The 72,089-nt window shown below is 38.5% G+C and overlaps 3 protein-coding genes across 3 annotated transcripts; 1 reads left to right on the top strand and 2 right to left on the bottom strand.

The window, feature by feature from the left end:
• Positions 1-28,773: 28,773 nt before the first annotated feature.
• On the top strand, positions 28,774-32,015 carry Fcer1a (Fc epsilon receptor Ia). Its single transcript, XM_051186328.1, is given in 4 exon segments — positions 28,774-29,024; positions 30,612-30,869; positions 31,845-31,990; positions 31,992-32,015. Coding segments are annotated over 4 exon segments (666 nt in total). The 5' UTR covers positions 28,774-28,786.
• A 5,048-nt stretch (positions 32,016-37,063) lies between these two features.
• Positions 37,064-38,005, bottom strand: LOC127223616 (olfactory receptor 10J3). Its single transcript, XM_051186321.1, has one exon. The coding sequence runs from the start codon at positions 38,003-38,005 to the stop codon at positions 37,064-37,066; it is 942 nt and encodes a 313-aa protein (XP_051042278.1).
• Positions 38,006-64,881: 26,876 nt separating this feature from the next.
• LOC127223615 (olfactory receptor 10J3) lies at positions 64,882-65,823 on the bottom strand. Its single transcript, XM_051186320.1, has one exon. The coding sequence runs from the start codon at positions 65,821-65,823 to the stop codon at positions 64,882-64,884; it is 942 nt and encodes a 313-aa protein (XP_051042277.1).
• Between the last annotated feature and the right edge of the window lie 6,266 nt (positions 65,824-72,089).

The following is a 72,089-nucleotide window of genomic DNA, read 5'->3' as shown; positions in this document are numbered from 1 at the left end:
TTCAAGCTAACACAACAAAGTTAGATAAAACAAATCAACAGAAGAACCTAAAAGAATGCACAAGAATCAGAGACCTATTTGTGCCTGCACTCAGGATTCATATAAAAACACTAAACTGGAAATGACAGTATCAACACAGAGGATCTAGTCTGGTGCAGATCTGTGTAGGCCTGTTGTGAGCTGCTTCACTCTGCATGACTTCAAATGAGCTTTGCTCATGTCGATTTAGAGTACCTTCTTTTCTTGGTGTCTTCCATCTCCTCTGGCTCTTATGCTCTTTCTCCCTACTCCTACATGGTGTTCCCTGAGCTCTGAAGTAGGAGGGATTTGATGGAGACATCCCATTTTAGGGCTCATTGTGTCAAGGTTTCTCACTCTCTATGTAATGTCTGGCTGTTGGTCTCTGTTTGTTCCCATTTGCTGCAGGAGAAGCTTCTCTGATGATGACTGGACAAAGAACTGATCTATGAGTATAACAACATCATTAGGAGTCATTTATCACTACATTGTTCCTTCCTTCCTTCCTCCCTTCCTTCCTTCCTTCCTTCCTTCCTTCCTTCCTTCCTTCCTTTCTTTCTTTTCTTTCTTCCCTGGGCTATCTAGTCTCAGTTTCTTGATCATCCGAGCAGTATCAGGGATGGGTCCCATTTCACTGAGTGGGCCTTAGGTCAAGTCAGTTATTGGTTGGTTATTCCCATAAGCTTTGTGCTACCATTGTCCTAGTGTATCTTGCAGGTAGTACCCCACTATAGATAAAGATTTTTGGAAGAGAGGAAAGAGAATAGGTAATAAGGCAACTATCCATAGTGAACAGCCATCAGCTTCTTGTTTTGTTTAAAGTGCTGTTACTGTACATTAACTCACCTTGTAAGTTAAGGTGAAAGAACAGTGGGGTTTCCTTTGTGTTTGTTGTCACTGTTAGTCTAATGTTATTTATTGTATTTCCTTTCTTGCTCATTATTCAAATCCTGTTTTGTAGGTTGTTCCTTTTTGGGTTCTTCATCTGCATCTTGTCTTATCCAACTTCACATCTCTAAGAATGTACCCATCTGAGACTCCATCCTTTCATTCATCTCTCACTGTAGGAAGACTACTCCACTGCTACTAATTACAATAGTCCTTATCAACCACACATTGTCTCTCTTGGGTGATTGTCTCTAAGGTTTAAGTTTTTAATTACTTCAATTATATATATGTTGTCTATGGGAGAACTAAGTAAATACTGTAAGAGGTGACTGCATAGGCCAACTGCATCCTTTGGTGGGGGAGTGTCTATTTCTCTTTACCTCTTTCTTATAAATTCTACAAGCATTGGATGCTCTGGAAATATAATGCTTCATAATCAAAGCAACCTACTGAAGATGGAGAAAATGGTTTAATAACCCCATAACAATACAATATGTCGAATGTCTTTCTTTCCCATTTATATGATCCTGGCCATCCAAATCTTTAAATTTCAAATATTGACTCCACCAGTCATATGATCTAGACGTCTGTGTCTTACAAAAGCCACATGTGCTAGTGGTACTTACTTATAATATTTCTGTGAATCTTAAGTGGGAAAGCCACAGCATCTGATATATAGTAAATATTCAGTAAATGCTATGAGTTAATTGTGGCTACTCCATATTTATTATTTTTGCTGAAATATGTTTCAAATTTTCCATTATCATTTCTGCCTATAGAACTTACTTTTTTAAACAAAGCAATACATTTAAAAGTAAAAGTCCCTTTTTGTGTATCTTTCTCCTACACAGTATTCAATGTATGTTATACACAAATCAGCTGCTTATTAAGTATTTTTAAAAAGCTGCAATATTGCTATGACCTAATGCATGTTTATGAAATTCAAGTTCTTATTTTATTAGCAAGAAAATGATAAAAATATAATATGAGATGCTCACATATAATTTTTCATAGCATGATAATATGTTATACCACTAAAGAAGAATCTCTGAACACAGACCTTCATTGTACAGTGGAATACACTAAGTATAGAGTTTCTGAACAATCTCTACCCACTTCAACTTCTTGGTTAAGTTTTGGCATTATTATGACTTGAGGATATTCAGCATACTTTCTCCCTAGATCTTTGTGCATTTTGTATTGTCTCCCTCTCCTATCAATCACTGGGAAAGATCAGTTTTTATATATATTGTTGGTATTATTTATTCAACATTTAATTTACACATTCAAATAGTTGGTTGAAATTCAAATGTTAACACTCTGGTGATAGGTTTTGCACAATTTAATACTTTTTTTTTTAAATGGAAGTGTTCTTTTTAGTGATTTTGCAGGATGCATAAAATTTAAAATAATCTTATGCAGAGCATTATGGCAAAAACAACTCTATTTTAGTCAAACAATGAAAACAATTTCCTTTTTTATTTGTGGAAGGATTTAATTCAAGTGCCTATCCCCACTTCTGCTTATTAGACCTCATTCATAAGCTAACAAATGTCATCCCAATCTCCCCCAAATAAGAGCTCACCTCAACCCTGAGTCCTCAACCCCTCTAACCCACTGGGAAGTTTCTCTAACATTATCTGCAGGAGTTCCTTTTCTTCTTCTTCCCTTCCTATTGTCTTTAATCCACTTCAGATTGACTTTCATACACAATACTCCACAGAGATCACCATCTTTAATTCCAAGAGAGTTACAAATTTCCAGACACAGTGCCATTTATTTTCTTGTCTGACTTCATCTCTTAGCAAGATTCAAAAATGAACCATTTCTCTAGAAGTGAGCTCTCTTCCAAGCTCTAGTGAGGACCTTGTTATCTTGTGAATTGTTTCCTCTAATATCTTTTATAGCCCTTTCTCTTCCTCTACCCTTGAGATGTTGGTATTCATTAGGTCTCCATCCTGGGATTTGCTTTGTTCTTTAATCCCTCTCTTAATTTTTATTTTACCCAACTACATTTTATTCAATCATCAGATATATTCCAGAAATTTAAATTTATGTCTCTAGTTCAAACACCAATTTCTTTCAACTTTGTAAACTATCTATTTATCAGTAGCAACATATAAAAAGGGAAATCACAACAGAGTGTTCTTTAAATTGGAACACTTAATTTTCCTCCTTAAGCCTGATACTTTCCTAAACTGTAGTCCTTCCCCAGCCTTCAATAATAAGTGACATCACCACTCACAGAGTTATTAAGGTAGAAAATTAGGAACTATCTTTTATGCTTTCTTTATCATGCAGTCTGTCAGTAAATCCTCTTAATGCCCACCTTGGAGCCATGAACCCTTCACCACCATCTCTCTAGGACAACTTATTATCTTATTTTATTGTCAATTAAATCATATTTAACAATCTCCTAAGATACTAGAAGTCTATAACACACCTGACTGCAGATATAGCTATGTACATATCTACTTCAACACCTATGCATATAAATGTGGCAAATGTACATACACATATAATACCAATATGTATTATATATATGTATTATATATATTATGTATATATATGTATTATATACCTCCAAATGTTTTAATCAAGGGATATATATTTATACACACATACACATATCCCTGCTTTAAACACACACAATATATAATATATATATATATTTGTATATATATATATATATATACATATATATATATATTATATTCCTGCTTTAAACAGTCAGCTTTTCAAGACCCATCAAAGAAAACCAAACTCTTTGCTATGTTCTTCAGGCACTCAGAATCTAGTCTCATTCTTAGTCCATCTCATTGCATGTTCTTGCCTCTGCTTGTCAAGCTTTCATCCAAATGTTCTCTTAATTCCTAGAATCTCCATGATCTTTCTTATTACAGGAACTTTGAATTCCACATTATTTGAAATTTTCTCATCTCAGATTTTGGCGTGGGGCACTTTATCTCCTCCTTAATGACATTCTTATTGAAAGGTTGGTTCCCCTTTTGGTTGTTTTCCTGTTTGTCAGGTAAGAGAAGACTCATCCCAAAGGGAAAAGATCTTGTTATTTCTTTTATGTGTCATCAACAAATAACAATGTGTTGGCCACATAAATATGTATACTAGATAAGAATGGATTTGCATGATTAATATTATTCTCATATTGAAACTAAATGTGTTGGGTTGAATGGCAGAATGATCAGGGTCAAATCTGAGCCTATATTTAACTCATTTCTTTAGTCATGATAGTAAAAATTTTGGGATTTCCTATTTATAAATTTTGATTTGTGAAATACTGTTATTGAATGTGACAGCTCAGTTTTCTCTTTTTATGACATTAGACCAAATAATTAACCAACAGGCTATATTCAAATCCTAAATTTAATGAGAAAGATGATGATAATTAAATATATTTTTCCTCTTTTTAAAAATATCTGTTTTATGACATTACTGGAATATATACTAAATTAGTAGCATGAATCCAATTAAGAAATTTGGACCTCCATTACCGGGCCTCTACTGGAGGTGAGTCTGGGACCTGTTTGGGTTGAATCCCCCCACACACACACACCCTTCCCTGGGAACTCCCTGGATTGGTCCCGAATCTTGCTCCCCACTGTGTCCTGTACCCAGCGAGAGCGCTCCTGGAGCTCTGATACACACACACACACACACACACACACACACACACACACACACAAACACAAACACAAACACACACACAAAGAGCCTGCCCTCCCCCCAACCCTGGGCCATATCCTATCCACTGTCCCACCACTCTGGTTGAACATTGGAACAGAGGGCAGATCCAAAAATCCTGCCACCTTTGGGGAAGTTCCTGGAGCTGCTCTGAGCATCCTAGACCAGTCTTCCCATGCAGGACTACCCCAAATCCCCTCCTGCCTGGTCTCTGACCCCCACTGCTGGTCCTCTTCCAGAGTTCCCCAGGCCAAAGATCCTCCTCTACCCACGGGCCATCCTGAGCCCCTGCTTGCCAGATATTTGGCCCTCATCAATGGTCCTCTGCTGGAGCCTGATCTTTGACCCACATCACCAGGCCCCTGCCTGAGAAGAGATCTTGTAGAGAGCTTAGACCATCCAGAGATAAAGACATCAAACTTCTGATCCATCTAAGCTCATCAAGGGGGTAGCACAGATAGAGAGAGACCCCACCTGCACCCACTCAAAGAAGTGATGGGAAGACAGCAATACAAGAAAACACCTAACAATAGAAAGACAAGCATGACACCACCAGAAACTAGGGGTTCTACACCAACTAGACCTGAACACCCCAAAGCAGATGCAGCAGAGGAGAACGACTTAAAAAATATCTTCATAAAAATGATAGAGGCCTAAAAAGACAATGTGAGAAAATCCCTTAAAGAAATGGAGGAAAATCAAACAAAAAAATTGGAAGAAATGAACAAATCTCTTAAAGAAAAGTAAGGAGAGCCAAGAAAAAAATTCACAGGTGAAGGAAATAGTTCAAGACTTGAAAATTGAAATAGAGACAATAAAGAAAACACAAACGGGAGTCTACCCTACCTCGGAGACTTCTCGGAGCAACTCTGAACAAAGGAGACCTGCCTATCCACATGGGACCACCCGTAATTTCCACCTGCTTGGTCTCTGACCCCACCTCCAGTCCTCTGCTGGAGTCCCGGGCACCTCCCAAAAATCCGCCTATCTAAGTGGGTCCACTCTGAGTTCCTGCCTGCAAGATCCTTGACCCCCAAATCCGGGCCTCTGCTAAAGAAAGAGGCCACAACTGGAGAGTTCCAGTTTCCAGTGAGATCCGACTATCCTGCAAAACCTTACAAAGTATCAGCTCAGCCTTTGTCTTCTTCTGCCAGCCATTGGCTAGAGACATTGGCTCGTGGCATCTTCTACTGGATCCTCAGCCCTGACCTGATCCTTGGGTCTCTGTCTGTGGAGAGACCTCCTAAAGAGCTTGGACCATACAGAGATACAGATATTGAGTCTCTGACCCAAATAAGCCCACCAGGGAAGTACCTAGAGAGAAGGGGAGACCCCAACAACACCTACTGGAAGAAGCTATGGGAAGAAGGCAATACAAGAAAACACCTAACAACAGAAAGACAAGCATGACACCACCAGAATCTAGGGAATCTACACCAACTAGAACGGAACACAACAACAAAGCAGAGGAAGCAGAAGGGAATGACTTAAAAATTACCACCATAAAAATGATAGAGGACCTCAAAGAAGATGTGAGAAAATCCCTTAAAGAAATGGAGGAAAAAACAAACAAAAAAGTGGAAGAAATAAACAAATTCCTTAAGGAAAGTACAGAAAGCCAAGAAAGAACAATTAAGCAGGTGAAGGAAACAGTCCAAGACTTGAAAACTGAAATAGAGAAAATAAAGACAACACAAACCGAAGGAATGCTGGAAATAGAAAAACTGGGCAAAACATCGGGAACTACAGAAACAAGCATAACCAACAAAATTCAAAAGATGGAAGAGAGAATCTCAGGCTCAGAAGATAAACTAGAAGAAATAGATTCATCGACCAAAGAAAATCATGAATCCATCAAATCCTTAACACAAAGCATCCAGGAAATGTGGGACACTGTGAAAAGGCCAAACCTAAGAATAATAGGCATAGGGGAAGGTGAGGAAGCCCAGCTCAAAGGTGCCGAAAACATATTCAACAAAATCATCGAGGAAAACTTTCCCAATCTGAAGAAGGACATGTATCACAGTAAATAAGGATCAGGATAAACAAATAGGCCGAATAGATGTTTATTCAGGGAGAAATAACTTACAACCTAGACAGATGAACACCAGGAAATTCAACCCGATCCTCTCCTGTCTGAGTCACGCCAGAAAGAGAGCACCTTTCCTGGCCCCCTTTGACCCCCTTCCACAGGTCACTCCGCCCATGGCTCCACCCCCAATGGGCGTGGTCAGTGCCACAGAACTATCTCACTACAGACATGCCCATGAAAGTACAAGAAGAATACTGAACCCAAAATAGGCTGGACCAAAGAAAAAAGACCCCTCAACATATAATAATCAAAATACCTGGCATATAAAATAAAGAAAGAATATTAAGAGAAGTGAAGGAAAAAGGACAGGTAACATATAAAGGCAGACCTATCAAAATTACACCTGACTTCTCCAATGAAACCCTCAAGGCCAGAAGGTCCTGGACAGATGTTCTACAAGTATTAAGAGAACACGGATGCCAGCCTAGGCTACTATATCCAGCAAAACTCTCAATCACTATAGATGGAGAAAACAAGATATTTAATGACAAAACCAGATTTTCCCAATACGTATCTACAAATCCAGCCCTACAGAAAGTATTGGAAGGAAAATTCCAACCAAGGAAGATAACTACGCCCACAAAAATGTAGACAACAGATAATCCAACTACACCAGAAACCAACGGTAAAGCAGAAAAAAATATATTTACAATACAACTGCCAACAACAAACCTAAATCAAACAAGCATCAACAATCAATGGTCCTTACTCACCCTCAACATTGATGGTCTTAACTCACCTATAAAAAGACACAGGCTAACAGAATGGATACAAAGACAGAATCCTACCTTCTGCTGCATACAAGAAACACATCTTAGCTTCAAAGATAGACATTACCTCAGGGTAAAGGGTTGGGAAAAGATTTTTCTAATCAAATGGGACAAAGAAGCAAGCAGGCAGAGCTATCCTAATATCTAACAAGTTAGAGTTCAAATCAAAATTAATCAAAAGAGATGAAGACGGTCATTTTGTATTCATCGTAGGATGAATCCATCAACACAAAGTCTCAGTTCTGAACATCTGTGTCCCTAATTCAAAGGCACACACATTTGTAAAAGGAACACTACTAAAATTCAAAGGTCATATAAAACCTAACGCCCTCATAGTGGGAGACTTCAATACACCACTCTCAACACTAGACAGGACCACAAATCAGAAACTCAACAAAGAAACAAAAGAACTAACAGAACTTATGTCTCTACTGGCATTAATAGACATCTATAGAACATTCCATCCAAAGACAAAAGAATATACCTTCTTCTCTGCTCCACATGGAACCTTCTCTAAAATCGACCACATACTAGGTGACATAACAAACCTCAACAGATACAAGAGAATAGGAATAGTCCCCTGTACCTTATCAGACCACCATGCTTTAAAATTGGAATTCAACAACAACACAAATAGCAGAAAACCTGCAAACTCATGGAAACTGTACAATGTGCAATTGCACCACACCTGGGTCAAAGAAGAAATAAAGAAAGAAATTAAGGACTTTCTAATATTCAGCGAGAATGAGGACACAACATACCTGAACTTATGTGACACCTTGAAAGCAGTGCTACGAGGGAAGTTCATTGCACTAAGTGCCCATATGAAGGAAACAGAGGATAGTCACATACGAGAATTAACAGTGCAACTGAAAGCCTTAGAACAGAGAGAAGCGAAATCAACCCGTAGGGGTACATGCCAGGCAATAATCAACTTGAGGGCTGAAATCAACAAAATAGAAACCAGGAAAACAATACAAAAATCAATGCAACGAAGAGTTGGTATTTTGAGAAATCAACAAGATAGACAAACCTTTATCCAAATTAACGAAAAAGCAGAGACAGAACATGCAAATTAACAAAATCAGAAATGAAAAGAGGAACATAACAACGGAAACAGAGAAAATCCAGTCAATTCTCAGGTCATACTTTGAAAATATGTATTCCACAAAATTTGAAAATTCAAAGGAAGTGGACAAAATTCTGGATAACTATCATTTACCAAATTTAAATCAAGAACAGACAAACAACTTAAATAGACCTATAACCTGTAATGAAATAGAAGCAGTCATCGAAAGCCTTCCAACCAAAAAAAAAAAAAAAAAAAAAAAAAGGTCCAGGGCCAGATGGATTCAGTGCAGAATTCTACCAGAAATTCAAGGAAGAAATAATACCACTACTCCTCAAACTGTTCCACAAAATAGAAACAGAAGGTTCATTACCAAACTCTTTTTATGAGGCCACAATAACCTTGGTACCCAAGCCTCACAAAAACACAACTAAGAAAGAAAACTACAGACCAATATCCCTGATGAACATCGATGCAAGAATATTCAATAAAATACTGGCAAACCAAATTCAAGAATACATCAGAGAAATCATCCACCATTACCTAGTGGCTTCTTCCCTGGAATGCAGGGATGGTTTAACATACGAAAATCTATCAACGTGATCCACCATATAAACAAACTGAAAAAGAAAAACCATATGATTATCTCCCTAGATGCTAAAAAAGCCTTCAACAAAATTCAACACCCTTTCATGATAAAGGTCTTGGAGAGATCTGGGATAACAGGAACATACCTAAACATAATAAGAGCAATATACAGCAAATCAACTGCCAACATCAAACTGAATGGAGAGATACACTTGAGCAAGTTCCTCTAAAATCAGGAACAAGGCAAGGCTGCCCTCTCCATATGTCTTCAATATCGTAATGGAAGTTCTAGCTAAAGCTATAAGACAACAAAAGGAGATCAAGGGGATCCAAATTGGAAAGGAAGAAGTCAAACTTTCTCTATTTACAGATGATATGATAGTTTACATAAGCGATCTAAAAAGGTCTTCCAGGGAATTCCTACAGCTGATAAACAGCTTCAGCAAACTACCAGGATACAAGATAAACTCAAAAAAATCAGTAGGCCTACTTTTTTCAGACAACAAGGAGGTGGAGAAACAAATCAGAGAAACATCACTCTTTACAATAGCCACAAGCAACATAAAGTATCTGGGTGTAACGCTTACCAAACAAGTAAAATAACTATATAATAAGAACTTTGCGGCTCTAAAGAAAGAAATTAATGAAGATACCTAAAAATGGAAAGATCTCCCATGCTCTTGGATATGTAGGATAAACATAGTAAAAATGGCAATCTTGCCAAAAGCAATCTACAGATTCAATGCAATCCCCATTAAAATCCCACCACAATTCTTCACTGACCTTGAAAGGATAACAATCAACTTTATATGGAAAAAGAAAAGATCCAGGATAGCCAAAACAACCCTATACAATAAAAGAACTTCAGGAGGCACCACCATTCCTGACTTTAAGCTCTACTACCAAGCTATAGTTCTGAAAACAGTCTGGTATTGGCACAAAAATAGACAGGTAGACCAATGGAATCGAATTGAAAATCCTGATATTAACCCACACACCTATGAACACCAGATTTTTGACAGCTAAAATTATACAATTAGGCAAGGACAACATCTACAACAAATGGTGCTGGCACAATTGGATGAGGGTGTGTAGAAGACTGCAGATAGACCCATGTCTGTCGCCATGCACAAACTCAAGTCCAAATGGATCAAAGACCTTAACATCAATCCAGCCACACTGAACCTCTTAGAAGAGAAAGTAGGAGGTACCCTTGAACAAATTTGTATAGGAGACTGATTCCTGAACATAACTCCAGGGGCACAGACACTGATAGCAACAATTAGTAAATGCTACCCTTTCAAACTTAGAAGCTTCTATAAGGCAAAGGACACTGTGGACAAGAACAAACGACAGCCCACAGACTGGGAAAAGATTTTCACCAATCCTACATCTGACAAAGGGCTAATCTCCAAAATATACAAAGAACTCAACAAACTAGTCAACAAAACACCAAATAACCCTATTAAAAAATGGGGTACAGAACTGAAGAAAGAATTCTCAATAGAGGAAACCCAAAAGGCTGAAAGACACTTAAGAAAGTGCTCCTCCACATCCTTAGCTATCAGGGAAATGCAAATCAAAACAACTTTGAGATACCATCTTACTCCTTCCAGAATGGCTAAAATTAGTAACACCAATCATGACTGATGCTGGAGAGGATGTGGAGAAAGGAGAACACTCCACCACTGCTTTTGGAAGTGCAAATTCTTACAGCCATTTTGCAGCTCAGTATGGCGGTTCCTCAGGAAATCCTACTCGTAGGCATATATCCAAAGGATTCACATCCATGCAACAAAGACATCTGTTCAACTATGTTCATAGCAGCACTATTTGTAATAGCAAGAACCTGGAAGCACCCTAGATGCCCCTCAATTGAAGGACAGATAATGAAGATGTGGCACATCTACACAATGGAATACTACTCTGCAGAAAAAAATAATGCTATCTTTAAATTCACACACAAGTGGATGGCACTTGAAGAAACCATCCTGAATGAGGTAACCCAGTCACAAAAAGAGGAACATAGTATGTACTCACTCATATATGAATTTTAGTCCTAGATCAAAGGATCACCAGGCTATAATTCACACTACCAGAGGAACTAGGGAACAAGGTGTATTCTAAGAGATTCATATAAAGTCCCTCACAGAACTGGGAAGGGACAAGTGAGGGGGCAGCGAATGGAGAGAGAAATAGGAGATAATGAGGGGAAGGAAAGGAAAACACGTGTGACAAGGAAGATTGAGCCCCATTAGAAATAGAAGACAGGAATAGAGAAAGAGAGACAGAGAGAGAGAGAGAACATAAAAGAGGGAGACAATATGGGTTTGAAGATAAAATTGAACACAAAGAAAGGTCTAGAGAACTACAAGACTGCCACCAACTAACAATTTGAGCTTCCGTGGAAAGGCTACCATCAATGCTCTTCTTGGATATTGAGATCAACAACTAACTTATCCATGGAGCCCTCATCTAATACCTGTTGGAAACTGGAGCAAACACCCATGCATAAACACTGAGTCGAAGTAGAACCCAAATGTAGATGGAGAGGATAAGACCAGGCATCAGAAACACATAGAGACAGCTTACCTGAACAAGGAGGAGCTAACGGGCCACCAGACTGATAGTTGTGAAGCCAGCATGAGACTGACTCAGGCCCCCCTGAATATGGGTCTCAGCTAGAAGGACTGAGCAGTCTAAGGGACCTCAGACTGTTGAGCAAGTATGTATCCCTAGTGCACAATAGGACATTGCTAACACATCCCCTATGGAGGGATAACTGCCTTAACCTAGAGAAAGGAGAGAAGCCCTAGTCCCTACTTCACATGACCTGTCAGATCTACATGACCCCAACTGGATGGCATTCCCCTACATATGGAATTGGGGTGGGGGGATGGGAGGGGAGGGTGGTTAAGGTGCATGTGAGAGGGTAGAGAGGGTAAAAGTGACGCAGGGAAGGAGGGAGGAAGGCAGGGAGGGAGGGAGAGGGAACTGGGATCGACATGTAAAATAATAAATTAAATTAAAAAAATGTTTTAACTCCAAAATTTAAGTTCAAGGACAAGTTACTGTGGAAAAGGATTTCTATTTTTGTTTCCACAGAAAATGAAAAGCTATGGATTCCTTCCAGACTAATGTGGTTTGATCAAGCCAGACCGCCTGAAACAGAGTACAAGGTGATCCTACATTCAAAACAGCTGGACAAAGCAGCCTTACAGACTACAGCCAGGATTTCTGTATCTTCTTAGAATCGCCCATGGCAGCACCCCTTATCAGCAGGAAGTAGTTTGGAAAGAAAGAAGCCCAAATTCCCAAATATTGTCTATAAATATTTGTTTTCATTTAAATTGACTTGTGTAAAAAAAAAAAAAAAAGAATATACCTATAATCCCTAAGGAAATAGAAGCAGTCATCAAAAGCCTTCCAACCAAAAAACAAACAAACAGACAAACAAAACAAAAACAGCCCAGAGCCACATGGCTTCAGTGCAGTATTCTACAGGAATTCAAGGAAGAGCTAATACCAATACTCCTCAAACTGAAGGTTAATTACCCACCTCTTTTTATGAGACCACCATCACCTTGGTACCCAAGCCACACATATACACAACCAAGGAAGAAGACTATAGACCAATATCCCTCATAAACATTGATGCAAATATACTCAATAAAATACTGGCAATCTGGATACAAGAGTACATCAGAGAAATCATCCTCCATGACCACGTAGGCTTCAACCCTGGGTTGCAGGGATGGTTTAACATATGAAAATCTATCAACGTGATCCACCATATAAACAAACTGAAAAAGAAACCACATGAGCATTTTCCTGGATGCTGAAAAAGCTTTCGACAAAATTCATCACCCTTTCATGATAAGGGTCTTGGAGAGATCTGGGATAACAGGAACATACCTAAACATAATAAGAGCAATATACAGCAAACCAACTGCCAACATCATACTAATTGGAGAGAAGCTTTAAGGGGATTACTCTATAATCAGTAACAAGACAAGGCTGCCCTCTCTCTCCATATCTCCTCAGTATTGTAATTGAAGTTCTAGCTAAAGCAATAAGACAACAAAAGAAGATCAAGGGGATCCAAATTGGAAAAGAAGAAGTCAAACTTTCTCTATTTGCAAATGATATGATAGTTTACATAAGCAACCCAAAAACCTCTACCAGGGAACTCCTACAGCTGATAAACACCTTCAGCAACCTAGCAGGATTCAAGATAAACTCAAAGAAATCAGTAGCCCTACTTTATTCAGATGACAAAAAGGCTGAGAATGGAATCAGAGAAACATCACCCTTTATAATAACTACAAACAACATAAAGTATCTTGGGGTAACGCTTACCAAACAAGTAAAAGACCTATATAATAAGAACTTTGCAGCTTTAAAGGAAGAAATTAAAGAAGATACCAGAAAATGGAAAGATCTCTCCTGTTCTTGGATAGGTAGGATAAACATAGTAAAAATTGCAATCTTGCTAAAAGCAATCTACAGATTCAATGCAATCCCTATTAAAATCTCAGCACAATTCTTCACTGACCTTGAAAGGATAATAATCAACTTTATATGGAAAAACAAAAGACCCAGGATAGCCAAAACAACCCTATACAATAAAAGAACTTCAGGAGCATCACCATCCCTGACTATAAGCTCTACTACAGATCTATAGTCCTGAAAACAGCCTGGTATTGGCACAAAGATAGACAGGTAAACCAATGGAATCAAATTGAAAATCCTGATTTTAACCCACACAAATATGAATACCCAATTTTTGACAAAGCAGCTAAAAGTATGAAATGGGGGGGAAGAAAGTATCTTCAACAAATTGTGCTGGCACAATTGGATAATGGTGTGTAGAAAACTGCAGAGACTCATGTCTGTCGCTATGCACAACATTCAAGTCAAAATGGATCAAAGACCTGAACATAAATCTAGCCACACTGAACCTCTTAGAAGAGAAAGTGGGAGGTTTCCTTGAACAAATGGTATAGGACACCACTTCCTTAACATAACTTATGGGCACAGACACTGAGATCGACAATTAATAAGTGAGACCTCGTCAAACTTAGAAGTTTCTGTAAGGCAAAGGACACTGTGGACAAGACCAAATGGTATCCCACAGACTGGAAAAAGATTTTCACCAATCCTATATCCGACAAAGGGATGCTCTCCAAAATATACAAAGAACTCAACAAACTAGTCAAAAAAAAAAAAAAAAAAAAAAAAAAAAAAAAAACACCAAATAACCCTATTAAAAAATAGGGGACAGTACTGATGAGAGAATTCTAAATAGAGGAAATCCAAAAGGCTGAAAGACACTTAAGAAAGTGCTGAACATCCTTAGCTACCAGGGAAATGCAAATCAAAACAACTTTGAGATACCATCTTAATCTTGCCAGAATGGCTGAAATTAGAAACACCTATGATAACTTATTCTGGAAAGGATGTGGAGAAATGGGAACACTTCTTCACTGCTGGTGGGAGTGCATACTTGTACAGCCATTTTTAAGATCAGTGTGGCGGTTCCTCAGGAAAATGGGAATCAGTTTACCACTGTACACGGCAACCCCCATCTTAGGCATATACACAAATGATCCACATCCATGCAACAAAGACATGTGCTCAACTATGTCCATAGCAGCATTATTTGTAATAGCAAGAATCTGGAAGCAACCTAGATGCCCCTCAACAGAAGAATGGATAAAGAAAATGTGGCACACCTACACAATGGAATACTACTCTGTGGAAAAAAACAATGTAATCTTGAAACTCGCAGGCAAGTGGATGGAACCTGAATAACCCATCCTGAATGAAGTAACCCAGTCATAAAAAGAGGAACATGGTATTTAGTCGCTCAAGTATGGATTTTAGGCCTAGAACAAAGGATCACCAGCCTATAATTCACACCGCCAGGGGAAATTGGTTACAAGGTGTATTCTAAGAGAGTCATATAAGGTCTGTCACAAAAGGGGCAAGGGACAAGTCCCCCAGAGCACATGGGAATTGGTGGGGGCAGTGAAGGGGAGGGAACGAGGAGGAAGTGAAGGGAAGGAGAGGAAAGCATGTGTGACTAGGAAGATTGAGTCGGGAGGAATAGAAAACAGAAAGAGAGAGAGAGAGAGAGAGAGAGAGAGAGAGAGAGAGAGAGAGAGAAGATAAAAGAGGGAACCATTATTGGTTTGAAGAGAAAACTGAACCTAAAGAAATGTCTACAGACCTACAAGACTGACTCCAACTAACAATTTGTGCAACAGTGGAAAGGCTATCATAATTTCCCTTTCCTGATAATGAGATAGACAACTAAGTTATCCATCATCACAGAGCCCTCATCTAGTAGTTAATGGAAACAGAAGCAAACATGCACAACTAAACACTGAGCCAAACTAGAATCCAGATGCAGAGAGGGAGGACAAGACCAGGTTGCAGAAACACATAGAGACAGCTGACCTGAACAAGGAGGAGGTAATGGGCCCCCAGACTGATAGCTGTGAATCCAGCATGGGACTGACTCATACCCCCTGAACATGAGTGTTAGTGAGAAGGCTTAGGCTGTCTAAGGGACCTCGGACAGTGGAACCATATATCCTTGGTGCACAGAATGACTTTGGGAACACATTCCCCATGGAGAGATATTCCCTTTACCTAGCGACAGGAGAGGAGTCCTAGTCCCTACTCCAAATGACTTGACAGATTTAGATGACTCTGCCTGGAAGGCATTACCCTCATGTGAAGTGGAGGGAGGGATCTGAGGGGAGGGTGGTAGTGGGGGGTATGAGATGGTGGGAGAGAGAGAAAGAGGGAGGGAGTGTGAGGGAACTGGGATTGATATGTAAAATATAAATTAAAAAAAGAAATTAAGAAATTTATTTTTGTATTTTATTTTGAGTATTATGTATTGCTTCTAATTAATTATTGGCCCTTAGTTATATGGAGATAGCATTTTCTACATATATTTTTCTATAATATGACTTTGTTTTAGTGATGATAGAGAGGGCTGTTTTATGTTCAGAGCCTCTTACTGGTGGGTTTTGTCTCTATGTGGACTGCCTGAAGGCTTAACAAGACAATTGAAGTTATCAGATGGAAATTACAGTTAAAAAAATGAAAATGCATAGCTGATAATGTTAGAATTATTTTTTTCATAATATTTATACTGATGCCTTAGTTTGTTATTAATGAAAATGTTCATATACTGTAATTTTAAAAGTGGCAATCCCTGAGGGGCAATAGCGCCTTTAATCCCAGCACCTGTGAGGCAGAGGCAGGCAGACTGTTCTACAGATTGAGTTCCGGGACAGGCTCTAAAGCTACAGAGAAGCTCTGTCTCAAAAATTGGCAATCCCTACTTGTAAGAAACATAGGCTTAAAGAACTGGCCAGGGAGAGATCCTGAACATTCTTGCAATGCCTCTGTTTTTAATAGTTAAGCATTGCAGTGTTAAATCATGTCAGTCCCCAAGTTTTCTTCTGGGACCAGAGCTCTTCTTAAGATTTTCTTTTGAACTTCTGCTGTCTGTGGGCATTGGAAGAGGGAAAGACAAAGCTGTGATGAATACCACCAGGGCAGACTGTGTTGAGAGTTTATTTCTCTTTCTGGGTTCATTGCCCTTCCTGCAAACCTAAACCAGTGGTTTCTAGTCCCAGTAGGCCATATTTACTGTCATCCATTTCATTACATCCCCTTTTCTGCTCTGATATGACATCTACAGATCATAAACTGATTAGTTGTTTCTGTAAGGTTAATGAAAGTCAGGCTTTGTGTCTGCACACTTACATGGCCTCGCAAAGGTTCTGAATAAATCTTCTATTTTTATTAAATTTATAAAATTAAGACACTTCTGTTAATCAAATTTCTATTACTGTTTTTAAAATGCCTGAGTAATCATAACTGAAAAGTATGAAACTTATTTTGCTCACAGTTTGTGAGGTTCTAGTCAGTTGGCCCTGTTGTCTTTGGGCCTGTGAGAAAGCAGATGTCTCAGCAGGCAAGCAAGCCAGGGGAACTGATTACCTCATGGATCTCTAGGAAGCAAAGAAAGAGAAAAAGCAAGTTCCTGGAACCCAACATCCCCGCCAAGTGTAACAGTGGCCTCTTACCTTTCCCTTGGCTCTCTGACTAAAGGAACTCCCCTCAGTAGCACAGGCTGTGGAGCCAGACCTTCACACAGATCTTCCCAGAATCTTTGCTACAATTGTCTGAAAGCTTTTCCCACTCAGACTTAACCTCCATCATTGTTTTCCTCCTGTTGCTGACAGGAGAGTACCTGAGGGTTGTTCTTTAGGCAAGGAGACCATTAGCTGAGGTGTTTCTTAGCTCAGGGTTAGTGTAATAGATGATTAAATAATTTTCCGGTGCAGTAATCTACTCTAGTCCATCCTAGTGTAGACATGCGTCCCAGGAAATCCTTCCCCAAGAACAGGCTGTCCTGGCTTCACAGCACAGAGGTGGAAGGCTAACCTTGACCTGCATAATGGTGCATCTGCCAATGCTGGGGATGAAACCTGTGAACAGAGAAGGAAAGACAAAGGTGAAATATCTGGCTGACAAGCTAATCTCACACAAAGAAATGTAAACCTCAGATTTGTCTAGTTTCATTAGCAAAATTTGAGTTGTTTCAATTCTTACTAAAAATACAAGAGTTTTCCCCACAAAGAACTTTTTCAATAGCATAGAATAGAAGATTATAAATACATTCTAATGTTTTTGGCTTTTGTGATGGGAATCAAGCATCCAGAACCATCAGAATGCTTGGGTTTGTGAGCATAAGCCTGCACTACTATAAACAATAATATCACATGTTGAAATTGCATTTACCCTGCACTCCAACTGCAATAATGGAAAATAAACACTGATCAATGATGCCAGGGGAATGAAATATACTTTTAGCTTCCTTGCCAAAGTGATATTAGAAAATTACTCTCTAATAAAGAACCATCAAGCAATATGTAGGAAAGACATGTAGAAAAAGGAAATAGTATAGAAGATATTGAATTAATTTTTCTGGATTTCATGTTTGTGTTATCAGGTTTTTCCCTTTGTGGTGTGATCAGATTTATTTACTTGTTTCAAATAAGTAGTCATTGAAATGCTTAATACTGTAATCATTGTTTTCTTTCTTTTTTTTAAGGAAGAGATTCCTAAATTACATAAACTGTATGGCCCTAGAGCTAGGTCTACCTGTGTGCACTACCTACAAAAAATCAGAACAACTCAGGACTTTAATATGAGGAAGTAATAAAATGAGAAAAATTTAGAAAATTTTAGAAAATTTAGAAAATTTAGAAAAATTTAGAAAAGAAAGTTGGACCATGATAAGCAAACACTCAGCCTAACACACATGAGACACATGTATACTGCCTATTGTAGCTGTTGATGGTCTCTTCCTTAGAAACAGAAAGGTTAAAGGAAGCTGTTCCAATAAGGGGAAATAGTACTCTTCCCTCAACACTCATGGCAGTATATTTAAATCATATATATATATATATATATATATATATATATATATGAGAAAATGCAAAAACTACTTTTGCATTTATTTGCTGAAGTCAAGATAATTAAGTATAAAATTCAAAGTGATGTCCAAAAGCAGGGCACTTCTTAGCATAGAAGGCTGCCCTTGTGCCTTTGGCACTACAGGGTTTGGCTGCCCACTCTTTCCCCCAAATATTTCCCTCTCCCTTATGCTTGTGAATCTCTCTCTCTCTCTCTCTCTCTCTCTCTCTCTCTCTCTCACACACACACTCCTCAAGTACAGATTTTTTTCCTTTCTTTTTTGTTATTATGATTATTTGTATATCTATGATGTATACACCTGCTTTGTGTGTATGTGTTTATGTGTAGGTGCAGGTGTGTGTGTGTGTGTGTGTGTTATATTAGTATGTGCGTGTGTTTATGGTGTGGCTGTGTGTGTGTGTGTGTATGCTAGGAGAGACAAGAAGTCAATTTTTATTTTTTCCCATCATGCTCTCCTTATTTTTGGAGACAGAGTGTTTCATTGAATATGAACCTCACTGATTAATCTAGACATTTAGCCAGTGAGTCCCAGTGGTCTTTTGTGGCCACCTGCCATTACTGGAGTTAAAGGAGGGTGCCATTGTGCCCAGCTTCTACATGGATATTGATGATCAAACTCCAGTTCTCATGCTTGGAAGGCAAACATTCTCTATTTCTCCAGCCCTATTCATTGTTTTCCTTTCTGTACATAGCCAAGGTTGCCCTCAAGAGTGCAACAATCCCCTTACTTTGGCATTGTGAGTGTTGAGATTGCATCATGAGCCGCCATTTAGAGCTCTCTCCAATTTTTCCCAACCTTAAATCATAGCTAGCTTCACACTACAGTGAAACCACAGTTCTGAAAGATTAGGATCCACAATTCGCCTATTAAAATGCAAATACTTTAGGCTGTGCCAGGACCTGCTGTCCTTATCTTAAAGGGACTCCTTTAAGAGAAGGTTATTTCCACATTTTGGTTCTGTAAATAAGCATAAAATATCCCCAGCCTACACTACATTTGGCCATGGCTGACTGCAAAACAGGAATTTCTGCCTGGAACCACACCTGGCAATGACCCCTGGCTCCTGCCCTATCCTTGCAGGTCTTCAGTGTGATGTAGGAACTGTTTCCCTAGAGTGAGGACAGTACTCTTACATATTACCAGAGATTAATGATACAGTCACGGTTAGCTCAGAGTGATAGTGTTATGACAATAAAGTATCAGGTGCTGGAAATACATTTGGACACTATTACCTATTCAAATTTTGTTTCTGGGGAAACTTTCACCTCTTTTCTCTAACAGCAAACACTCTATGCAAAACATCTATCATACTAATAGATACTGTTAATAGATGCAGTATAGGCCAGGCTCTGTGATAAGCACTTCAGTATATTAACTCATTTAACACTCACAAATGCTGTAACTGTGACTACCTGATCTTACAAGTGAGGCATTAGAATCATGAGGCAAGTTGGTACCTTGAGATAGCCACATAGCAAATGAGGGGTCTGAGCTGAGAATCAAACTTAAGAGTCTGTTCACATCCTAGACTTGTATTTTTTATGTAGATAATTATTTTTTTAAAAAAATATTAACCTAATATAATATTTTAGTATTTAATAACTATTCTTCCACCACTGCATCCCTTGTGCATCTTCCTCAGCAGGCTCATAACACAGTTCTCCCTGATCTGAATGTTCTGTGCACAGTCACTTCACATCTGTGAAGACAAGTCTGAATTGCTGGTTCTCTTGGTTAGAAATCATGTTCATAGACAAAGCTTATAGTTACCATGCTTTAGAATTCCTTATGGTTTAGACTCTCTCCTCAGCTATGAGATGCCACAAAAGATGCCTCATCTGTAAAGTGAGTGGCTGTTTATATATCCCAAAGACACGCAGCTTAAGAAAATCATACATGCCCATTCTACTTGCACAGAATATGCTCAGTTTTTTTGGTTCAGCTCTTGGAAAATATAATGAACTTCTGACTTTTCATTTCTATGTCTTATGGTTTAGGTAGTAACCAAGAATTGTAACACTGGTTAGGAAAGTTTTTCTCAGTCTAATGAGTTATCATTTACACCCAGAAAAGAAGCACATATATTTTAATAATTTCACTAACATTCAATTGGTATATCTTGTATGGCAATACAGTCTATAGTGTATCCCTTCAATTCTATTTATTTTAATATCCTTTTATGATTACCTTTGGGTGTGAATGGCAGTATTATTTTGTTGCTAAAACATCAGGTATCAGATATATGTATTTAATCTAGTCTCCGTTTGAGTATTATTTCCACCTGATTCTTCCTTTCTAGTTAGAAAGAAATAAGTCTCCAAACAGGGAAGGCAAAAGATCATTCTTGATATTATTTCTTGAAATCTTATTTTTCTTTTCCTGGGGTAATTATCTCTATGTGTGCCCAAGCCAGAGCTTGTATAATCCCCCATTTTTATCTCTTTCTAAGAAGTGGTATTTACTATGTGAATCCCAGTAGTTTCCATTCCTTTCATGTTGGGTCAAGACAAGAAGTGGAAAATATCAAGGCCACTGACTTGAATGTGAAAACTCATCAGGTACATAGCACGCACTACTGCATGTTCTTTTTGAGCAGACTCATGTTTAAGGTGACAAAAGGAAGACAAGGCAGATGAATGTCTCCTTGCCCTAAAATTTCTCAAAATGATTATGAGGTGTTGAGAAGATGGTTAAGATCACTTAATTGCTCTTGCAGAGAACTAGAATGTAGTTCTCATTACCCATGTCGCAGTTTACAATCCTGTAATTCTAGTTTCAGGTGATTCAACAGCCTCTTCTGGTTTCCACAGGCACCCCCACATGAATATATATACACAAAACACACAACACACACACACACACACACACACACACACACACACACACACACACACACACATCTTTAAACAAGTACGGGATGAAAACAATTAAAATGCCACCATGGCAACTATATTGGGTGGCTATAGGTTGTATGGGTTGATAAACTATGCCTTGGACTAAAGAAAGGACTGTGTAAAACAAGAGAAACAGATTAACTAGATAGCTGATTTCCTGTCTGTTGATGATCTCTGACCAACCTAAAGAGTTTTTAAGTAGGTATGACAAATCCTTAGGCACTCAATCTCCATGTGTTGATTGAATTGACACTTCTATCTGTCTGGTTATGCTTGTGCTCTCTCCTGCCAAATTGCCTGAGTTAAAATCCTAAGTTCTTATTTGGCAATTGTAAGTCCCTCAACAAACTGTATAACCTCTCTATGATGTAATTTTTCATTAATAACCAAATAGAGTTGGTAGGAGGGACAAAACAGATAAGAAGTTTTGCATACTTAGCCTTTCCCCTGATCACTAGAGTATGCTATTTATGAGATACACATATTGGGAGGAAAAAAGTTTACTGTCTTTTCAACAGTTCATAACCAATATTGTATGGACTTTGGTTTTATTGAACATGCAGAGAAAGCCAGCACATTAGCCCTTCAGTTTCCTGATTTTGGAAGAAGCAGGCAATGAACGGTCTCAGTTCTGATGCTTCTCTTTCAGACATGTTGCAAGACAATGAAGTCCTGATTAAAAGCTCCTCACTCTGAATCCAGCTTCAAGGACACCTCGCAGAACAGAAATCCCATCGTTTATGCATGGCCATTAGAGTTTTATGTCTGTACTCTACAAAATGAATTACAGATTAAGTCTTCTGGGAGATGGCAATAGGTTTACATCTGAGCACGAAATGGTATTATGCATTACTCACACATGTTCTCAGATTCAAAATCCTGTGGTAAGAAGTGAGATTCTGTATATTGTACTGATTTTGTTAAGCACACATTCCTCCCTCTTTTATGGTTCCACTATTTAACTGTCAAAAACCTTATAGGGCATAAAAGGATTTCTTAGATTATTTGGTGCCCTAACCTTATTGATCCCTTTCAGAACAATGTTTTTAATGCATGCTCACAATAATAATTCCTATAAAGATACCCAATTAGCTTAAAGTATAATTTCCACGTATTAAAATTTTCTCTGTGCCTGAAAACACATGTTCTTAATGAAGATAAATTGAGTACAAGAAATGAGCAGCTTCACCATCCAGGGAGGGGAAGTAAAATAAATTTGGAGGACATTTTGCAAATAAGGTTAAAATGTATTCAAACTATATTAAGCATGGCAAGTGAAGCTCTTATTTAATCTTGTTGATTTTTTTTGTTTCTTCTGAGGTTTTCTCTTATTCATTTGTTCATTTTAGATATACACTCTGGATAGTTTATTCTTCATGATGTTTATATTGCTAGTTGTTCACTTTTTTAGAGTCCAAAATACTATAATTATTGAATTTCATTGGTTGAACCTTCTGTTTTTCTTCTGTTGGTGCATCTAAAGCACCTTCTCACTGTCTCACTGTTGGACACTTAAATGTAAGCTTTAGATGGTGAACCAAATAAGAATGATCTCACTAACAAATCCACTCTCTTCAAACTAGGCTAGCGCCTCTCAGGGAGATCACCACTGCGCCCATCTAAGTAGGAGCTGTTTGGAAAGTGTGCAAACTTCAGGGAAAGCCCTTGTAGAAGCCATGTGAGCCACAGTAAAGTGACATCAATTCGGTCAGTTTTATTGGAGGACCTCTATCCTAGGAAAAAGGATCCCACAAATTCCTTAACAAATTCTCATCAATGCCTCCGTCTTTCCCAGTCTGAATTCAAACACTGCCCTCCCAGCACCTTCAAGACAAAATCCTTCTCCAATCCTCCTTGGTTTCTCTCCAATCAAAAATTCCTTTCTTATCCTTCTGTTTTCTCGGGGATCCAAAGAGTGCTGAGATTGTTCAGCATTTACTGCCATGAGAAACCAGTTATTGAAGAAAGTATCTTATGTAGGTTTCTTACTGCCTTAACCCAGCCAAATAAATATTTCTATTACAATTATTTAGCATTTAATATTAAGGTAAGATTATGTGATTACTAAACATTTTTCACATGTTAGAAGCTGTGCAATGTGTCTTATATATAAGATTCATTAGTTGATCTTATAATGAAGCCATGGTCTAGGTATCAGTCTTCCTAGTTTATAAGTGAAATTCAACTATATTGTTATTAGAAGTACTTGACAGCTGCTCTGTAAATATCAATAATGTGCAGCTTTCAAAAACTAAAAGTCTAAGAAGACAGGAATTGGTAAGGAACATGAAAAAGAAATCTGGAATTAGTTTCAGGGTATGTAATGCAAATATGATTAAATACCCATACATAAACACTGAGTCAAACTAGAACCCAGAAGCAGATGGAGAGGACAAGACCATGCGGTAGAAGTACATAGAGACAGCTTACCTGAACAAGGAGGAGCTAAGGGCCACTAGACTGATAGCTGGGAAGCCAACAGGGGTCTGACTCGGACCCCCCTGAATATGGGTCTCAGCCAGAAGGTCTGAGCAGCCTAAGAGACCTCAGACAGTGGAGCCAGGATGTATCCCTGGTGCACAAAAGGACTTTGCAAACATATCCCCCATGGAGGGATAACTGCCTTATTCTAGAGATAGGAGAGAAGCCCTAGTCCCTACATCACAGGACCTGTCAGATCTACATGACCCCAACTGGATGGCATTCCCCTACATATTGTATTGTGGTGGGGGGTTGGGAGGGGAGGGTGTTTAGAGTGCATGGGAGAGGGTAGAGAGGGCAAAAGGGAGGGAAAGAGGGAGGGAAGGCTTGGGGGGAGGGAGGGAGGGAGGGAGAGGGAACTGGGATCGACATGTAAAATAATAAAAAAAAAAAAACGCTTTGACTCCAAAATTTAAGTTGAAGAACAAGTTACTGGGGAAAAGTATTTCTATTTTTGTTTCCACAGAAAATGAAAAGATGTGGATTCCTTCCAGACTAATGTGGTTTGATCACACCAGACCGCCTGAAACAGAGTACAAGCTGATCCTACATTCCAAACAGCTGGACAAAACAGCCCTACAGACTACAGCTAGGATATCTGAATCTTCTTCGAATCCCCCAAGACAGCGCCCCTTACCAGCAGGAAGTAGTTTGGAAAGAACGACGCCCAAATTCCCAAATATTGTGTATAAATGTTTGTTTTCATTTAATTGGACTTTGTTATATAAAATTAAATAAAAAATACTCTATATGCATAAAAAAATAATTTAAAATTTTTAAATAAAAAAATAAGTGAAAAAATCCACTGGGTATTCAACTAAAGCCCTTTCACTAAAATGTTCCTGAGTCATGTTCAATATCAGACTATATTCCCTTATTCCATGGAAAGTTGGAATTTTAGAAAGATACTATGTGGCACAATTTTAAGTTTAATTCAGCAGACTTCACTTGTCCTGGAGGAAGAACACATTATGAAACATGGTGTCCCAACCACTTCAGTTGTAAGATGTGCTTAAGCATATAGTTCCCACCTATTCCAGAGAGTAGGCAAATAGAAAACATTTGTAGATGAAATAAAATAGATATTCATTTTTTCCATCATTTCCAGGATCTTAATCCAAACTGAAAGAAACTAGTGAATAGTCATAGAAGCCCTGATGAAAAGGAGAGCTAGTTTGCATTTAAAGGAGAAACCTGTTCATGTTCAATGATCATAAAAGTTAAAGTTGATCAAAGCTGGGATGTAACTAAAAGTTAGATGTCTCAATCCGGTGAGGGTTCATTATCTACCTCCCTGTCATGAGCCATATCAGAACCTAGTAGAGGAAGAGCCCCTGAGACTATCTGTAACGAACCAATCAGATAGTAGATCACAGTGAATCACATGGAGACATTCAGACTAAGCAAATGAACAAGAGATAAAGTAGGAGAGAATCTGTAACTGAGAGAAATCTCAACCATTTTGCCCATTGTTCTCCATGATCTGGATGGAGTGTTCTTAAATAGAGCATCATATGGCTAAGAAGTTTATTTTGGGATTAAATTTTTACATTTTTAAATTCCAAATTATCCATTTAATAGGTAGTATCATAACACAGATTACTTAACCTTTCTAGATCTATTTTCCCATCAATAAAATATGCATTGTAGTAAAATATAATTTAGATGGTAATATCTAACTCATAAGATTTTTTTGTGAACAGTATCAGTTATATTTAACACCATACCTGGCACTCATCAAGGGATTCAGTAAGTACTTATTTTATTCTGCAATCCTCTATACCTCATGCTCCTAAGTCACAAAACAAACACTTGTGCATTGAATGGTAGCTTAAGGAAGCCTGTGGCTCTGTTTAGACCCAAGGTTCTCACCCACCAGATTTTAGGTGTACAGCTGAAGGTACAATGGGAGAAAATGGGTGACTATAAAATTGCCTAATTTGTTGCATTGATTTTTTGTATTGTTTTCCTGGCATTCCCCTACATATTGTATTGTGGTGGGGGGTTGGGAGGGGAGGGTGTTTAGAGTGCATGGGAGAGGGTAGAGAGGGCAAAAGGGAGGGAAGGAGGGAGGGAGGGTTTGGGGGGAGGGAGGGAGGGAGGGAGAGGGGAACTGGGATCGACATGTAAAATAATAAATTAAAAAAAAAAAACGCTTTGACTCCAAAATTTAAGTTGAAGAACAAGTTACTGGGGAAAAGGATTTCTATTTTTGTTTCCACAGAAAATGAAAAGATGTGGATTCCTTCCAGACTAATGTGGTTTGATCACACCAGACCGCCTGAAACAGAGTACAAGCTGATCCTACATTCCAAACAGCTGGACAAAACAGCCCTACAGACTACAGCTAGGATATCTGAATCTTCTTCGAATCCCCCAAGACAGCGCCCCTTACCAGCAGGAAGTAGTTTGGAAAGAACGACGCCCAAATTCCCAAATATTGTGTATAAATGTTTGTTTTCATTTAATTGGACTTTGTTATATAAAATTAAATAAAAAATACTCTATATGCATAAAAAAGAGAAATATTCAAAGGAAAGTAAATAAACCAAAATACAATTTAAAAAAAAAAATTGCCTAATTTGGCAAACCATGTTATTATCTCTGGAGAAAGCCAAACCCAGGCACAGCTGATGAGTTAATAAGATATGATGCAGAAAACATTTCCTTCTCCTTTTTGGTTTCAGCCTATTTTTGAAGCTATACAGCTCTTCAGCACAGTTAGCACCTGAAGGCATGGGAGCAATGGCTACTGCCACTGGAAGATCTTCCAAGATGTGGCTAACACTGCTGTTTATTTGTAAGTACTGATTCATGTTACTCTCCCAAGGGACCAACAGGCATCCAGAGATTATCAGGGTGGATACATTGATGGTTTTGGGGTGACTTTGCAGCACATATGCAAATTATGGGACCATTTTCTAGCACTGTGTAGTGAGAGGAGCAGAGGGAACTGGCCTGAGCATTACCTCAATGGGAAATTAGGCTAATAGCTTGTATCTTTTCAGTCCTTTGGCATCTATTAGAGTACAAGACAGTTACCAAAGGAGGAGGATAGAGGAAAGAACACCGTGCCTTCTCCCCATTGGTCATTAAAACCTCATGGATGTGGGTCTTATTCTCATGCAAATTCCAGTCTTTTTGTGTCCTGTAAAACTAGAGATAGGTGCTAACTTACCCTTTATTAATTTTGCAGCTCTGAGTGTCACACTAACAGGTGAGTTCTTTGTCCTTATTCCCTCGATGTATCTGAACATTGCTGTCTTCCTCTGTATTCATCTTGTTTTCTTACAACTGAATTTTCTTCTTCCTGGAAAGTGTACTTTCCAGATCTACCCCTTCTTCATCCTTTTATTCTCAGCCCCAGAATTTCCCATATATCACTTTCCCCTCTCAAGTTGCCTCCTCTTCTGCTTAAGGCAACAGCCATGTCTGCACTGCTATAAGCCTGACTTCTAGAACTTTCACATACACTTATCCAACTTTCATATTACTTCATTATTGCTATTTTATAATTGAGAATCTCATAACTCAGATTTCATCACAATGCACAACCAACAAAAACTGGGTTCTAAAATAAGTCCCTTATGTCTGCATATAATGTACCTTCACTATATCAACCTTTGTCATCACTACAAGCTGCTCAATAGCTTCTGTTTAAATTATAACCACATCTTCTTGCCCCTGGAAGCCATTCAAGGCTGACACCCTCTTGATACTTTGCACAAAGCTTCAAAATTGCAGACATTTCTCACTGTATATATTCACAATTAAATTGTTAAAAATTAGGATAATAATTTATCTAGTCTATTATATATTTTTATTTTAATTAATGTAATTTATTTATATTATATGCTAAAAATGTAGCAATACTTGCTATGGTCTGAAATGGTTGATAGTTGTTCTTGATATGTTTAATGAAACTGAGGTTTAACATTTATCCTTTATTTCTACACTGAGCCATCCAATTATTATTTAGCAAACACTAACTGTATACCAACCATTATGATAAGCAATGACTATGTCAAATATTATCTCTATGTAAAAAAGATTGCAATTTTCTTTCTTTCTTTTTTTTAACATATGGGCATTATTTGGCTTTATTTTTTGACTAGAAGACAACATAATTTAAGAATTAGACACCAGAGTAGGCAGAGGTGAAAATATTATAGGGGGAAATTTTAATTCAACTTATGGATCATTTATTAATAGTTTACCAAATTAGTTATATTGAGGAAGAGCATAGAACAGTTTAAGATAATAAATTAATTTATTTATTAATATTCTAATTAATGAAATATACTATAATGCAATAGTCTTCTCATTTTTCTTTGAATTGATTATTGTTACTGTAGAAAAGATTTTTTTGGATGTCTTCTTTAATTTAATTACTTTTTTGGAGTAATTAAATTAAACACTCCTAAAAAGATTACAATTTTCATTTATGGATACTGATATTGAAGTTCAGATAGTTAGCATAGGTTATGACATCATATAATAAATTACTTCACTGTTTCCAAACCTCTTATATTTTAATCATATCTTCATGCCTGGACTTGTTCTCTGAGACCACACTATTTATTCCATCCTTTATTGCTTTTCTTACACACCAAGACCAAGCCTTGTTGCTAACAAAAATGGACCATTGTTTGACTGTTGACATGTGTGTACTCTTAAAATTGGATAGGTTTCTATGACTTAAATTTTTTTTTATCTTTACAATTTTACTTTCTTTAAGCCACTCAGAAATCTGTTATGTCATTGAATCCACCATGGATTAGAATATTTACAGGAGATAAAGTGATTCTTACATGCCATGGGAATAATTCCCTTCAAGAGAACTCTACTAAATGGTTCCACAATGGCATCATCTCTAAGGTGACAACATCACATTGGGACATCGTGAGTGCCACCATTCAAGACAGTGGAAAATACATATGTCAGAACCAAGGATTTTACAAGAGTAAACCCGTGTACTTAGAAGTGATGAAAGGTATGTTCTAGGGATATGGTAATACATATCTTTCACTGGAAGAATGACCCACTAGAATAGTGGTTCTCAACGTTCTTAATGTTGCAACATTTTAATATAGTCCCTCATGTTGTGGTAATCCCTAACACTAAAATTTTGCTACTGTTATGAATCATAATGTAAATATCTGTGTTTTCCAATGTTATTAGGTGACCCTTGTGAAAGGGTCTTCTGTATCCTCTCCCAGAGGGGTCATGATCCACCAGTTGAGAACTGATGCACTAGAAGATGGTAGGAATGTAGGTTATTTTTAAGAGATTCAGGGTTTCTCACCCATGGCATCTCAGTGTCTTTTCTTTTGCACTTTCCTTAAGTCCTCTCTCTTAGTCGTCTATTCAGTCAATATTATTCCTCTGCTCTGTTTCTTCTATCTTACCTAGGTATAGATGTGTATTCTGTGACCAAATGGCATGACAGGGAAATGGACACTGCAAAGAGCTGTATATGTATATTGGATCATGATATTTGAGTAAAGATTTGATGTAAACAATTTGTGAGCCATGAAAAGATTCCTCTGCATTTCCCTCATGTCCTTTACTGTTATTAAAAACAATAGTATTGCTTATTTTGATACAAATATTGTTTATTTATCACTCTTTTACTGCCAAAACTTAATACACCATATCTAGATATCAGTAAATGTTGAAAGAGCAAATTATCTTTCAAGTGGAAAAGTTGCTCAATATGTTTTTCTTGAGTAAAAAGATGTGTTTTAGCATCTATAACCCAGTTCCAAATACAAACTAAACCATGCAGAATAGTCATTTATTTCCTGTTATTAGACTTTAGAGAAGTCCTCAAAGGGTTTTTCTTAAATACAATATGCTTGCACAAGTTAGATGCAGTCTCATTCAAAACTCTTCATTTTTAAATGTTTAACAATTCTTATTAATGGCATTAACCATAGAACACCATTCTTAGAACTTGCTAAATCATTATTGACAAATAGTCACTAAGTATCTACAAACTCATAAACTCTGTGTTAGATACTACAGACAAAACAGAACCAGACACAGCCCTGTATCTTTATACATAGTTCTATATAGGGAAGAGGACAGTAAATAAAAATTAGACAAATAGATCAAATTTGTATATATATTTTATGAAAGTATTTTTGGCCAGCTAAAATTAACAACAAAACTGAGAAGCCTCTGTGAAGAAAGAGTAGACAAAATTAATTCCTTAATTTCAAACATTTTTGGAGGAAAATGTCTATCTGCTCCTTCTTAACTAGATCCAGCTAGAACAATCTGAAGGGATTTCTGGTCTTTGGGCTTTCCATGTGTGAGTTCAGCAGTCAACTGTATGCCATTTTATGGATCCCGACTGACTTTTCAGAGGGATAAAGGATTCATTGTATAAATTTCAGGTTATACATATTATTTTGTGTTTGTTTTTTAATTGATCTTATGAACTAAGGAATGGGTAAATGGGCCTCCTTTCATCTGTCTGTAGATTTGTCTGTCTGCTCCTCTCTCCCTGCCCCTCTTCCTAAGGACACTTGCCCATTGTTAGGTAAATAACAACGATGTTGTGAATGCTCTTCAGACTGGCTGCTCCTTCAGACTTCTGCTGATACGGTATTGGACAACGAGTCCTTTGACATTAGATGCTATGGCTGGAAGAACTGGAGTGTCCACAAGGTGATCTACTATAAGAATGACCTCGCTTTCAAGTACTTTTATGAAAGCCCCATAATCTCCATTAGAAATGCCAAACTTAATGACAGTGGCGCCTATCACTGCACTGGCTATCTTAGGCGGCTGAACTATACATCAGAGAAATTCAGAATTACTGTAATAAGAGGTAAGTTGGTACAGAACAAAATAGTCCATAGCAGGGGAAGAGAAAGTGTACCTATGAGCCAGTATTTAAAGTTAGTACAACAAGGACATTTGTCATTGTTCAGAAAGGTCAATAGACTTGTAACAAGGAGACCCAAGACATATCTCTACAGCAGAGTCCTTATTTGTTAAGTGTTGATGGTAATACCTATGCACAAAGTGAAATTTTATAAAGATTAATGAGATAGGTTTATCAAATGGCTTTATAAACTGTCAAGTCCTGTCCAGACATAAAAGATTTCAATTAGCATTTTAAAATTATCTCTCACTCCTAAGAAGAGTGTTTGTATCTATCAAATTGGAAATGACTTGGGAAGCTAAAGAAGTAAGAATGCAAAGCTCTTGGAGAGCCCATATTAGCTGAGGGCATTGGGGAAGGAATCCAATCCCTTTGTGAGTTATGTGTGCAGGTATGGGAGGAGGAAAGTGAGCCCACTAAGGGCAAGTAGGTGGGCTACCTCTATGGCTCATAAGAAAAGCTGCTCTTAGCAAACATCACATAAGACGTGAACTTTGAAATGCTTGCCTTCAAAGGAAAAACATTTTGTTTTATCGTGGCATGTTCATAGATATTTATAAAAAAGCAAGTTGGACAAACTTAGAATTATAGTCTGATGTTTAATTATTCCCAGTTCCATGCTGTGTGTCCTTTTGTACTTCCAAATCATCAGCTAATGGCATCATGCTTCCATGACTTACAAGCTAGAAGAACAGCTAGACAAAGATTATTGGGAAACATTTATCTCTCTGCAGGGAGCTAGAGGGAAGACAGTAGAACCCAGTATCTATCTATGGTGTTTTCTCTCTATTTCTGGATACACCATCAGGCTGAGGGTGGAGACTCATGCTTGTGTCCCTCTTAAGGAAGATGCGTCTCTGAGTCCCATTTTTCTGTTTCTAACCCGAATTGTATAATGGTATCTATGTCTCATTCTAGTTTACAAAAGCAAGTATCATTGGCTACAACTAATTATCCCATTGTTGGTGGTGATTCTGTTTGCTGTGGACACGGGATTATTGGTCTCAACCAAGAAACAGTTCAAACTAGTCTTAAAGATTCAGAAGACAGGAAAATGCAACAAACCTTGAAACTGAACTCCTAACCTAGGCACATAAAGGAACTGATCACATTGCTGAAGAGACAACTCTTAACTGTAATTTTTCACATTTCTCAATAGCATCTCATCTGTCAAAGGCCACTCACATTATCCATAGAATAGTCTTTGCCTCACGATTTGTATAAAGGCTTCGTTAAACCGACTATAGCCAGTTAAGTGACATGTAATAGCAAATGCTCAATAAACATAATGAATGAATTGATTGCTTTATTTGTATTTGTAAAAGAGAAGTACAATTTGAATAAAGCAAGTGTGGAAATCATGTATCACAGTACCTTTAGTGATTCCAGACTTCTTCATTTGTTTTTTCCTTCTAGAAGAAAGATTCATGAGGGCATACATTTAAAATAACCTTTCCTGGTCATTATAAGGAGGTAGCACAGAAGACATGGTATGATACTGGTGAGGTTGGCAATGTTTTGTATTCTGTCTTCCATTGCTTGAAACTTTTGATTCTTGACAAAAATTGAGGTGACCCCAAAGAATAGGAAGTTCAGGCCAGGATTCATATGTGATCAGTTTAGTGCTGTCAGATTAACCAATTTTATAGTTACAACTTGAATCATATCTCCATAGAGGAACAAGGCAAATATCCTTTTGAGAAGTCCAGGAAATGATAAACACTGTTGATAGTCCAGGACAGTGATTCTCAACCTGTGGATCATGATCCTTTGGGTCAGTTTGTAAAATGAAAATACATCCTTATATCAGATACTTATATTGTGATCCATAACACTACCAACTTACAGTTACTAAGGAACAGTGGAAATAATTTTATGGTTGGGAGTCATCACAACATGAGGAACTGTATTAAAGGTTGAGAACCACTTGTGTAGGACTTAATACAGTCTTGGGTAGAGAAATAGGTTTGTGTTCTTTCTCTTTCATTTTCTTATGAAGTCATTCATTGAAGGCCTGGGTCTGTCTCAGAGTGTGAGTTGGATTAAGTTTCTTACCTGCAAAGATATCCATTATTAGAACTAAACTGCAAAGTATAAGACATGGATCAAAATCTTTATTCTTTTACCTTCTAGGTTTTTGACTTGAGAAAATCTGCTTATATGTTTATGAGTTGAATGTTTTATTTCTAAAACAGGAATGAGGATAGGCATCATGTCCAACTGAGCTCCTTCCCATGCTTATGCAGACAATGAGTTGGTTCTTAAGGAAAACTAAGGGACAGGGCCCACAGTGTCAGTGCTGAACTGGAGTTTATTACAGCACTTGAGAGTAGAGGACCTCCAGTTTGTCCAGACTCTGCATCTACTGTCATGGTGGGAAAAGGCATAGGGCAATTTGTAAACATTGACTAGACCTGAAGTTTTCATTTTGTCAAGAAATGTTAATGGGAAACACATAGTAATTAATTCAGCTTTCTATAAGGTAAGCATATTATGTGACCTTCCTTCTCATACTCTACTTCTCCCTCATTCATATGGTAAGAAACAACTGCATGCCTGACAAATGGGTTCATGTAAATAGGTGTGGTGAAGAGATTTCTTCTGGAATGCAGGCCAGGGAAAGTCCCCCTTGGAAACTCCTGAGTGAATTTATGGGAAACTTTCTCTGCTTCCTGTCCAAGCCTTAATTCAGGATAAAGCCTTCAGACCACACTGTTGCCAATATACACAATCAAGACACATTGTTTCACAGAGTTCCCTACAGTGTCCCTGCTTCTGGCACTGAGCTGGGCAGGATGTCCCTTCTTTATCTCAGTCTTGGTTGTGATGCCAGATACTCAGAATTAGGAACCGAGAGATGCTTGATGTGGGCAGAAATTCCAGGCTTGATCAGTTTGAGAGACATCTGAGGAGTGTCTAGGACTCTGTTCATCACCATTTAATTTTGCCTCCTCCATCCCCAGCCAAGCTTGTGGTGGCCATGGACAGAGCAGAGGGATGGAAGTTCAAGCTGCTTCTCACTGGGTGTTGGACTAGCCTAGGCCACTGGCAAGTCTTTGAGATTCTGTTTTCCTTGTGTGAGAATGAACTGGACAAGGCGGTTTCTAACGTCTCTTTAATCTCAGACACTGCCACTCATTATTCTAGTCTCAGAGGCTCAGGAGTCATTTCCCACTCAGGGCCAGGGTGGATTTCCTTCCATGCTCCACTGGGCACCCAGACCTGTTGTTACTTTCCTGTGCTGATTGTCATATTTAATTCTCAGTTACTTTCAGATCTGTGTCTGCCATTTCTGTTTTGTTTCTTTAGCCTTCATGGCAATTCACATTCTATTCCCGAAATAACAGAAAATTAGTTTAATATAATATTGTGATAGTTACTAGTTCCCAAATTATACTCTTTATAAAAGTGTCTTTTAAAAAGTATACATGAAATATTTTGATCTATTTCAAAGAGTATATTATACAGGTTAGTCAAGGAATTTCTTTCCTTGCTTTACCCTTTTGTCCTCCTGGGTCACCTCTGATCTGCACTAAATTGGTCCAGGGCAGAGCATAAAGTAATATTTGCTCACTCAAAATAGATAATCACAAATTCCTTATGAGTTTTTGATGCATAGGGGATGGGAAAACAGATGAACATCTCCTGGCTGGTGACCTGAAGATAAATTCCAAAGATTCTTCTAGAATAAATATTCAGACCAAAGATGTATCAGGAGAGACTGTATGGGAACTAAGCCCTTAGAAGAAAAGTAAATCCTCTTCATCAAATGGGAAATGAAGCGCAGATGGGCACCTCTCTACACCTGGAGATGCAGTTTCCTGCTGTGGATGGCAGAATCTCTCAAGACGGCCCAGGTCTAGGGATGACATCAGAGTCTGTTTTCCTGCCTTAGATCACATGCCCAGGTCTGAACAGTTACTTAGCAAGTCCATGCCCCCATCTGGTATTTCAAATGCTGAAGTATTCCCACACCAAAGCTTTGTTCTACTAATGTTCTCAGAATTACCATCAATTCACCTGCATATACCACTTGCAATACCCATATTCTCTCATTTTCAAAACCAAAAAGGCATAGTTATACTGTACTTTCAGTCTTCTTGATGTTCAATACAGCACAAAGGGAGGGCAAAAGCCTCTCCTCAATGTGAAGTTAAGTTGAAAAGAATCTGAAATTATAGAAAATTAAACAGAAAAAACACTCAGATATTTATTTCTTAACAAAATTTCAAAATTATTATGTCATGGTAGATTTAACTCAGCATTTGTAACAACAGTATATTATAAAACTGAAAGCAAAGATCTCATCCACCTGAACTAGGACAAATTAAGGCTAAAAGTTGTATTTTCCACAAATGCCAACTGTTCTAGAAGTCGAATTCTAAAGTGTAGCTGCGAATTGATGGCCCCAGGAAGCAGACTCCAGTTCAGAGGCTTAAATGCAGCACCCACATGTCTGATAGGGTGAAAGAAGCAGGGTTGAAAGAGAAATGTGAAACACAGCAAAAACTCTAAATCATCCCACAGATGACAGTGGTGGGCCTGAGATAGTCCTTCATAATCACAGAGAAGATACCACAAAATAGGCAAACCATTGGAAGCAGCCTATCCTCCAGACATGATAAGAACAGAGAGATGCAGATCCTTAGCAAGGATGCTTCCTGAAGGGGACTCACTGAGAGCTCTGTTACAGAGTTCTAGGTCATCTGGAGAGTTCATGAGTGGATCCTGAAGTATACAGTCTGGGAAGATTCATCTTCAGACATGTGATGGCTGTTCCACTGACCATTACATCTTTACTTAATATCTTTACCAAATTAAAGTCAACAGAATTGCTAAGCTAGTCTTTAAAATTTGTTTTTTAAGCTACTCCTCAGAAAGGAACTGGCTTCACCATTTCTGGAAACCCGGACATATCTAAAGATATAGCACTTCACATTCATTCTCTGTGCATATTTTATAGTCTAGTCTTCTCCCCCCTCCCCACCAAAATGACACTGCTAACTTAAAACTACACATTGTTCACTTCCATGGGCATGCTCTACTACTGTCAAATGATGGATCTGATGTTTTTTTCATGGTGATATCTACCATGCCCTTTCCATACCAACTTTCTTTATTTCAACATTGAAAGGGTGGACGAAGCTAACATTGTCAGTATGGTCTTCTTCTGGGTCTGAGTTTTCTCAAGTGTGCAAAATAGGACTGTGGATAGCCTGTACCTTTATTCTCTGAAGCTGGTGCATTTTTACCTTTTCACCTCTATGATACCATCTACTTCAAAGACAGACTTTAAGTCTCTTGAAACCTCCCAAGTCACCACACAGTGTTAATATGATATTCACAAAACAGAATATTAATATTAAAAGGTCTTTGAAGTAAAGATATGTGTTTGTATACTAACTGCAACAGCAGCTTAACAACAACAAACGTCTTTCTGGGCTGGTTTCCAGAATTGAGATGTATCAGATTTAGAAATTTGATGGGATTAATATTTTAATAAATTTGGATTGATATAGTCTACCAATGAGGATATGTCTGAGAAATAATCTGTAATCAGTTTCATTATTGTATCAATAACATAATGTGTAGCTATGCATCACACATAGTACCCTTTTAATGTATACAACAAGCTGTATGCTTTCTGCCATTTTATATGAAGTGTATCACTGGATTAAAAGTGACTGTGTGACACATAAGTGCAACTCACAATATTCTCACATAGAGTGCAGCTATGTGCACATGGTAACAGGTCTATACACAAAGCAGTTTGCCTCTGGCATTGAACAAGGTCTACATTTAAAGGGGTTTGGCAGGGAAGTGAAAAGGCATTAGTCAACCATGACACACAGAGTTGGACCAAAGCTTTCAATTAAAAGCCTGTCAAGCCTCTGGCTATAAGTAACTCAGGTTTGTAATTTTTCTTTCTACTTATACTAAGTATATAAAAATCATTATTTCATCCCTCTAGAGAAAAGCCCAGAGAATTCTAACAGTATAGAAAGAGGCCTCTAGATTACTAACCATTAGCATATTCTGGTCTTCCGGATACCACAAGTAAAGGTATTTTTTGGAAACAACTTAAAATAAGTGCATATTCACAAACTGAAATAAATTAAGATTGCAAATGAGCCTGTTTAAGATGAAGGTGGCTTTTGCCATATGGCTCTGTATAGGGCATCTTTGACCTCTTTATTCCTCAGGCTGTAAACTAAAGGGTTCAATAGAGGGGTGATAAGAGTGTAGGTCACTGAGATGAGTCTGTCCTGCCCCAGCAAGCTCTGGGACTTAGGCTTCAGGTAGATGATTGCAGTGCAGCCATAATGGATGATAACCACAGTGAGGTGGGAAGCACAGGTTGCAAAGGCTTTCTTTCGACCTTCGGCTGAGGCAATCTTAAGGATGGTAGAAATGATCACAACATAGGAGATGAAGACTACACCCATGGGTAGAATAAGGACACAGACACTGACGACAAAGTTGATAATCTCACTGATAGTAGTATCTGTGCAGGCCAGCTTCAATAGGGGTCTTACATCACAGAAGAAATGGGGAATAACAAAGCCATCACAGAAGGGCAGGCTAAACACTGATGTAACCTGGACAATAGCCATGCCTAGGCCAATTCCCAGTGATCCACATGCCAAGTGGACACAAGCTGTCCTACCCATGATGACTGAATATCTTAGAGGGTTGCAGATGGCCACATAACGGTCATATCCCATGACCATGAGTAGGAAACAATTGTTGATGCCAAAAGTTAGATAAAAGAAGATCTGGACCACACAGTCTTGGAAAGCAATTGTGTGGTAAGGATTGAGGAGGTCAGAAAGCATCCGTGGTATGATGGTTACAGTATAGCAAGTGTCGGAGATGGACAATATGGCCAGGAAGAAGTACATGGGAGTATGGAGATGATGGTCTAGGTGAATAATAGTCACAATGACCACGTTGCCAGACAGAGTCAGGAAGTACAATGTTAGAAAAACAGCAAAAAGGCCAAGCCTGTGTTGCCAACTGAAGCTGGAGAAACCTTCAAAGAGGAACTCTGTTACTAAGGTTGTATTTGACTTTAACATTGAGACTAGTGTATATTTCAGGGAGTTGAACAAAGGGGAGAAAAGCAGTGATGAGTCAAACACGAACCAGAGGCAGCTGGACCAAGGCCTTCAGTGAAAAATGTGTCTACTCTGGCCAAGGCTGGAGATGCCAAAGTCTCAAGGCTCAGCTGATGGAGAACTGCTCAGTCTTCCTCTTTGTGCTACCTTTCCTCTGTGACTTAAAGTAGGCCCATGGGATCGAGAGCACATATAAAGACAAAAAAACAAATAGATCAAAATTAAAAGAGGTTTGTAGAAATAGCCTAGCTCCAGTTTCTTTATTGTTTGAGTCACATGTTAGCCCCGTTTTAACTTATAAGTAATTCCCTCCACCCTTTTCAACAGTGATTGTGCTTTGTTTATATTCAATCAACGGTACACAAAGTTATCATTAATTTAGATATTTTCTAACACTTGTATATATTAATAATATTTGTTTACTATTTTTCAAAAATTCATACATGCTTATAATTTATTTTATATATATCTTAACTTTTAGGATGTGACATCTGATTGTATCCTTTAATTTTATTTTTCAAATAATTATTGATGTTAAATAACTTTTTATTTGCTTACTTAAATTCAACCATGTCCCTAAAGTGTTAACTTTACTTTCATATTTATTATAGAGCTATACACAATAGCCAAATTAGAGAAACAATCTGGCTGTCTGTAGACAAAACAACATGAATAAATAAATTTGACAAATTTGACATTTGAAGCAAGTTGTTGTTGGTGCACATCTTTAATCCCAGCCTTTGGGAACCAGACGAAGACTGATATCTGAGCTTCAGGACAGCAAGGTCTACACAGAGAAACCCTGTCTCAAAACCACCCCCTGAAAAAAAAAACACAAAAATCAATTGATATTTATGTAATAGGGTATAGTTCATTCTGAAAGGAAGGAATTCTGAAATTTGTAGCAATGAGGATTCATCTAGAATATATCATGCAATTGAAACAAGCAAGGCAAGAAGTGGACAATTTGTGTGTTACTTAAAATATTCAAAATAATATAGATTAAATTAGCATTATCACTAGCTGGAGAAAGTTGGGAATTGTTTAGCAACTATAACATTTCAACATGTAATATTAATTACTTCTTAAGATTTTCTATATAGCATAGTGGCTATATAGAAATGTTAATAACATTGTGCTATAAATTGTAAACATTTTGATAGGGTAGAATACACAATAAAACACCAAGAGCCTTTAGGGAATGTTTGAAGCTCATGGATCTGCCTTTTTCATGTTTGTGCTGTCTACACTTAACTGCTATATTTGCTCAATATTCATGGTTTATTGCACATCAAGGATGCTCCAGGATAATTTCCTTACGAAATAAACAGTGCCAGCAAATGACCCAGTAATGAAATTCCAAGTATGAAGGCTTGGTCCCAGTAACCAAATGGTGCAACTCCCAGAAGTTGTCCTTTGGTGTCTATATGCACATCATCACATGTATGTGTGCAAGGTGCACACACACACACACACACACACACACACACACACACACACACACACCAAAAAATGAAATAACTGTTTCTAAATAAACAACTGCTTGACCACTATGGAACTGGGTCTAGGTCAAAAGCAAGTATGATTGAATGTAATAAGCTCTATTTGAAAAAAAAAAAAAAGAATGACTCTTGATTTAGTAAAAGATAAAGACAAAAAAAGATGTGTGAAATTAACACCCTTTCTACATTTTATCATCTAATACCCCATGCTTGGTACATTCCCCAGAATGAGTCTTCCACCTCAGAGCCCTGGTCTAGTTCTAGACATTGTCTTCCTAGCCCTGACATCTACATACCTATGTCATCTTCAAAGATCATAAACAGCAGCAGAGCCACTGCATAGTTTTCCTGCAGAACTTGTTCTCTGACATCATGAAATGGCTTCAGAGTGTTTTAATACCTCTACTTTGTTCTAGCCAAAGAGGAGGGGGAAGGGATAAAATGAGCTGAGAATTTCTGACGAGGAAAGGATAGGCTTTCCTGTGTGGAAGCAATGAGAAAATCCATTTAAACAAAAAAGGAACTTTGCTTTATTTCTATGGTTTGTTTTATTTCTGCACATCCCACACAATGTCAGGAAAAGAAAAGAAACTGGCCCATCTACCTTTTGTCTTTCCCAAGGTGAAGCTGGAACAGACTATAATAGGGCAGAGATAACCTCTTATCTGAGCCCATTGAATCACTTCTCTCCCCTAACATACTGTTCTAAAGGCATAATTTTCTGAAGCAGCTCCTTTCCTCTTCCTACTTCCCACTGGCACCTAACACTCAATGCCCATCATCCTCCCCTGTGTCAGGAATTGTCTCTATACCCATTTTCCACATTTTAGTTAGGTTGATCATTGTCCACATTTCTACCTGAATGCTGTAATTGCATTTTCATGAAAAACTACTCATTGACACTCTTGCATAAATTCCTTCAATCACTTCAAAGTTTTAACCACAATGTTCAAAATTCATTTGCAAACTGATTATAGTAATAAAGCACAGGGATATAATGAATTAAACAGGTTTAATGCAGGTGAGGAATTTGATCTGCTATTTGACAAACAGGAAGCCCACAATAAATAGCCATTTTATTAGTAGTTATTCTTTTCTATTTGACAACTTATCCAGTTCAAATTCAATCACACCTCTCTGCACTTGTAAATAATTCTTAGAATACTTCAAAGCTGATTTTATAAATTTTCTAATTTCTCCTTTTCATTCTCCTTTGAAATATTTCTGGAGGTACATGTAGCAGAATCACAAATAGCTACATGAACTGTCCCAACACGGGTATGTGTTAGTCACAACACAATTTTCAGTTTTATTTCTAACTGTCTGTTTATGATGCCCAAAATTTTACTAGTGGTTGCTCATCCAACTAGTATAACTGGGAACAGTAGGCAGTTTCGTCAAGATTCTTGCCTGGTATATAACTGATAATTTGGAGGCAACTCATTTTCGATAGGTTCCTATTATAACTTTATACATTGAAAATCATGCCCATTACCCTTGGCACTTAATTTCATTTCAGCAAATGAAAGGCACTTTTCAGGCCTGTAGTTTTATGCTCATGGCCTGGAATGTTTTCCCCCCTCCCTTCTCTAGTCCACTTACTCAAAGTTATTAATAGCCTAAAAACTTCTCTCCAGTTACCATTATGTAATAGCCTCTTAAACAGAGAAGAGTGGGTAAATTAGAGACATAGACAAGAGCAGAGCTACTCATGTAGACCTTGGAAACATGTAAGGAGAACAAGATGAGAAGTGGTAAAGTAGGGGAAGTGACAATTGGATGGATAGCACAAGATTCAAAGAATTCTTTAGTTTAGACGATTTTTAAACACCTCTCTTTTCTATTAGGTAGATGGCATAAAAGGTGGTATCAAGTCTTGTCTCTGGACTATTCTGGATGAGTGTATTGTTTGTATTATTTTAGAGAAGTGAATATAATCTATTTTGAAGTTTGTGAATGCTTCAACAATCCCATTTGCATTTCAGTTAGCTGAAACCAAACTTTGCTTGGTTATCACCAGGAAAACCATGTCTTTAATAGCACATGTATTCTATGGTTGAAAAATGTAAGTACAGTGATAGTGGAAGAGAAACATGGTCAAGATGGTCTTTGTACTCATGAAGCTTGCATTCTTGAACTGCTACAGACATCAGACTTAATGCAAAACCCTTCAAGTATTTTATTCCCTCTTTATCTTATTATACATTATGTTCATCTGTATTTCCAGATAGATCCATAGAGGCCATATGAAAGGCCATGTTCTCATTCTTCTATAGAATGCCACTAGGATGGATATGTGTGACAACTGAGTGTCTCTTGTAAGTGTTCCCCCTCTTAACAGAAAAAAGTGCCTGGGGGTGTTGATGCTGACTTTAATCCCAGGCAGGTGGATCTCTGTTAATTCGAGACCAGTCTGGTCTACAGAGACAGTCCCAGGCAGACTCCAAAGCTTCACAGAGAAACCTTGTCTCAAAAAGAAACCCAAGAGAGACAGAGAGAAAGAGAATAAAGTAAGACTCACCAGGTACTTGGTTTCTTATATCTTCTCGAGAGTTATGTTCAAGCCTGAGTCCCATCCATCATTTTGAAATTTTTATGATCTATAATAACATATTATAGATTTTTTACTAATAGATACAAAATGTTTCCCAAGGATTCAGTCAGGGATCTCCTAAAAATTATTTAAAAACTACCAATTACTTAACTTTAAATTAGCTATCAAAAACAATTATATTTTACCAAAATACACAGTTTTGTCACAGAGTTATTGATGTCTTAGGAATCAGATTTGTTGGCACTCTGACAAACCTCCAAGAAGCCACACCTAAAAGTGGCTACTTCAGTGGATAGAAACAATGACAGTCATCCTGTGTGTGAGACCAAAATGAAAGACAACATCTAAGTTTGTTCAGATTTTTCAGTTCTACCCACAGTAAGCTTGTTTGTAGATCACAAAGCAGTAACTGCTAATGGGATGAAGGTAATGAAGTAGTAAACTTCTGTTAGTATCCTGGGTATTTCTCTCCCAAATAACACTTTTTTTAAAAAAAACTCCCTAATGATTAATAGAAGAAAACAGTATATGAACAAGACAGTACCTTGAGACCTCATTACTGAGGCAGTTCATTATCTAATTCTGTCATTCATACTTGGGAGAGCTGGTTGAAGTATTAGGAGCTATCTCTCTGGTTGTTTAGATCCATGGATCTAAAACATGGAAAATTAACCTTTTAACCATGTGAGTTTTTGTTGCTGCTATATTTAATTGTTTGATATATTCCAACATGGTTTTAGTCAGAATGATTTTTTGGTATTTCTGAAATATTTCAGAATAATGCCATAGTTGTTAGATTATGTTATGTCTTGGTCCTTATAGCCTGAAGGTTACTTAATTTTGAAAGCTTTAAAATATTTTTATGAATTAGGTCTATTGATGAGAATAAATTAATAATCTTTTATGTTGTAAGGAAAAAAAGGTTAATTTTCCATCTTGGAGTGGATCAGGGTTCTGTTGGGATCTAGGATATGTTTTCTGTCCATTTCTCCAATGGCAACAGAAGGGATCCTAAGGCCTGGTCTAGTCTAAGAAGAGAGCAGAAACAGCTATCAAGTAGAGTTTGAGGAAGATCTTTATAGTCAGACATGCACACGAATGATTTTTGGCACTTTGACACTTGAAGCCAGTTTAAAGTGTATAGGTGGAATCTTCAGTCCTGTCCCAGAATATATTGTTTGAACTTTTAAGCTGATATTTATCATCTCTGTTCCAGTCACCTTACACTCTACACTCATTCTTAAACCTTAGCCCAAGTTTGTCCCAAACCTCAGCCTTGCTGGTTATTCTTGATACCCCTAAATCATTAATTTCTATCTACCATTTTTTTTTTTTGGTTTTTCCAAGACACGGTTTCTCTGTAGCTTTGGAGCTTGTCCTGGAACTAGCTGTGTAGACCAGGCTTGCTTTGAATTCACAGGGATCCTCCTGCCTCTGCTTCCCAAGTTCTGGGGTTAAAGGCTTGCACCTGGCTTCATTTACAATTTAAAAATACACAAAAATCAGAATTCATTTTCACATTTATGAGGCTATTTAGAGACCATCACATTCATCTTTGTTCTCTCAGTATTCTTAGAATTGGGTCACGTAAGCAATATTTACTAAGACTTTTTATATGTTTTTATAACTTGCTACATGTAAACATAAGCAGTATACATATACTTACTCATTTTATCCCAATTAAACCCTACTTAGAATGTAACTATACCTGTCTTCTAGGGCACATAATCTTCTTTTCTCTATGGCATTGAGTGCATAATTAAGAAGTCCGCATTAAACACAAGACACTTAAGACATCTGACCTCATAATACACACACACACACACACACACACACACACACACACACACACACACACACTCACTCACGATTTGAAGTTTTCAATGATAGTGGATTTGTCAATGATAACAAACTAAGAAATCACTTTTTAAGAGGGAAGAGAGTATTAGAGGACTGATTCACTTTCCATAGAATGTGCTTTTATGTTTTGTGTTGAGTAGGCAAATTTTGTCTTCCAGCCCTTTGATTTTCATCTCTTAGTGATATCATAAAATAAAATGATTCTGAATCTCTACTAGATTTTGTCTCCCACTCTGAGTTCTTCACATTGTCTTATGTCACCTCATTCTAACACAAGAAGTGTGTGTGTGTGTGTGTGTGTGTGTGTGTGTGTGTGTGTGTGTGTTTAAGAAACTGAGTTCAAGTGAGAAAGCTGGAGTCATTGATTTTTTACCAGGGTTCTTTTCAGCCTTCCACTCTTCATTTCTTTATGTAATCAATTCTACTACAGGTCTAAAACAAGGCAACCATCACTAAGTTATATAGATATCATTACATTCTTTAAGAATCAAGCATTCAGAAAGAAAAGATATAAATAAATGTGTTAGTCTGGCATTCAACATTCTGTGGTCTCTGAGGAACTGTCATTTGTTGTTTGTAGTCTTGGTCAAAAGAACCTAGAAAATGAGCATAGCATCTGCAATTTCCATATGTGCTTACACATGAAAGAGTGAGTGGAAATGAATTAACCCTCACAAAGATTGAAACTCTATCTAAATTTACTTAGTTCCTAGTTTGATGAATAGGATCTTCTCCCCACTACCACCTGCTAGGGGTACAATAAAATCCTACTACAGGAAGATAATGTAATCTAAAGCTTCAATTTGTCTTTATAATTTACTCATATAAAGCAGGAGTAAGCAACTATGGCCTGCCAGCTGATGTGACCACCATCTGTTTTTGTACATACTACAAGATGTAAAAGAGTTCATAATTTAAAATCAATTAAAAATAAACAAAAAAGAAAGATATTTTGAAATATAAAGTATGTTATATTTTAATTTTATTAACCACATAATTGAATTGGTTTTCAATTACGACCACTTGTTATAATTTACATATATTATCTATAGACATTTTGGGTTACTTTTGAAAAAATTTAATGTGACAAAAAATATGGTCCTAAATATTAAATTATTTATCATTTGTAAAAATTTAGACTTCTGATTGAGTGTTTAGAATGCAATGGAACTGGCACATGCATCACAAGAAAGTAACAAAAAGATAAAATCAAATAGAAGGCAAAGCACACAGCAGGAATAGTCAAATAAAAATTAATCTATAGATGCGATAGGATGCAACATTAAGATGACTTCAAATGATGCAAATCTTCCCAAATATGATCCATCTGTGTATAAAGCCCTTTCTTATGCTGTGCACTTGCTACTTCCTAAAATGATATAGCAAAGATGATAGGATGTCAATCCCATTCTAAAATGCATTACACAGAGATTTGTTGTATCATTATACATTTTATACAGAGGTAAGTACAATTACAGATACAAAAAGTTTTTAAAAGTTAAATAAATGTTCATGTAACCAGACTGGAGAAAGTCATACTTCTTCTGTGGCTTTGAATAAGTAAGTTGTTGTTTTAATAGTGGACTATGCACAAAACACCTGAGTAATTTCTACAAACATAGCACTCACAATTGGCAATCAGAAAGAAAAGCAACTTCAGTCCTCTAATCACAAGGAACTAAATTCTCTCAACAGACTTTGGAAGTGCATACCACTCTGCATCAATGGCCACACCCTTGTAAACACTTCCCAGGTCTCAGAGTGCTTGAGCAGAAGACCAAACTGGATGGTGTTGAGATAGCTCAGTGAGGAAACAGGTCAGAACTGTATTTTGTATTAAAGTACTGAGTTTGATACAAAGCAATAGAAAACTATCCTGATCAGTACTGAATGTAAGAAAATGACTGAATATTTTAAACTGTGAATGGGAAATACAAATGTGTGGAAGGACATCTTCAAAATGGTGAAAGGAAAATAGCTGCTGTATAGAAATTGCAAATTCAAGGAAATAGCAATTAAAAAAGAAACATAATTTAGTTTATTGAATTTATATCACATGCCTTTTGTTAATTTATTTTATATAACCAAGTTCATTGAAAACAAACATTTATAGACAATATTTGGGAATTTGGGCTTCTTTCTTTCCAAACTATTTCCTGCTGGTAAGGGGCGCTGTCATCGGGGATTTGAAAAAGATGCAGAAATCCTGGCTGTAGTCTGTAAGGCTGCTTTGTCCAGCTGTTTTGAATGTAGGACCACCTGGTACTCTGTTTCAGGTGGTCTGGCTTGATCAAACGACTTTAGTGGGGAAGGAATCCACAGCTTTTCATTTTCTGTGGAAACAAAAATAGAAATCCTTTTCCACAGTAACTTGTCCTTGAACTTAAATTTTGAAGTCAAGGCCTTTTTTTTTAAATTTAATTTATTATTTTACATGTCCCAGTTCCCTCTCTGTCCCTCCCTTCATCCAGCCCTCCCTCCCTCCTATTTACCCCCTCTACCCTTTCACATCCACCCTAACAACCCTCCCCTCCAATCTCCCCACCCCAATTCCATATGTAGAGGAATGCTATCCACTTGGGGTCATGTAGATCTGACAGGTCCTGTGAAGTAGGGACTAGGGCTTCTCTCCTGTCTCTAGGTTAAGGCAGTTATCCCTCCATGGGGGATGAGTTAGCAAGGTCCTTTTGTGCACCAGGGATACATCCTGGCTCCACTGTCTGAGGTCCCTTAGACTGCTCAGTCATTCTGGCTGAGACCCATATTCAGGGGGACCTGAGTCAGTCCCATGTTAGATTCCCAGCTATCAGTCTGGTGGCCAGTTAGCTCCTCCTTGTTCAGGTAAGCTGTCTCTATGTGTTTCTGCCGTCTGGTCTTGTCCTCCCCATCTGCATCTGGAACTAGTTTGACTCAGTGTTTATGTATGGGAGTTTGCTCCTGTTTCCAACAGGCATTAGATGAGGGCTCCATGGATAAGTTAGTTGTTGATCTCACTCTCAGGGAAGGACATTTATGGTAGCCTTTCCACGGAAGCTCAAATTGTTTGTTGGCAGCAGTCTTGTAGTTCTCTAGACCTTTCTTTGTGTTTAATTTTATCTTCAAACCAATATTGGCTCTCTTTTTTTTATGTTCTCTCGCTCTTTCCTGTCTTCTATTCCTAACCGGGCTCAATCTTCCTGGTCACACTTGTTTTCCTTTCCTTCCCCTCATTTTCTCCTACTTCTCTTTCCATTCACTGCCCACCCCCACTCTCACTGTGTTTTGGGGGACTGTCCCTTCCTAGTTCTGTGAGGGACTTTCTATGAATCACTTAGGATACACCTTGTATCCTAGTTCCTCTGGTGGTGTGAATTATAGGCTGGTGATCCTTTTCTCTAGGTCTAAAATCCATATATGATTGATTACATACTATGTTCCTCTTTTTGTGACTGGGTTAAGTCATTCAAGATGGTGTCTTCAAGTGCCATCTACTTGCCTGCAAATTTCAAGATACCATTATTTTTTTCTGCAGAGTAGTATTCCGTTGTGTAGATGTGCCACATCTTCAATATCCATTCTTCAATTGAGGGGCATGTAGGTTGCTTCACAAATATTCCTGCTATGAACACAGTTGAGTAGATGTCTTTCTTGCATGGATGTGGATCATTTGGATATATGCCTAAGAGTGGGATTGCAGGGTCCTGTGGTAAACTAATTCCCATTTATCTGAGGAACCGCAATACTGATCTCCAAAATGGCTGTATGAGTTTGCACTCCCACCAGCAGTGGAGGAGTGTTCCACTTTCTCCACATCCTCTCCAACATAAGTCATCACTGGTGTTTCTAATTTTAGCCATTCTGGCAGGGGTAAGATGGTATCTCAAAGTTGTTTTGATTTGCATTTCCCTGATAGCTAAGGATGTGGAGCATTTTCTTAAGTGTCTTTCAGCCTTTTTGATTTCCTCCATTGAGAATTCTTTCTTCAGTTCTGTACCCCATCTTTTAATAGGGTTATTTGGTGTTTTGTTGACTAGTTTCATGAGTTCTTTGTATATTTTGGAGATCAGCCCTTTGTCGGATATAGGATTGGTGAAAATCTTTTCCCAGTCTGTGGGCTGCCATTTGGTCTTGTCGACTGTGTCCTTTGCCTTACAGAAGCTTCTAAGTTTGAAAAGGTCCCATTTATAAATTGTTTCTTTCAGTGTCTGTGCCCCTGGAGTTATGTTCAAGAAGCGGTCTCCTATACCAATTTGTTCAAGGGTACCTCCTACTTTCTCTTCTAAGAGGTTCAATGTGGCTGGATTGATGTTGAGGTCTTTGATCCATTTGGACTTGAGTTTTGTGCATGGCGACAGACATGGGTCTATCTGTAGTCTTCTACACACCCTCATCCAATTGTGCCAGCACCATTTGTTGAAGATGCTGTCCTTGCCCCATTGTATAATTTTAGCTGTTTTGTCGAAAATCAGGTGTTCATAGGTGCGTGGATTAATATCAGGATTTTCAATTGGATTCCATTGGTCTACCTGTCTATTTTTATGCCAATACCAGGCTACCAGGCTGTTTTCAGAACTATAGCTCTGTAGTAGAGCTTAAAGACAGGAATGGTGATGCCTCCTGAAGTTCTTTTATTGTATAGGGTTGTTTTGGCTATCCTGGGTCTTTTCTTTTTCCATATAAAGTTGATTATTATCCTTTCAAGGTCGGTGAAGAATTGTGGTGGGATTTTAATGGAGATTGCATTGAATGTGTAGATTGCTTTTGGTAAGATTGCCATTTTTACTATGTTTATCCTACCTATCCAAGAGCATGGGAGATCTTTCCATTTTCTGGTATCTTCTTTAATTTCTTTCTTTAGAGTCACAAAGTTCTTATTATATAGGTCTTTTACTTGTTTGGTAAGCATTCACCAAGATACTTTATGTTGCTTGTGGCTATTGTAAAGGGTGATGTTTCCCTGATTTCTTTCTCTGTCTCTTTGTCCTCTGAAAAAATTAGTGCTACTGATTTTTTTGAGTTTATCTTGTATCCTGCTAGTTTGCTGAAGGTGTTTATCAGCTGTAGGACTTCCCTGGTAGAGTTTATTGGGTCGCTTATGTAAACTATCATATCATCTGCAAATAGAGAAAGTTTGACTTCTTCTTTTCCAATTTGGATCCCCTTGATCTTCTTTTGTTGTCTTATTGCTTTAGCTAGAACTTCTAGTATGATATTGAAGAGATTTGGAGAGAGAGGACAGCCTTGCCTTGTTCCTGATTTTAGAGGAATTGGCTTAAGTTTCTCTCCATTCAGTTTGATGTTGGCAGTTGGTTTGCTGTATATTGCTCTTATTATGTTTAGGTATGTTCCTGTTATCCCTGACCTCTCCAAGACCTTTATCATGAAAGGGTGTTGAATTTTCTTGAAGGCTTTTTCCGCATCTAGGGAGATAATCATATGGTTTTTCTTTTTCAGTTTCTTTATATGGTGGATCACGTTGATAGATTTTCGTATGTTAAACCATCCCTGCATTCCAGGTATAAAGCCTACTTGGTCATGGTGGATGATTTCTTTGATGTATTCTTGGATTCGGTTTGCCAGTATTTTATTGAGTATTTTGCATCGATGTTCATCAGGGATATTGGTCTGTAGTTTTCTTTCTTAGTTGTGTCTTTGTGAGGTTTAGGTACCAAAGTTATTGTGGCCTCATAAAAAGAGTTTGGCAATGAACCTTCTGTTTCTATCTTGTGGAACAGTTTGAGGAGTAGTGGTATTAGTTCTTCCTTGAATGTCTGGTAGAATTCTGCGCTGAATCCATCTGGCCCTGGACTTTTTTTCGTTGGAAGGCTTTCGATGACTGCTTCTATTTCATTTCGGGTTATAGGTCTATTTAAGTTGTTTGTCTGTTCTTGATTTAATTTTTGTAAGTGATAGTTATCCAGAAACTTGTCCATTTCCTTTGAATTTTCAATTTTTGTGGAATACAGATTTTCGAAGTATGACCTGAAAATTGACTGGATTTCCTCTGTGTCTGTTATGTTCCCCATTTCGTTTCTGATTTTGTTAATTTGCATGTTCTGTCTCTGCTTTTTCGTTAATTTGAACAAAGGTTTATCTATCTTGTTGATTTTCTCAAAAAACCAACTCTTTGTTGCATTGATTTTTTTGTATTGTTTTCCTTGTTTCTATTTTGTTGATTTCAGCCCTCAAGTTGATTATTTCCTGGCGTCTGCTCCTGCGGGGTGAATTTGCTTCTCTCTGTTCTAAGGTTTTCAGTTGGGCTTTTAATTCATTTATGTGACTATCCTCTGTGTTCTTCATATGGGCACTTAGTGCAATGAACTTCCCTCGTAGCACTGCTTTCAAGGTGTCCCATAAGTTCAGGTATGTTGTATCCTCATTCTCGTTGAATATTAGAAAGTCTTTAATTTCTTTCTTTATTTCTTCTTTGACCCAGGAGTGGTGCAATTGCACATTGTTCAGTTTCCATGAGTTTGCAGGTTTTCTGCTATTTGTGTGGTTGTTGAATTCCAATTTTAAAGCATGGTGGTCCGATAAGATACAGGGGACTATTCCTATTCTCTTGTATCTGTTGAGGTTTGTTATGTCTCCTAGTATGTGGTTGATTTTAGAGAAGGTTCCATGTGTTGCAGAGAAGAAGGTATATTCTTTTGTCTTTGGATGGAATGTTCTATAGATGTCTGTTAGCCCCAGTTGAGACATAAGTTCTGTTAATTCTTTTGTTTCTTTGTTGAGTTTCTGATTTGTGGTCCTGTCTAGTGTTGAGAGTGGTGTATTGAAGTCTCCCACTATAAGTGTGTGAGGTTTTATATGAGCTTCGAGTTTTAGTAGTGTTTCTTTTACGAATGTGGGTGACTTTGTATTAGGGGCATAGATGTTCAGAACTGAGACTTTGTGTTGATGGATTTCTCCTGAGATGAATATGAAATGACCGTCTTCATCTCTTTTGACTAGTTTTGGTTTGAAGTCTAGCTTGTTAGATATTAGGATAGCTACGCCTGCTTGCTTCTTATTTCCATTTGATTGGAAAATCTTTTCCCCAACCCTTTACCCTGAGGTAATGTCTATCTTTGGAGCTAAGATGTGTTTCTTGTATGCAGCAGAAGGATGGATTCTGTCTTCATATCCATTCTGTTAGCCTGTGTCTTTTTATAGGTGAGTTAAGACCATCAATGTTGAGGGTGAGTAAGGACCATTGATTGTTGATGCTTGTTTGGTTTAGGTTTGTTGTTGGCAGTGGTATTGTGAATATATTTGTTCTGCTTCACCCTAGGTTTCTGGTGTAGTTGGATTATCTGTTGCCTACATTTTTGTGGGCATAGTTACCTTCCTTGGGTTGGAATTTTCCTTCTAATACTTTCTGTAGGGCTGGATTTGTAGATACATATTGGGATAATCTGGTTTTGTCATTGAATATCTTGTTCTCTCCATCTATATTGACTGAGAGTTTTGCTGGATATAGGAGCCTAGGCTGGCATCCGTGTTCTCTTAATACTTGTAGAACATCTATCCAGTACCTTCTGGCCTTGAGAGTTTCCATGGAGAAGTCAGGTGTAATTTTGATAGGTCTGCCTTTATATGTTACCTGTCCTTTTTCCTTCACTTCTCTTAATATTCTTTCTTTATTTTGTATGCCAGGTGTTTTGATTATTATATGTTGAGGGGTCTTTTTTCTTTGGTCCAGCCTATTTTGGGTTCAGTATTCTTCTTGTACTTTCATGGGCATGTCTGTAGTGAGATAGTTCTGTGGCACTGACCACGCCCATTGGGGGTGTAGCCATGGGCGGAGTGACCTGTGGAAGGGGGTCAAAGGGGGCCAGGAAGGGTGCTCTCTTTCTGGCGTGACTCAGGAGAGGATCGGGTTGAATTTCCTGGTGTTCATCTGTCTAGGTTGTAAGTTATTTCTCCCTGAATAAACATCTATTCGGCCTATTTGTTTATCCTGATCCTTATTTACTGTGAAACATGTCCTTCTTCAGATTGGGAAAGTTTTCCTTGATGATTTTGTTGAATATGTTTTCAGCACCTTTGAGCTGGGCTTCCTCACCTTCCCGTATGCCTATTATTCTTAGGTTTGGCCTTTTCACAGTGTCCCACATTTCCTGGATGCTTTGTGTTAAGGATTTGTTGGATTTATGGTTTTCTTTGGTCGAAGAATCTATTTCTTCTAGTTTATCTTCTGCGCCTGAGATTCTCTCTTCCATCTCTTGAATTCTATTGGTTATGCTTATGTCCGTGGTTTCCGATTTTTTGCCCAGCTTTTCAATTTCCAGCTTTCCTTCCATTTGTGTTGCCTTTATTTTCTCAATTTCGGTTTTCAAGTCTTGAACCGTTTCCTTCTCCTGGTTAATTGTTTTTTCTTGGCTTTCTGTACTTCCCTTAAGGAATTTGTTCATTTCTTCCACTTTTTGTTTGTTTTTTCCTCCATTTCTTTAAGGGATTTTCTCATATCTTCTTTGAGGGCCTCTATCATTTTTATGATGGTGATTTTTAAGTCGTACCCTTCTGCTTCCTCTGCTTTGTTGTTGTGTTCCATTCTAGTTGGTGTAGATTCCCCAGATTCTGGTGGTGTCATGTGTGTCTTTCTGTTGTTAGGTGTTCTCTTGTATTGCCTTCTTCCCATAGTTTCTTCCAGTAGGTGTTGGTGGTGTCTCTTCACTTTCTCTATGGTCCTTCCCTGATGGGCTTATGTGGATCAAAGATTCAATATCTGTAGTTCTGTGTGGTCCAAGCTCTCTAGGAGGTTTCTCTGCAGACAGGGATCCAGGGATGGTGTCAAGGATGAGGATCCAGAAGAAGACGCCAGCAGGTACTCACAGTGGTCCTCTGGCCAATAGCTCTGCCCAATAGCTCTGGCCAATGACTGGCAGAAGAGGACGAGGGCTGGGCTGGAACTTGAGAAGGTTTTGCAGGGTAGTGGGATCTCACTGGAAACTGCCGCTCTCCAGCTGAGACCTCCTTCTTTGGCAGGGGCCCGGATTTCTTCCTCTATTTCTTTAAGGGATTTTCTCACATCTTCTTTGAGGGCCTGTATCATTTTTATGACAGTAATTTTTAAGTCGTTCCCTTCTGCTTCCTCTGCTTTGTTGTTGTCTTCTAGTTGGTGAAGATTCCCTAGATTCTGGTGGTGTCATGCTTGTCTTTTTGTTGTTATGTGTTTTCTTGTATTGCTGTCTTCCCATAGCTTCTTCCAGTAGGTGTTGTTTGGGTCTCCCCCTCTCCCTATGGTTCTTCCCTGGTGGGCTTATGTGGGTCAGAGATTCAATATCTGTAGCTCTGGGTGGTTCAAGCTCTATAGGAGGTCTCTCCAGAGAATGGGACCCAGGGATGGGGTCAGGGCTGAGGATCCAGTAGTAGATGCTACTAGCCAGTGGCTCTAGCAAATGGCTGGCAGAAGAGGACAATGGCTGAGCTTAAACTTGGGAACTTTCTGCAAGATTGTCTGATCTCACTCGAAACTGGCACTCTCCAGCTGACGCCTCTTTCTTTAGCAGATGCCCTGCTTTGAGGGTCAAGGATCTTGCTGGCAGGAACTCAGAGTGGACCCACAGAGATAGGCAGATCTCTGGGATGGGCCTGGGACTCCAGCAGAGGACTGGAGGTGGGGTCATAGACTAAGCAGGTGGAAATTACAGGTGTTACTGCATGGATAGGCAGGTCTCCTTTGTTCAGAGCTGCCCTGAGAAGTCTCAGAAGTAGGGTGGACTGTTGACTCCACCCTCTGCTCATCCAGAGCTGCAGGACAGTGGGCAGGGTAGGGCACAGGGTAGGAGGGGCAGGCTCGAGGTGGGGATGGGTGGGAGTTTATCATAGCTCCAAGGGTACTCTCTATGGGGAGAGGACACAGGGACCAATCCAGGGAGTTTGGGTTGTGGGGAGGTTGTAGGGGAGAGGCCGCCCCAATTGGGCCCAGACTCACCTCTAGCCAATGGCTGGTGGAGGAGGACAAAGGCTGAGCTGAAACTTGGGAAGTTTTTGCAGGATAGTGGGATCTCACTGGAAACTGGTACTCTCCAGCTGAGGCCTCTTTCTTTAGCCTATCACATGCCTTTATACAACTTGGAAAATTCCAGGAAATCATATTAATGAGATCTCTCATACTTTGGGAGTATTTTTCAATTTACATTTTTTTCATGACTATGACAGTACTTTATCACCAGTGAATGGAATTACGTTTCTGACTTTTGATCAATCATAATTTAGAAAGAGTAATCCACACAGGAGAAGAAATGGATGATGCAAATTCAGACCCACTTCTGACTATGGATTTCAGGATTTCATTTCGGACATGAATGACAACAGTGATACCATCCTGCTCTTGAGCTCTTCTCAAAATCAATGAAGAGGTGGTATCTAGAAGTGTTTTTTTTGTTTGTTTGTTTGTTTGCTTGTTTTTTTTTTTTTGCTTTGTTTTGTTTTCTGTATTGCAGATTTCAGAACTTCTCACACTACCCTCTGCCTGCCCCTGCCATAAAGACAGGTGACCTGATAGCACAAGGAAACAACTAAGGAAGACAGAAACAAGGAGTTGTGAATACAAGGCAATTGGTAAGGAGATGGTTTTTAGATTACCAATACTCTGAAATGACTAATGCCATGAGGAAGGATATCTGGGGAAGGAAGTGTTGATACTCATAAGACCTACAGCTCTGGGCCCTCCTACCAACCCTATAAGACTTCTGCCAAGCAGGACCAGGTCATACAAGTGAAAACAGATGAACGGCCCATCTGTTGTGGAACTGTACCCACTCACCCTGGTTTCTCTCCACCAGGAGGACCCTTCCCTAGGCCAACACTATCCCAGCTCATCCCTAGCCTTACTGCTGCTGGGTCTCTATGCTTAATCTCAGTGGACCTCTGTCATTGAAGCAGAGGACACACCAATCAGAATAGGTGAGTGACCCACATACCAGAGGAACTGTACCCCTCCCTGGATTCTGATTCTGGTGCCCTTCCTCAAGTCAAAGCAGTCTCAACTATTCCCCAGCCTCACAGATGGACCCTGTCCCCAACTCCAGAAAACAACTGCTCTCACAAGTTGACAAATAGCCCTTCTTCAGAACTACAGAAGACTCCCCAAGCCCAGACACAGTCCACATCATTTAGAAGAACAGTTCCAGAAGCTCTCCTTGAGGCCAAGCTGGTCCTAAGTACCCCTAGAAGAAGACCAAGGCTTTACTGGAGGTCAGGCTGGACCTGGAGACCCAAGAACACTTTGGATTTGCCAAACCATATCAAGGGACCAAAGCCTCCCAAACTCCAGTGGAGACACCCTACTGGACCTGAAGGCTCATCAGTCATCAGAACTATTGGCCACTCAGGTTAAAAGACCAGAGAGGAAACATAAAATAAGGAACAAAACATCCATCCAACAAAGACCAACAGGAATCAACATCTAGACTTATAATCTCCCCAAATTCAGCTTCCTAAATGCCAGTGTAAGAGCATAATCAATAACAGAATTGTATGTCAGCACCAGAACAAAACTATCCTACAACACAAGACCTGAACATTCCAATGCAGTTGAAGCACAAAAAATGACCTTAAAATGACTTCATACAGATGATAGAAGTCCTAAAAGAGGAAGGGGAAAACTCCCTTAAAGAAATGGAGGAAATACATTCCAAACGGCTGGACAAGGCGGCCCTGCAGACTGCAGCTAGGATATCTGAATCTTCTTCGAATCCCCCAAGACAGCGCCTCTTACCAGCAGGAAGTAGTTTGGAAAGAGCGACGCCCAAATTCCCAAATGTTGTGTATAAATGTTTGTTTTCATTTAATTGGACTTTGTTATATAAAATTAAATAAAAATAAATAAATAAAAAAAAAAGAAATGGAGGAAAAGATAACTAAAATATGGCAAAAATCAATAAATTTCTTACATAATATCAAGAAAACCAAGAAAAAGGAGAAAGAAGGGTTGGTGGAAACAAATAAAACCTTTCAAGGCCTGAAAATGGAAATGGAAAAATGGGAAGAATAAAGAAAACACAAACAGATGGAATTCTAGAAATGAAAAACACAGGCAAGTGAAAAGGAACTACAGATCCAAGCATCATCAACAGAATGCAAGGGATGGGAGAGAGAATATCAGACGTTGAAGATACAATAGAGGAAATAGATGCATCAGTCAAAGAAATCGTTAAATCTGAACAAAATCCTATCATAAAGCATCCAGGAAACCTGGAACACTATTAAAAGGCAAAACCTAAGAATAATAGGAATAGAAGAAGAATCCCTGCTCAAAGATTTAGAAAATATATTTATAAAATCATAGAAGAAATTTTTTTTCAATCTGAAGAAAGACATAACTATAAAGGTACAAGAACCTTACAGAATGACAAATGGACTGGACCAGAAGAAACTTCCCTTCCCAAATAATAATCAAAACCCTAAAAATACAGAATAAAGAAAGAATATTAAAAGCTGAAAAGGAAAAAGTCCTAGTAACATATAAAGACAGACCTATCAGAATTGCACTTAACTTCTCAGTGGAGACTCTATAATCCAGAAGAGCTAGAATAGACCTCTTGCAGATTCCAAGAGACCATGGATGCCAGCCCAGACTAACTTTTAACTCAGCAAAACTTTTGGTCACCTTAGATAGAGAAAACAAGCTTTTTCATGACAAAGTCAAATTTAATCAATATTTATCCACAAACCCAGCTCTACAGAAGTTACTAGATGCATAACTCCAACCCAAGGAAATTGGCTACACCCATGAGAACACACACAATAGATAATCTCACACCAGAGGGAAACACACACACACACACACACACACACAAACACACTAACCACTACAATCAACACTATCACCACCACTACCAACAACAATGAATAAAAGAAATTAACAGATACCAGTTATGAGTACCTCTCAATATCAGTGGAACCAATGTGCCATAAAAAGACACAGGTTATTGCTCCTCCACTTTTCAGCTAAGATCAAGTATGCTTAGGGTGAGCATGGGGCCAGAGAGCAGGTCCAACACTCCCTCCACCTCCTTGGAACTTCCTGGATTGGTTCTAAGCATACTGAACTGCCTATCCACATGGGACCACCTTGAGCTCACACTCACCTGACTTTTGGGCCCCATCACCTGCCTTCTGTTTTAGGTGAGTCTGCGACCAATCCAGGCTGAATCCTACCACATCCTTCCCTGGGAATTCCCTGGGTTAGCTCTGCATCTCACTCCCCACTATAACCTTGGCTTGAGTGGTTCAGTCCTGTTACTCTAGTCCATGTACTGTCTAAAGCCTGCCTTCCCCTTCCCCTTGGTCCTGCTGGGCCCACTGATTGGGGTGAGTGTTGGGCCAGAGTATGGGTTCAATACCCACTCCACCTTCTTGGAATTCCTGGGTTGGCTCTAAGCATACTGGACCTGCCTATCCATGTGGGACCACTTTGAGCCTGCACACACCTTATCTTCAGGCCCCATAACCTGCCTTCTGCTGGAGAACTCCAAGAGAGCTTGGATCATCCAGAGTTACAGACATTGAACTCCTGACCCACCTACATCCACCAGAAGAGCAGAGGAGAGAGAGAGAGAGAGAGAGAGAGAGAGAGAGAGAGAGAGAGAGAGAGAGAGATTCCAAATGCACCCACTGGAAGAAGAGGTAGAAGATGGCAATACAAGAAAACACTCAACAATAGAAAGACCAGTATGACACCACCAGAATCTAGGGACTCTATACCAACTAGACTTGAACAAGACTGTCTACTCATTCCATATCTCTCCTTATGGCCAATAGAAGAAAAATTCCATAGTCATCAACCTGATGAGCATGTTTGGAAATTGAGCCCATTGGAAAGTGGATGTGATCATTGCTAGTTGTTATTAAGTGGGAAATGAAGAGAAGAGGAACATTTTTTTTGAGTTCACAGGTAATACTTTCTGATGAGCTTGGCAGAGCCAACTAGAAACCCAAATCCCTGGATGGCCAGGGGAATCCAGATGGTTTCCAGCCTTAGGTTACCCTGCCCAGCTCTAGGCAGTTACTTACCAAGTCCATGTTCCCATCTGGTCCTTCATCAACTGTGACAACATCCCTCACTTTACAGCTGCATGCTGCTGTTGTATCCAGGGATAGTATATACTTCATTGTCTTAGGGTTTCTATTGCTGTGATGAAAAACCATGACCAAAAGCAAGTTGGGGATGAAAGGGTTCATTGAGCTTATGCTTCCATATCACAGTTCATCATCAAAGCAAGTCAGGACTGGAACTCAAGCAGGGCAGAATCCTGGAGGCAGGAACTGATGCAGAGGCCATGGAGGAGTGTTGCTTTCTAACTTGCCCCTCATGGTTTTCTTGATCTGCTTTACTGTAAGAACTCAGGATCTTATGGAGGCATTTTCATAATGCCTCCTGTTAGATGACTTTAGCTTATGTCAAGTCAACATAAAACTATCTGGCATAACTGACTTCTTGTTAACTTGATATACAAGTTAACTTGTATATCATTATTAAGCCAGAACCTTTTCTTCTCATCCATCCCAAAGATTTTGCATTAAAAATATGAATAACTTTAAAAATTCCCCAGTCATTATAAATTTAAACTCATTAAAAGTTCATTCTCTTTAAAACAGTCCATCTCTTTTATTTTATTTTTATTCATTATTTTTATTGCTTTATATACCAATGACAGTTTCCCCACCCTTCTCTCCTGTTCCCTCCTCTCTCCTCCCTTCTACCATACCATCCACTCCTCCCCTGTCTCCATTCAGATGGAGAAAGACCTCCCATGAGAATCAACAAAGCATGGCATATCAAGTAGAGGCAGGACCAAGTTCCTCCCCCACTGCATAAAGGATGAACCAGGCATCCCACCATAGGGAATAGGTTCCAAAGAGCCAGTTCATGCCTCAGGGACAGGTCATAGATGCCCTGGGCCCAAGAATGGATAAAGAAAATGGGGTATATCTACACAATGAAATATTACTCAGCAATATTAAAAATGATGACATCATGAAATTTGAAGGCAAATGGATGGAACTAGAAAAAAAAAACATTGAGTGAGGTAACTGAGACCCAGAAAGACAAATACTGTATGTGCATATTAGATATAAAGCAAAGGATAAACAGGTGTGGTGATAAATTGTTTATTATTTAATAAAACCACTAGAGAGCAAAATGTAAAGCTATCCACATACATAGAGCCAGGCAATGGTGATACATACCTTTAATTCCATCAACCACACGAATAAGCTATAGAAGCTGGTCAGTAGTGGCACATACCTTTAATCCCAAGACTCAGGAGACAAAGGCAGATGGATCTCTGTGAGTTCAAGGCCACCCAAGGTTATATTTAAGTGAATCAGTCTAAAAGAGAAATAGCTCATACAAAGAAGATCTCAGCACTTGGGATAACATGCCTTTAATCCCAGCTGTAGAGAAGTATAAAAGATATGAATGGGGCATTCAGTATTCAGTCTCAGAGATTTATTCTACAACCACTCTGAGGACGGGACAGCCCTTTCAGCTGGAGGTAGAGGGAATAGATAATGTCACCTGCTTTGCTTTTCTGATCTTCAGCTTGAACTCTAATATTAGTCCTGAACTTATTTGTGTTACACGGGCTACATTCCTCAGCCTCAGAGAACAAGGAGAACCCCAAGCAGGGCACATGAATCTCCCTAGAAAGAGGAAATAGATAAGATGTCCTGGGTAAACTGGGGGTGGGGGTAGAAGGGAGAGAATGGGGGAAAGGGAACATGAGGGATCAGGATGGTCCAATTGTGGGTGAGGCACAGGGGTAGAGTAATAAAAGAGATATCTTGATAGAGGGAGTCATTACAGGGTTAGAAAGAAACCTGGTACCAGTAAACTCCCAGGAACCCACAAAGAGTATCCCAACTAAGACTCCTAACAATAGTGGAGAGGGTTCCTGAATTGGCCTTCCCCTGTAATTAGATTGGTCCCTAATTATCACCATATAGCCTTCATCCAGTACCTGATGGAAGCAGATGTAGAAATCTATAGCCAAGCACTGGGCCAAGCTCTGAGAGTCCAGCTGAAGAGAGAGGATGGAGTTATCATATGAGGAAAGGGGTCAAGATGCTGATGGGGAAACCCATAGAGACAGCTGACCTGAACTCGTGGGAACTCAGGAACTCTGGGCAAATAGCTAGGGAGCCAGCATGGGATTAACCTAGGCCCTCTGCACCTGAGTGGCAGTTGTATAACTTGGTTTTTTGTGAGCCCCCTAGCAGTGGAACCAGGACCTGTCCCTGATGCATGAACTGGTTCTTTAGAGCCAATCGCTTTTAAAATCGAAAGTCTTTTAAAACTCTAAGTCTTTAAACTGTGGCATATTGTAAAATAATAATAAAAAATGACTTTCTTATTTCAAGATGGAATAACCAGGGCACAGTCACAATCAAATTAAAGGAAAACCAACCTCCAAAATGTCAAACAACTCAAGAACCAGTGTCTGGGATTCATTCACTTGTGATATTCTTATCTTTTTCAAGGGGCTTGGGCTACTTTGCTGTCTTTGCCCACTGCAATACACAGCTTGTTTTCTAGGCTCCAGGTGGCTCCACTCCACTGATAACTGCTCTTCTTGGTGATCATCCCATGGTCCTGACATCTCCAAAGTTCTGGGGACTTCTGCTACAACTGGGCTGCACTTTCACCAATAGCATCTCAAGGCTCTTTCCATGGCGATAATCCTCAACGTCTCTGCAGGACACCTCTAGTCCTGGGCCTTTAACTACCACTAAGGCTGCACGTTCACCAATAGCCTCTCCAGGCCTTCCCAGCTGCCAAAACCCAGCTGTTCTCTATGACCCTTCCATGCCTTCAAAATCAGTAGCACCTGGGTGACTCTCACACTACCAAGCTCAGTTGCCAATACAAGGTACAATGTTGGCCACGTCTGGAACACAGCTTCTGTGTGCTCACACTAAGGAAACACTACTCAGAAGATTTCATCCCAATGATGCTGGTTTCTTCTTAATCATTGCTAACTTCTCAGTTCTGGCAGACCAGCATTGCATACCCCTGCAAAACAAAGATCTCACCTTAGTAGTTCTGGTATCTTGTTAATCACAGCTGATTCTCCAGACACAGCTAACCAGAACTATAGAATCAGAATTCAAAATAACAAATGACTCCAATAGAGTCTTAAAACTTCCCTCTGAAACTTTATATACCAGGTGTCCATCATCTGCATTGCCCTTAACATTCTTTCTAGCCACTATAGAACATCTCAACAAGCATTGAACAGTCAACAGTTTTTCTTACACAAAATTCCAAAGTTCTCCCAAAATCTTCCCCAGAGCAACATGGTAAAGTCTGTCACAGCAATACCCACTCTTGGACCAACTTGTCTTTGTTAGAGTTTCTAACACCATGTGATGGAACACCATGACCAAAAGCTAGTTGGGGAAGAAAGTGTCAAACTATCCAACATATTCACTTATGTCGTTTGCAAAATGTGCTCTTTCTTTCCCAAACACTGAAAAGGCATAGGCATACACATAGGCATTTTAATGTTTCATTATTGCTGATCTTTCAACACATCACTATGGCTGAAGCTGTTCTACTGGAAGGCAGAGACACAAGACTCCCGTGAAAATAAATTGCTCATGAAGAATTGTTAGAAGAGAAAAGGAAAAGAAAAATACTTCTCCATCGCAAAGGAAAACTCAGATTTTTATTTTTAACCACTTTCTTTCCTCCAAGAAGGTAATACTTTGTTGCTGACAACTAAATTGAGTCACAGTGAATTTAGATCAATAAACAGGATGGAATCAGTTTTTTAACTTTTCACTATAATATATCATAGCTAAAATTTTGAGAATTGTCTTATGTCAATCATTGTTCTAGAAATTGAATCCTAAAATGTATAGTTTAGAGGTGCTGGCGATGGACCGAGCTATAGCTGTAAATGTATCAAGTTTATTGTTGGGTACTCCCTGCTACTATACCTCCATCAGAGAGAAGGAAGAAGGGATGAGAAACAAAACATATTGAAATGATGGAAAACCACAGAATGAAACCTCAGACTACCTCGTAGGTTAGCACTCATGCTGGGGCTAGGGTAGCTCTTCATATTTATCAAAGAAGGGAAATACCCTGAAATAGAAAACCACTGGAGGCAACATGCACCCCCAACCACGTAGAACATTAGAGGCAAGAGTTCCTTAGTAAGAATAATTCCTGAAGGGGATCCTTTGAGAGCCTCAGCCCCGTGTTCTCCCATCCTTTGGAGAAATGCATGTGTAAGCCCTCAGTATAAGCCCTAATTGTTACAAGCTGGGGATGTACATCAATAGACAACAGATGACTTCAGACAACAGAAAACAGATGGTATTCACCATCAGACTCACACTCAACACCTTTGAACTAAGTTCACCAGAACTGTGAGGCAAACATTTTGAATTGTATTTTGACTAATGTCACTGAAGTAAAACCACCATCAGTTCTACAAGTCCAGACACAAAAGCAAAGTTATCTTCATTCTAGATCAATTAACTCCATGAGTCATTTTACTTTTTGCAGAGTGACATGTGTTTATTTGAATTAGAAGATTCGTTCATTTCTACAGACTTGCTCAATCCCCAGCACCTCACAAGGGACTCATTACTTCTACAGAATCATACCACAGGGTCTGATGCATTGTGTATACCACACAAACTGCTCAAATCTCTGGGTATGTTTGTTCCCCAGCATAGCTGACCAGTACAGACTGCAACAGTGAGAGAGAAGCTCCTTCATCATGGCAGAGCATCCATTCTCGAATACCATGATAGACAGAATGGACATTAAATGCTGTATTGAAATCTGCTTTAAAGGAGAAATCCGAAAATCTTCCAAAAATTCACCAAAAATGTTTAGGAACAATCTATGCATTTTAGTGTAGTTTTGGAATTCTGTTCATTAATAAATATCGTGTGCATTATATTTAAAGTGCTTACATTTTTAGCAACTATATTTTTCTAGAGTTCAGGCTCACCCTAAAAAATAAACTCTACATTTACTGGGCTCCTTTCAACCTCTATCCCCTAGTCCAAGGCAGTAGGATTTCCATAACTCAGGGCAATAGCAGGATAACCAAGATGAGTTCCAGTTAGGGACCATCACTGATAGTGTAGCGGGAACTAGAGGCCTCAAACCAGACCAGTGACTCTTTGTAATGAACACTTGCAAGTAAAGATATATAGGCAAAAGATCTTACTGCATGACACTGTGTCACACTGCTGCTTCCATGATGGGATTGTGCCCCCCTCTGTTTCCTTTCCTTTCCTTTTCTTTCTTTCTTTCTTTCTTTTTTTTTTTTTTTACTTGTGGGGCTGCAAGGGCAGATGGTGGATACACAGGGATGGGAAATGAATGGGACTGAGATGCATGATGTGAAAGACACAAAGAATAAATAAAAAGACAATTAAACAGAAAATAATTGTGTATCCTACAAAAAGAAAAAAACTCTTTTATCATTTTAAATTACTTAATTACATCTTTTCTCTCCTTTCCTCCTTCCAAACATTTCCACATAGCACTCTTTTTTCTCTTCAAATATACACTATATTACTAAATATATCCTGTTCAGTCTATATAATGTTACCTGAATGTATGTGTTCAGGGCTAACCATTTGGTATTGGATATCCAATTGGTGTGTTCTTCTGTAAGACTATTCCCCCAGCTGTTAGCATTTCTGAATTGTTTATTTCTTTGTATAGGGGTGAGATCTACTGAGCTTTTCTTCATCTACTTTGGCATGTCTAAATTTGTTGTCCTTTTCAGTTCATGTTTAGGTTCACTTTGGTGAGAATTTAGGTGTGTAGCTTCTGGTATTACCAGGAGACATAGCCTCACAGCAAACTTCCTGAACCTTTGGCTCTTACAATCTTTCTGTACCCTCTCCTACAATATTTCTTGAGACTTAGGTGTGGAAGATGTTTTGTAGATATATCCCCTGGGGTTGGGCTCCACATTGCTATTCTATTTACACTAGCTACACACAGAAACCATATACTTGTCCTTCAACTAATAAATGTATAATGAAAGTGTGGTACATATACATTATTGGATACTATTGATAGTTAAGGAAAAATGAATTCATAAACTTTGCAAGAAATGGATGGAACTATAAAAGTTCATATTCAGTGAGCTAATTTAGGTCTAGAAAGTAAAATGTTATTAAGTTCTCTCTCGTTGGAGTCTCCTAGCTCCAAATCTTCACATATAAGTGTAGACATCAGGCCTTATCGAAAAAAGATTTCTTTGCAGCACACAAAAATCAATAGAAAACAACAACTAATCAAAACATGTTCAACTTTTAACATGGCCTCCATTTCAGTCTATGTTCTCAGTTATGAATCTAAGAACTGGGGACAATACATGTAGATGACACCTTTTCTTACCATGTTTGCACTTGCAATTTCTAGGTCAGTTGGAGCATTCCATCTTCTTAGATGGGCCTCCAGAGTTTTGAAGTTACCCTGATTATTATGCAGTATTAGCAAACTGAAAAATCAGAATGGAAATGCGTTTTTGAAAGAAAGTTGTGTATGTTCCTATCTACTTACCAAAAAGGCTACAACCTAAAACCTTTAACTTCACCAAAAAAGGTTTTGTCAAGATGTGTTAAAAAATTATTTGTTCATATTATTTATGACCCTGATAGACTGATTCTTCCTTCATTTGTGTAAATGATCGAAAAACATTATTTATATGTGTCCAGTTGCACACAAATGCATATAATGGCATGGAGGAGAGAGTAGCACAGGTGAACACATTTTTATACAACATACTTCCGTGTATGTTTAGAGTAGGACCCAGATAAACATTGCCATCCTGGAAGGAAGATCTGTTTTATCAATCACTTCAATCTAATTTGCTTTTCTTAACCTTATATATAAAAACATTATTGAAATAGCAGAAAAATAAATTCATACCTATGTCATCAAAGAAAATGTCTTCAAAAATTTCCTATTAAGAGGAAAGAGGCCTAAGACCCATGGCCTTTCGTAGAGCCTCTTTGACCTCCTTATTTCTCAAACTATACACCACTGGGTTGAGTAGAGGAGTGATGACTGTGTAGGTCACTGAGATGAGTCTGTCCTGCCCAAGGGAACTCTGGGACTTGGGTTTTAGATAGATGATTGAGGCACAGCCATAGTGGATGATGACGACTGTGAGGTGTGATGCACAGGTAGCAAATGCCTTCTTACGTCCTTCAACTGAGGCAATCTTAAGGATAGTGGAAATGATGACAACGTAAGATATAAAGACAAGGCCCATTGGCAAAACAAGGACACAGACACTAACAATCAAGTTGATAATCTCATTGATAGTGGTATCTGTGCAGGCCAGCTTCAGCAGGGGTCTCACATCACAGAAGAAGTGAGCAATAACAAAGCCATCACAGAAGGGTAGGCCAAACACTGATGTAACCTGAACAATAGCCATGCCTAGGCCAATTCCCAGTGACCCACATGCCAAATACATACAGGCCTTCTTACCCATGATAACTGAATATCTTAGAGGATTGCAGATGGCCACATAGCGGTCATAACCCATTGCTGTGAGAAGAAAACAGTTGTTGATGCCAAAAGTTAGATAAAAGAAGAGCTGTGTTGCACAGCTTTGGATATCTATGGCCTGGTAAGGGTAAAGGAGACCAGAGAGCATACGAGGAATGATGGCAATAGTATAGAAAGTCTCAGAGATGGAGAGCATGCTCAGAAAAAAGTACATGGGTATATGGAGATGATGGTCCAGGCGAATAATAGTCACAATGATCACATTCCCAGACAGAGTCAGAAGGTACAGTGTCAGGAAGACAATGAAGAAGACCAGCCTGTGTTGCCAAGAAAAGCTGGAGAAGCCTTCAAAAAGGAACTCAGTCACAAATGTGGAGTTATTCTTTAGCATTGAGGCAGGTTGAGGCTACAGGGAACTGGGTAAAGAGAAAAAAAGGAATGATGAGCCAAGCACAAAACAGAGTAGGCAGGACAAAGACCCTTAGTAAGCATCATGTCCTGCCAGACTGGGTTCTAGACACCAATGTCATGGGGATTCAACTATTGGTGCCTTGTTCAGTCTTTCTCTGTGCCCACCCTCTTCTTTGGAACTGCAGAGTAGTTAGAGGAGGACCCTTGAATTTAGGGCAAAGGCAGAAATAATATAAAGTCAAGTTAAATGAGACTTGTAGAGACAGTGACCTGATTTCAATCTTTCAATCCTATAGCCAGAAAATTGGATTGCTGAAGCATTTGATAGTTCTGTATTTAAGTTGTAAGCATCAATTTTTTCCATATTGACTTCATTTTATCTTTCCACCAACAGTATACAAGATTTCCAGCTTTTCTCAACCACTCCCAACTCTTGCTATATCTTCATGAAAGGTTTGTAACATCATACCACCTCACTGTTAGTAAAAATATCCTTGTACTGTAGATTTGCATTTCCCCCATGATTAGTGATAGTGAACAACTTTCTGCACACCTGAATTGAAAACAAAACTTTTAAATAGCAGACTCTTGTATATTTGCATTTACTGCAGCTCAGTGCCCAAGTGGCAACTTATAGAAACAATTTAGATGTCCCTAGACATAAGCTTGAGAAATGAAAACTTGACACACTTATAGAACAGAATGCTATCCAGCAGTACAGGAATGAAATACTGCATTTTTGATACAATGGATAAATACGTATTATTATTATATTGCAAGTTAAATGAGTAATGGCTATCATTATATTGCAAAGTAAATGTGTGACTCACAGAAGAACAAATACTGAGTGGTTTAATTTATATGATTTTTTTAAGTGCCAAATGATAAAAGCAAAGAATGGTATTTACCAGAGGATAAGACCAGGGAATTATGGAGTGGAATTCAACTGCTATAATATTTCAGTTCTAAAAAATGAATCAGGTTTTATATCATCCCTACAGAATAATGTATATAGGTGATAATATTTCATTGCCAACTTAGAAAAATTTAAAGGGTGTTATCTCATGTTAATTGTCTTACTACCAAAGGTGGGGGCATCTAAGGACACAAGAAAATTCTTGAAGTTGATAAATATGCCTTTATGTGGTCCTGGTGAAAATTTCAGGAATGAATGCATATGCTTAAGCATGTCTCCCACACATGTAGGCACGCATGTGTGCTCACACGCACACATGCACGCACGCTCCCACACACACCCACACACACTACACCCAGTTTATTAGTTATCCATTATCTTTTAGTAAACTGTTTTGTTTTTATTTTATGGTAAAAGTGTTTTCCATACAACTTCTTGGTATTAGAGACATAAATCATGGGAAAGCCAGTTGAGATATTAAATATTACCAGCTCTTTAGTTCCTCCCCAACACATCATGAATTATGACTCCTGAGATCAAATGAACACTTACCTAGTGAAGGATAGAAGTCATCAGAGATTGATATTTTTTCCCATCCTATCAGCTGCATTCAATGGCAAGTTCCCTGTAAAGATCTGAGTCTTCATTACCTCCATGAGACTGGTACCTACCACCCACTGTCTTCCTGAAAAAATAGAAAAGGTTTCATGTCTACTTCCTGTCTCCCTAGAGATTCTGCCACAACTATCCTCATACCCCATAAAACATTTTTTCTTCTGGTTTGTTGGTTTTTTGTTTGTTTATTTTTTAAGGCAGTGCAAGAATTCTTGAAATCTAGCCCAAGAAGGAAAGAGCATAAACAAGCCCGGTGGTATCCTTTTAAGGAGGGAGTGAGCTCCAGGAAGGAAACATTCATTTAATTGCAGACAGAACCATTATCTTATGTACATTACTTTTCTTCATTCTGTGATGTATTTGGTAGAGAAAAGAACTAACACATCTATACTTTCTGTCTTCCCACAGTAATCTCAGCATGGAAGACTCTACTGGGGGAAATCCAACCTTGTACCCTTAACTAAGCTTAACAATTAACATCATCTAGAAAGTCATGAGTCCATTGAATTGTTTCTATTTCATTTTTCATTCATTCCAAGGTAATTCTTCCTAAAGGTATCTTTTCTGTCTCCACCCCCTTCTTCCTACTTCCCACCAACACTCAAAATCTGGTGTCTGTTATCATTTCTGGTGTTGTTGCTGTTGTCTCTAAACATTTTCCTCATTTGGTTTATCAAAGTTTGTATCTTCCTCTCAAATGCTTCAAATCATGTTTCTCCAAAAGATCTGGTGATTATAAATACTCTTTCATATAATGCACACTTCCAGAGAAACTATGTTACAAGGAGGAATCTAAGAGATTCATACAAGGTCCCTCACAGAAGGGGAAAGGAACAAGATCTCCTGAGCATATTGAGAGTGGAAAGGAGGGCAGTGAGTAGAGTGGGAGCTAGGAGAAAGAGAAGGGGATGGGAGGAAAGCACGTGGGACTAGGAAGATTGAGTCAGGGAGGAACAGACAAGAGAAAAGACACACACACACACACACACACACACACACACAGAGAGAGAGAGAGAGAGAGAGAGAGAGAGAGAGAGAGAGAGAGAGAGAGAGAGAGTAAAAGAGGGAGCCACTATAGGTTTGAAGAGAAAACTGTACCTAGAGAAATGTCCAGAGACCTACAAGACTGACACCAACTAACAATCTGAGCAATAGTAGAGAGGCTACTGTAAATGCCCTTCCATGATAATGAGATTGATAACTAACTTTTATGCCATCATAGAGCCCTCATCTAGTAGCTGATGGAAACAGAAACAGACACCCACAGCTAAACACTAAGCTAAACTGGAATCCAGATGCAGAGAGGGAGGACAAGACCAGACTACAGAAACCCACAGAGACAGCTGACCTGAACAAGGAGGAGTCAATGGGTCCCCAGACTGATAGCTGGGAAACCAGCACTGGATTGACTCACACCCCCTGAACATGGGTCTCAGTTAGAAGGACTGGGCAGTCTAAGGGACCTCTGACAGTGGAACCAGGATATATCCCTGGTGTGCAAAAGGACATTGGGAGCAAATTCCCCATGGAGGGTTACTCCCTTAACCTAGAGGCAGGAGGGAGGTCCTAGTCACTACTCTAAATGACTTGACAGATTCTATTGACCTTTCCTGGAAGGCACTATGCACCCTGTGGAGTGGGGGTGAGTGAGATGGGAGTGTGGTCATAGGGGCATGGGAGGGAGGGAGAGAGAGAGGGAAAGAGGGAGGGAGGGAGAGGGGATTGGGATCGATAGGTAAAATAAGAAATAAATAAATAAATACTCCTGTATAAATCCTAAAATTGCTTTTTAAACTTTTAAGCATAATATTCAAATTCACTTGAAAATTGATTATAGTAATATAGCAGAGAGCTGCCACGGACATTAACCAGGTTAATGTAGGTGAAGAATCTGATCTGGTACTTTTCACACAGGAAGCCTTTAAAAATGGGAATTTTATTAGTGGATATTCTTTTTTACTTTGTAAAAATGACCCAGAATACATTATGGTACAGAAGGAGGTAGGATATTTAATTAAAAACTTAGGGATTCGCAACCAATCATTTGACTATCTTAAACTTAACTTATGAGTTTTATCATTTCTCCCCTGTTTACACACAGGATTTTATTTTTATATTTAGAAAACTAAACTTGTATAGGGTTAGGAGATAGCTCTTTGATAAATAAACTAACTATGCAAATGTGGCCACCTGAATTTAGTCCCTGATTGTACATGGTTATGTCCTTCATTTTACTTCCCCCTTAGATCAGAATAGACTATTTAACTAAAACATGCAGTAACATGTTTCAATGATGCCCAGATCTTTTGTTGGATCAAGGGTTAAAGTTTGGAACCCATCAGCAATAAGTCTCATTGCATGTGTATACACTGAAATTCATGCATGCTATCCCTAAAATTAATCCCATTTTGTTTACTGGGAAACCTCTTTCACACCTGTCACATCCCTGTTCCTATTTTCCATTAATCATTTGCAAATTATTAACACCTTCAAAGACTGTTCCAGGACAAATGTGTGGCAGATTCCAGAGATAAAATAATTGGTAGGGAGCATAGAATGGTAGAACAAATATGTGGTAGACTCCTGAAGACACAATAATCAGTAGGGAACAGAGAATGGGGTGATACGTTAAAAGCACTGGCAAGAATAAGAATATATAGTGTCTTGGAAATTCAGATGAGAAGGGGAAGAAAATAGAAAAAAGGGGAGGGGGTCAGTAATATAAAGTAGAAAGAGACCACCAAACTCAGAAAGTGCCAGTGAGTTTGAATTTTGCATTACCTTTCCTTTCTTTCAAATAAACAAAAAAGGATAAAGCAAGCCTTGTCCATGGCCCAATAATAGGTAAACAAAACATCTCCAGTTTTTCCTAAAGAAAAATCTTACCCTATTGCTTCATCATTTTTGCACATTTTTGAGGTTTTAATTTAATTGTAACATTTCTCCTTTCCTTTTATTTATTCCGAACCCTCTCACATACCCCTCCACATTTTATTTCAAATTTGAGGTCACTTTTTTCTCACTACTGAATTTTTAATGTCTTCTATGCATTTTGGTTGCTATGTCCAAAATATATTTTAATTTTATCCTTCAAAATAATTTCTACATCAATTCACTATGTTCAACAATCACAAGTAAAAGACTGTGTTAGTGGTAGGTAAATAAAAATGATCATGGTGATCTTCACAAGCTAGGAGATTGAATTCTTGGGGAGTCTTTGGAACATGACCCAATTAAAGGCCCTTGACTAGTTTTATTTCACTCCTCTCTTCATCATGTAATGATTCATCTACATTCCCAAATTCCCAGAAATCATATTCTCCCCTATATGTGACTGTGTTCCCCATCTCCTACAGACTTCAGATGTCTGTCTGGCAGCTGAACATATGCTCAAATGAAACTCCTATCCCTAAATACTAAGGAAAATCAATCAGACTTACCAAGTATCCTCTTCCTTCCACCTTTTAGAGGGCTATGCTCATAGATGAGTTACATCCACCATCCTGGTAAAGTGACCACCTGAAATAATAGGTTGCAGATTTTCATGAACTATAAAATGATTCATAGGGTTTCCTCAATGCCCTTCATGATATCATTTTAAATTCACTAATTACTTGACTACAAGATGCAGAATAGTCTATGAGTTTCCTTATAACAGAGTCACAAATGTTTTATATGCAACATTATGGCTTAATCCTACATCTCCTTTGCTGACAACTCTCAGACAACCCTGACCCACCCCTGCCCCTACCCCCGCCCTCAGAATGTCAAACCTAAAAGCAACCAGTAAGGAAAAAGACAGTGCTGGGCTCAACCTTCCTGTGTCTTAGAGCAAAGTGAAGAACAGCAAGTGCTATAAGACATTCAGTTCAACCTGGTGAAGTAAATCAGTGATGGGGTAGTTAGAAGTAACAGTGGCCTTGCTTGGGTTATCAATAATGTATCAAATTGCTGTCCCAATAGTTAAGTATCTTTCTCCAAAGTAGCACTTTTTTCTCCCCAGTGGACAGTGGCAGAAGTAAAAATGCAAACAAAAAATTACCTTGAGACCTTGTTACTGAGGTAGCTCATTACCTAACCAGTAGAACACATGGGAAAAGAATCTCTAGGGTGAAAAGTCTAATTTTCTTTCAGAAAGAAGATATGGTCCTTACTGAAGTCTATGCCATGTTTTGCGCCCATTTCTCCAACAGAAGTGAGTGTAAGACTTTATGAATTCTAAGAAGAAAGCAAAAAAAAAAAAAAAAAAAAAAAAAAGGCAGAAAGGCAGTTACTTATTATGTTTTGAACAAGGATTCCTATGGCCAGGCACACACATGGGGTGACGTTTGGCAAATTTATAAGCTCTTGGTATAGTCTCAGTTCTATCCCTGAATTAAACATTTATATTTTAAAACATGTTATTTATCTGTGCACTGGTTAACTCACAATCTACACTCATTCTGAAATCTTCAGCACAATTTGGCCTTGAACCTCACCCTAACCAGATCATTTTTCTTTCTTTCTTTTTTTTTAATATATTTATTTTTTTATTTTACTTAATTTTTATATAACAAAGTCCAATTAAATGAAAACAAACATTTATACACAATATTTGGGAATTTGGGCGTCGTTCTTTCCAAGCTACTTCCTGCTGGTAAGGGGCGCTGTCTTGGGGGGATTTGAAGAAGATTCAGATATCCTGGCTGTAGTCTGTAGGGCTGTTTTCTCCAGCT

Source organism: Phodopus roborovskii, unplaced genomic scaffold (genome assembly GCF_943737965.1).
Source record: "Phodopus roborovskii unplaced genomic scaffold, PHOROB, whole genome shotgun sequence".
NCBI classification, from domain to species: domain Eukaryota; kingdom Metazoa; phylum Chordata; class Mammalia; order Rodentia; family Cricetidae; genus Phodopus; species Phodopus roborovskii.
This window is presented reverse-complemented; position numbering and strand designations above follow the sequence as displayed.

Bases quoted from the DNA above. Each gene is read 5' to 3' on its own strand.
- LOC127223616 (XM_051186321.1), bottom strand. From the start codon at position 38,005: ATGTTAAAGTCAAATACAACCTTAGTAACAGAGTTCCTCTTTGAAGGT.
- LOC127223615 (XM_051186320.1), bottom strand. From the start codon at position 65,823: ATGCTAAAGAATAACTCCACATTTGTGACTGAGTTCCTTTTTGAAGGC.